Raw genomic sequence first — 72,089 nt, forward strand, 5'->3', positions numbered from 1 at the left:
TAACACTTCTCGAATGTTCACGTCCCTGGTTAAAGGGCAATTCATTCTTGATAGAGAGATAATTTATCATTTATAGTAATAATAATAATAATATAGGGTATTTATATTGCGCACATATCCACTTTGTTAGGTGCTCAAGGCGCTCCTATATTACCCGGCTAAGCTAGGCGTTCAGAGCGCACACAGCTTATAAGGAATTACTTCTTACCGGTACCCATTTACCTCACCTGGGTTGAGTGCAGCACATTGTGGATCAGTTTCTTGCTGAAGGAAATTACGCCATGGCTGGGATTCGAACCCACGAAACTCTGTTTCAAAGTCCGGAGACTAATCCACTGGGCCACAACGCTCCACATTTATATTCCCCCCCCCCCAAAAAAAAAAGGAGAAGGGGAAACTGGAAAAGTTTGGAAGACGTCGGAGAACAGAATGTAAAAAAAAAAATCACACTCTTGTCACAGCTGTTTTAAATAAAATGAAGACAGTGTATTGTTATGTACTAAAACGAGAAGATATGGACACCTTCCCCATACATACAAAATTATAAATCTAGTGAAATTTTGAATAAAAAAATATCACAAACACTATTATAAAAGAAATACCAATTATTATTGAAGAAACATCTATGAATACAGAATAAGAAAAACAATTATATGATCAGAATGAAATTTCAATATTTGTGTATTTGTGAAAAAATTAGTTTTTCTTTAAAATTTGTTAGTGGTAGTATTGTGTATTCTTATTCATTTTGGTTAAATTCTTATTAACAAAATCTGTCAAAGAAAAGGCATGATTTTTTTCACTCATTATAAGCTCTCAGACCAAATAGCTTTAGCCTCTTCAGAATTTCTTCGGAATTCAAAATATGGATTTTGAATGAAAATATCTTTTATATATATATATAAGGAAGATCGTTGTTTAAGGAGATCCCATTATACAAACTCTTATCTGTATCTACTATAAAAAAATCCAATGTAAACATTACAGAAGAACTATGAACAGCACATGATGATCTCTGAAAAGAACAGCAAAGGGAAATTCCGAATTAAGTATTTTCATGGTTTCATTTTGCAGATAGGTTTGGTTTGCTCAGTGAAATGAGGCGTAAAATTTGTATTTTTGAAGATTTACAGGAAAGTCCCTTAATGGGAAAATAAAGAGTGAAAATCCCATGCTACCATACATTTCCATGAAGGACATACCACTTTATGTCAGAAATATATGTGAGAAATAATGTACCCCCCCCTCTCCAAGAATATGAAAAATGGTCGTCTGTACTGCATCTCGAGTACCGCTGCATAAAATTCAAGAAAATCCATTTTACGCTACAAGTAAAACTGTAAAAGATGAATAATAATAACAACTCTCATTTACCCAGAGTTGTCACTCTCAGCTGTTCTTCCAGCAGGCCTTGGATAACATAACATTATTGTTACCCTTCTCCATTCCCATACGTCATGCGCCTGACAAGAAGGCAGATGGTCCCATTTTTCAAGTCTTTGGTATGACTCGACCGGGTATTGAACCCACGACCTCCCGTTCATGAGGCGGACGCTCTACCACTGAGCCACCATATCTGGTTGAAGAAGAAGAAAAAAATTTGTCCCTTGGCAAATTACACACCCTTCCCATTCTGGTGCATCGATGGGGGGGGGGTGGCTTGGGGTCAAAAAGTTCCCAGATCAAGGGGAAAAATAAGAAAAGTTAACAACAAATGAATGAAAATGGTGCAAAATATAAAAATATTTTCAACATACATTTAACAAATTGTTTTTGTATCAAACTGTCTAAAATTTTGATCGCTCGCTCGCGACTTTTTAAATATAAATTTTGCACCATAGGGGCCTACACCACTTTTACTTCCTCATCTTTTTTTGCCTCGCTCTCCCACTGCCTCTCCTCAAAAGTTACAGCCCCCCCCAAAAAAAAAAAGAGATTTACTTATTAACTTTGTCATCAATTCAACATAGGAAACAGTAGTATTTGTTTATACTAGTAAAAGGGTTGAGCAAAATTTGTGACCAACAGTTGAAAAGTTGGTCAATATTTGGACCAATGATAATGCGAAAATTCTATCCCCAGCACGTTGGTAATGCCATTTTTTTTCTCTTCAGGTGGGTGTTTCACAAAGCTGTTCGTAAAGTTACGAACGACTTTACGCATAACTGGAACCTGTTCATATGTCATAATCAATTACATAGGGATATAGCGTTATTAGTATATATCTCTATGTATTATAGCACAAGAAAGGATCACCAGTCGTGAGTACTTCGTATCTTACGAACAGCTCAACAGCATTATGAAACACCCACCAGGAATATAACAACATGCCCATGATTGAATCCCCTGAATATAAGCCCGCATCACGGGAATAGGGTGTTTATGCACGAATGCGATGGGAGAAAATCGGGAGCAGGAAATCGTCCTCACCCTGAGTTAACGGTTGTTGTCCTATCTACTGATAAATGTTTTGAAATGAAAATCAAAATAATTCATTTTAGATACTGAAATATGAGAGATGGAGACAAAGAATTCAGAATAAACAGATGAACAAATATAGAATATGAGGACAGGATCGTCGATGGGGGGAGGGGGCATTTGCCCCTTAAAATTCCCCGTAGGAAAAAGTGCCCTTTCACAAAATGAAATACCCTTTTTAAAGTATAACAGTACATTAAAGGTTAGAAAATCACAAAAATTGCTGGCTCGCACTTCGAACAACGAAACAAGGGGCAACAATACAATGTTAAAGTTCCTCCGGAGCGGTTATAAAGATGTAATCTGAGTTCGTCCACGCATGGGGTCGGTAACCATGGATGGACGAGAAAGAAATTAAACAAAAACATACCTCATGCCAAGTTCACCGCATACCGCCCCTCCCCCAACCACCATCAGAACCTCTTCATTCTCCACTCAATTTTTATACATGTAAATTTCCATAAAACGTTGAAAAAATATATATTGTTTCCTGTAGGTGTAAATTTGGCATTTTTTTTGCAATCTCTCTCTCTTTCACACGCACACGAATTTATCTCCCTTACTATAATTACCATCTACTGTTACTTTGATATTTTACCTGCTATTACTGGGTGATTAAACAATTATGTAATATGCAAAGATTACTCATTTGCAGGGGCGTCGATCCATTTTTCAGATTGGGGGGGCAAAATCATGAATCAATTTTCCAAAAGCGCTCGATCACACAAAACAAACTCACACACACACACACACATATGCCTATATATATGTATATATATATATATGTATACACACACACACATATATATATACACATCTCACCAGCAGATTAATGCGAGCGCGAAGCGCGAGCTGAAAATTTTGATATTTCGATCTGAAAATAAATTGAGTTTAATGGACGTTTTTAATAAAGAACAAGATATATATATCCAACAAAAGATTATTGCAAGTCGAAGTGGGAGTTCTTTTGAGGTTTAGAACTGAAAACGGGACCATATTCACCTATTTAATCATGGAGAGTATAGGTTCTTGTTACAGAAATGATGCGAGCGCGAGCTGAAACTTTTTGATATTCCAATCTGAAAAGTGGACATTTTGAGCACGATTTTAGACGAAGAACGAGTTGTGTATCTCAATCTCGCTTGCTGATTTCTGTGTAACATTACAATCTTATTTTATTTTTAGCACATGCGGAATTATTGGGGGGGCAAAACGATATGTTTGCCCCCCCCAATATTTTCATTGGTGGGGCGATCGCCCCCCCCCCCATAATCGACGCCTCTGCTCATTTGCACTTTTGTTCTCCCACTAATTGCCTCCTATAGATTTTTTTAAAGTAACTCCGCTGCTTTTTAAAATCATTTATATAACTTTGTTCATGTTTTATCATTCACCAATCCATTTGTTGGTAAATTTTGTGGTCTGACAATGGATTTCCAAATAAAACATGTACTTATAAAGTAAGAAAACCCGATCAATAATTTTACACCAGGATTTTCAAAATAATTTTCAAATAATGAAACACGCGTATTTGAACTTTTACAACGGGCCCCACATAATACTTATAAAACGTAATATATAACCTCTTTCAAGTTGAATTTCTCCTAACTTAAAACATATTTCTGTGGTTTTCAAATGTGGACTGCATGGCAAAGTTACCTGCAGATGTGGCAATCATAATATCAGGGTCCCATCTTACAAACAGTTACGATTGATCCAATCAACCTGAACTCTATGGAAATCCATTAATGTCATTGATTTCTCTTTAGGAAATTTGCACAATGTCATTTGTAAACAAAGAGAAGCACACTGAATTTTCAAGAAAGCGATGACTATATAATTGTACATCATATTATTATTATTATTATTATTATTTATTTGGCGTCACCTGTGCCTGGGAGGCGAAAAGCGAACTGAATCACTGTGACCCGCAGGTCTCTCCTCCCGATATAACTGATTGGGGGGAATGGCAGGTGGACCACTACACCGGGGTTTCCCCCCTACTCTTATACGAATAGTGCAATGGGTTCTTAACGTGCAAAGGTGGTGACTCTCCTCTACACGGGGCCTCCATTTAACGTCCTATCCGAGGGACGGAGTGTTTTCCATTGTAACATAGCCTGCATCTATGATACATGGGAGAGACGTTTACACACAAACGCACTGGCTTCAGTCATCCGCCCGGGGTGGACTCGAACCCACGATCTTTGGTTCTAGAAAATATAAAAAAAACATGCATTTTAGATGTTGATGGCTTTCCATAGTTGAGTTTGATCGGATCAATCGTAACTCTTTGTAAGATGATGTTACCTATGCTACCTATATATATTGACAAGTGACAACAAATGTAATAGCAACGTAAACAAATTATTTGAGATTGAATTTCAATTTCAATTTTTTTAATATATACTCATCACAGTAAAATCGCAAAAATGAACGGAACGAAACAATAATAACAGAACAGAGAAGAAAATAGAAGACTCTGAATCAGTAATATTTAAGAGCCTTAGATGTGTATAACCTAATCTTTTTTTATATATTTATATGTATAACCAATTTTTTAATATTTGTAAATGAAAATGTTTGATTGCATGTAAGCATTTTCTCTTTTTTTGAGGGGGAGGGGAAGGTTGGGCGAAAAGTGTAAGATTATGTAATATACACAGTATATTTTCTTTTTAAATCCACTTACAAATATCTGGATTGAAATCGTGAATATATTACATACAAAAATATTTGTTTCTGATAGTAAATAAGAGAATCCCTTTCACTTTCATTTAAAAATAATATTAAACTTAAAATGTATACCACTGAGATCCTACTAGTCTGTGACGTCACAAATCAAAACTTTCAAATTCATTACTTTTGTTATTCTTTGACGAATCACACCATCAATATTTTTCAATTATCTTTCTGTTGTTAAAAACCACATTATTGTTACACTTCCTCTTTAAATAAAAAACACCAGATATAATGTTTGTTTACTCTTGTTTTCCTACACTTCTTTCTTCTGCTTTATTCATTCTCACTAACACTCTCTAAAACCCACTCTCTTCTTTCTCTCTCTTTAATTTTATACACACAGTATAATGGTTTTCTGTTTGAGTAACATCTAATGTAACAACATTTATCCATTCATTATTCAAGCACGGCAAGATTGATTTCACATCCCGATAAGAAAGTGCTTCCTTTGTTATTTGCGGAGACATATCATACTGCCTTTGAATAATAAAAATAATGATAATAAAAAAAAAACGGGAAGAATGTTACAAAGTAAATCATTTTTGTCATAAAAATAATGTCCTGTCAGCATAAAAAAGCATGGCACTAATAGCTCCATTAAAGTACATCAAATATTAAAATGTATGTAATTAAAGACTTTACAGCCTATGAGAGAGAGAAAAGGACAATAAACAGGTAGTTTCAGAACCTGAATAAAGGAAGAAAAATATCAAGTAATTCACATACATTTTGCATGATTCTGTCTTCTTTCTATAGATCAGTGTGTTTTCAAAAGAGAACTCTTACAAAATGTTTTTAAAAGATTAAGTTGAGTTTCATTTGTGAATTTGAATAATACAGGGGAGCGTTTCATGAAAGGACTTGTCGAACATTTTATCAGACAAGTACCAATTTATCCGACAGTTACCATGGGAATAGTGCCTCTCAGCCAATCAGAATCAAGGAAAGATGTCAGATCTGACAACTTGTCGGATGAAAATATTGATGAAACGCTCCCCAGGACTGACGCAAAGTGATCGTGAAAGGATCTATATATAACAGAGCATTGCTTTAAGGCAAAGACTACACTGAAAATGTTAGCTGGACAGTTTCAGTTATTTTTAGGCATGCATTTATGTATACTATTACTTTGAGCGCATATTCATAGTAACACATGACAATCTTCTTAAAGCAAATATGAAGTACATGTAGCAGCCTTGTTTAGCACAACTCATCTCCTCAACTACTCAAATCTGGCCAGGTTCATTACAACATTCTAAACAGTGCAGTCCTGCAATACAGGCCAACCTGGGGAGCGTTTCATCAACATTTTTGTCGACAAGTTGTCAGATCTGACATCTTTCTCTGACTCTGATTGGCTGTGAGGCACTGTTACTATAGTAACTGTCGGATAAAATGGGACTTGTCGGATAAAACATCCTACTAGTCCTTTCATGAAACGCTCCCCTGAATTATAACACAGTAATTCACTACTACATCATTCTGCAATAATCATGTTACCACGTTGCAATCATGTATGCTTCCTCTCAAAGTATTTTATTTTCTCTGTAACACATAAAATTTAAAGTTTAATTTACTCTCTCAGCTATCAACATTATCTCAAAAGGTAATTACATGTGGTCAATGAGAAAGTACACACACTGTTAAGCAGTTTGCTCTCCCTTTCAATATCACAAAATCAATTCCATACCTTACAATGATTATATCTATCTTGCCAAAAAGATTCACCAATGGATTAAATACAGAATGTCACTAATAATGACCCCCAAAATAACAAAACACCCAACAAACAGATTTGTATGATAATAATTTTTTTCCTGTTGTACTGCTTAGTTTAATATAAAAACGGTCAAAAGAACTTCGAGCATTTTAGAATCTGGATCCAAACAGTGGTGGATGTGGTAATTTTTTTTACCCAACTGCTATGAAAGCATGAATGCTTCTAAGCAAGCAACCAGAAGACCAAAGGATAAAGGTCCTCTCCGAGGGACCTGGTAACGAGGATTCAAATGCCTTACCAAAGGGCACAAGTGCACCAAGCGGGAATTGGGCTAGGGTCACCGGAATTCAAATCCCTGCTCTACTTACTTAGCCTTCACGCCTCATCACATTGCTGCTATTAAAAGTATACATGTACTTTAATGTGGATCAGTACCATTTAACTAGGCATAGTCATGAGCGCATTAACTGTAGATAAAATTGATAATTCTGGTACCAATGACGTATGTTTGCCTCGTAATTTAGCATGTATGTATTGGACTGGTCTATTCTTGACAATGGAATTAAAACCTTTTATCCTTATCAATGAATGGAACAGCAAACAATGGCCAGTCACAGCTGACATATCACAAACTGTGCATGATAAATATTAGTTCCATAAGTATAGAGGATACCATTTCAATGTTTCTGTCAGACTAAATTGATCAAAAAGCGTCAATAAAGCAGCTTTTTCCAATCAATGTTCATTATATACCCCCACTCATCTTGTGATTACAGACCTCTGAATGTCAGGTTTGACTAATCACACTAGAATGACCATAACACTTGATAGCATCAAGGATGCACCATTCATTGACAAAGCACTGTTACACTCATTTGTCCCAATCAATGTTAGTAGTCTTGCTTCATCTTGTCTTGTGATTAGAGATCTCTCAACATCACAAGGTTTGGCTAATCACACTGGTATGACCATAATAGGGCCATTCTTGGTCACGTGTTTGACCAATATCATGACAAATCTTGACTCTAATTAGTTAAAAATCTAAGAATATTAGCCGCAGCGATTTATATCTAATTATGATATTGAAAGTTTCTTTCCATTTTGAAATTGATAGGAAATTAAACTTTCAAAAATACATGTATGCTTCTGAGTGAAGTCACAAGCATGACCCTCTTTTTTTTTAAACTCTCACCTTGAACCTGCATATTGGAGACAGCAAAAAATACTTCCAAATGATAGCCGACTATAGCTATATAACCACTGAATTGCTAAATCCCTGAAAGTTTTGAATTTACAACTAATTAAGTCAAGATTTGTCATAATTTCCGTCACACATGTAACTGAGAATGGTCCAATACTTGATAGCATCATGGAAGCACCATTCATTGATAATCAAGGCACTGTCATGTTCCTTTGTCCAAATCATTGTTCATAATATACCCTCATCTTGTCTTGCGATTAGAGATCTCTGAATGTCAAAAGGGTAGACCAATCACACTAGAATGACCAAAACACTTGATAGCATCACGGATGCACTAGTCATTGACAATCAAAGCACTGTTACACTCCTTTGTCCCAATCAATATTAGTAGTCCTCCTTCATCTTGTCTTGTGAGATCTCTGCTATCCATTGGCAGGTTGGACTGATCCTGTGATCAGCTAGTCTCCTCTGGGACAGTTGTTGATATCCTCAGACCATGCATCTCTTTTACTTCCTCGGCTAAGGCCTGTAAAAATGATTGTACACAAACAGAGATCAATTGTATGACAAGGTGTAGATCAACACATATGCCTACATGAATATTATTTATCCATAATCTTGAACATATTAAGATAGATAAATTATATTTTAGATAGAGTAGATAATCAAACAAACAGAGAGTGAGATAGACAAATCCATAGAAAGATAAACAAATTCACATATACATGTAGATGTTTGAAGGTTAAACAATCGCAGAAGAGGTTTATGGAACACAATGTGTAAAGTTGTGGAAGGAGTGAGATGAAAAAAAGTGGATAGAAATGGAGATGAAATAGAAAGGCGAGAAAGTGGAGATTTGAAAGTAGCGTATTCTTTTCAAAATGAGTGTAGTCCTTAGGAGTGGAAAGCTGAGAAGGCTTGAGTAGGTGAGTCGGCGAATGGAGTAGTAGCAGGAGCAGGAGAGCAGGTTGACTGTCTCTGTCTGTCATCACTTTTGATGACAGACAGTCAACCTGCCCGAAACGCTGAGTCCGCATGGTGTATCATATAAACCACTTTCGCGAAATACTCACATGTATAGAATCCAGAGCATTTATCAATGTTATATCATAATTTAAATGACAAATATGAATGACAAATCAAATATCATTGTAAAACTTACAGTCTTTCATTTTCATGCCAAGTTCAATGGTTTAACTACATGAATAGTGCTTTCCAATGCTTAAGAAAAGTTTTGCATCGAATTGCATTAAAGCTGTCAAAATTACTGGAGGAGCAAATTAATACATTTTCTTTCAAATATTTTCTGGTAAGGGGGGGGGGGTGATCACCCCCTTTCCCCCTCCCTCTGATGGAAAGCTGTGCCAAAGAAGCATCAAATAAAAAATGGCAAAAAATAAAGTACCAGGTATACATTGTCCAGAGTTGTAGGTTTCATCAATTCAAGCAGGAAATACTTTCCATAAATTTGATTTATTACAAGTGAGATTAAATCAAATGGGTTACCTGGAAAACAATTTAAAAAATATTCAAATTTTTCTATACTAGAAAGTAGAAACCTGCTTGCACAATATGCTGTCAAAATATTCAGGCTGGTAAAAAGCCCTTTCTTAAAGCTACATTTAGACTTAGAAAAAACACTCAGCGGGCAAGCAATAAAAACATTAAAACTTGTATTGTAATGTGTCGAGTGGTACATTATTTGCCAATTTCACCATTTGCTTTGGATAAGATACTAGTCCTTCATAGTTCTGAGTTCTGACATTCCAATTACCTTCCCCAACATACATTTAATAATCATTACTTTGATAATATATTTATAATCATCACATCCCTTAGGAGACCCGTATTTATTCTGAGGGGGGGGGGGGGGGGGAGAGGCATGCATGGACATGCACTTTGTACAGTACACATGTATGTAGGTCATGGATGTGAACTCTGTACTCTTTTCAATCTTCATACAGACAAAGCCAAAATGTTTTGTGCATGATCTGGTATGAGACTGCCGCTTTGAAAGCAAGCAATCAATTTCAGAAGCATATTGAGAGAGGGAGAGAGAGAGAGGAACGAAAGAGAGAGAGGGGGGGGGGGGGGGTGAGAGCATCATACACGACTTTCACCCCTGTGGGAAAGTGAACCATATCCTTATCACACATAATAGAAATCTGAGGTTCTCCACTGAAAAGGGAAAATCCCTGACTCTGATCTGAATTTACTTTCCACTTAACCATGTTCGCTCAAAACCATCACGCAAGCCACGGAGGTCTCCTGTTACAATTAGGTTGCATTGAATACATGCATACATGGGTGACAAAAAAACAATTGCTACATCATCATAGGGAATCTCATGTTTTAAAGGGATACCCTGGGCTGAAAATAATTTATATCTAAATAGGGAAAACTTCACAGAGCAAAATGCTGAAGATCTCATCAACATCTGATAAAAAATAAGTTATTGAATTTCAATCTCGAGCAAGATCATGCACCAGATACACGAGGACGACAGGCAGTTTTACCCTCATGGCAGCCCAACTAACCCCTTATATTCACTCAAAATGCATGCTTTGAGAGAGCTGTTCCAAACAATACTCAAGTCAACTGAAGATTATGTAGAAAATCAAAATTGTCACTGTGACAGAAGAATAATCATTGCTTTTACTGCACAATTACTTTTTACTCCTAAAATGTAGTCTTCATCTGAAAGAAATAGCCCCCAAAATTGTGCAATCGGCCAAATATGGAAAAGAAAGATAGGCCCTAAAATATAAACATTATTTCCCATCCTGTCATGCACAGAGTCGTAGGTGGGCTGATGTTGTCATATCCCCACTTTCCCTTTTCTTATGTTATTACATGAAATCATAAATATTCAAAATTTTCATACATGTGTGTCTGATATATCTCCCTTGTAACAAAATAAGTTACAGTCGTGATTACCTTTTCATGAGTCAATCCATTTTTTACATTCTTGGGGGACTAAATTTGAATAAATATAAATCAATACAATAAATCTACAAAAGATGCAAATGGGGATATGATACCATCAGCTTAATTGAGCATAGAACTATTTCACCAAAATAATAAAAAACTTTGTTTTATTTGTTTGAATATCTATATCTGTTCAAATCATATTATTGTTAGCCTGGAGAAGCCCTTTAAGACAGAACAAAAATCAGAAGTAAAGAACCTTTTTTTTCAATGTACATTGGAAACCTGTATAAAATAATAAATGTTGTGGAATGATTTCTACAAATTGGAAACAGATATGAAAGTTCTAACAAAAGATAGAAACCAATCAAACCACACAATCAATCAAATCAAATGAGCTGTAAAATAATTTGAAAGACAGTACTTTAAATTCATCCAGCTCAGTTCAATTCAATTCAATTTATTTATTTTCTAAGCTTTAAAAAAGATGTACAATATGTACTGGAACACAAAATGTGCAGAGGCATAAAAGCAAGGAGGAAAATTTAAGCAACCTAACTAGAGTAGTCTTCAGCCACAGACCCTGACTGAAATATCAACAAGTGGGTATTAAAACAATTTGAGGGACCTTCTGTACAAGACTATAGGCTGCATAATGGTATGCACAGCAAACTTTCTCCAATGCACCAGTGCCTGGAATGATGGAGAGGCTTGGGGGGGGATGGATCCCCCAAATTTTTACGACCAAGAAAAAAGAGAGAAGAGAACAGGAAAGAGAGAGGGGTGGGATGTTATTTTTCTGGATATTATGTCAAAATCTATCACACTCTAATAGTTTTGTAATAAAAATGTCAACATTTTTCTTGCTCATACATCTTTATAAAATTTCGCCCAATAGATACACCGTATCTGGCTCCCTCAAAATTTTTGGCTCATTATACCCCTGCTCCATTGTACATGGATGCTTCTAAATGTGGAATAAAAAATAGGTCGGTTCAACACCCTAAAGATAGAGCCTGAAGCTGTGAGAAAAAGAAACCTCTATAGAGATCTTGATATTAAGTGCTCTATAAATGCATTATTATTATTGAGAGTGTTCAATCAAATTGCTAAGTTTAACTTTTAATAAGAAACTGAAAATTTGTGCTTAATTTCACACGAGTTATATGCACATCCTGGTCAATATGCAACTGAGGGGAGGGACTGATGTTATCACTGCGTAGTGCATATAACGATTTTGTGAAAAGCGAAACTTTATCATCTGTTCTTATCTCATATTCAATTTGATGAAATTTTAAGCATTTTAGTTACTATATCTGATTCTTCTCCTTACTCAAAGCCACTTTAGCTGCGGTGGACTTACTGCTCAGCAGGAATCATGATAATCTTAGCAGGATGCTAGACCAAGTTAGAGATATCTCCTTGCTAAGACACCGTTTTCACTACCTTCTTAAAACTAGTGTAGTGGAAACTAGTTTAATGTGTAGAAGCGATCTTCCAAACCAGTTCAGAAAACCACCTAGCGATGTAGTTTTCAAGATCGCTTTGCCTCGTTAAACTGGTTTTAGCGTATATGAGAACACAACCATTCTTCAGGAAGTGATCTTTGCATATTTTGAGCGCGCTACTCCACATGACATTGACAGGTGTAGAATGCCTACGCTGTGGTTTCAAATTTTGCGAGAAACGTGTCACCCAACTGAGAGCGAGTCCATAGCAACAAGATCGCTTGACGTGATGTGAAGTGATTTTGAAAACCACTTTCGTGCGATCAAATGGGAACGCTGGCAAAGCAATCTTCCAAACTGGTTTCCAGAACTGGTTTCCAGTAAACAAGTTTTAGAAAGCGTATGAGAATAGTGTCTAAAGTATCAACATAAATCACTGTGGCATTTAATTGACTTGGTTCTGCAGAAATCATCTTTCAAAACATTGTTTCATCAGAAAAGAAAATTATCATTATTATTCCATTCATTTACTTTTTTGGAAGGGGGGGAAGCTTATTTTTTAGTTCACCATCCCTATTATGCTTAATTATATTATCTGTTGGGTGTTTCATAAAGCTGTTTGTAAAGTTATACACGACTCACTTTACGCATGACTGGAACATGTTCTTAGGTCATATATCAATTATATTGGGATATCACATAGCACAACAAAAGATCTCTAGTCGTACGTAAAGTCATTCATATCTTACAAACAGCTTTATGAAACACCCACCCGAGTTAATATTGGACCCTATGCAACATTCAAGGGCTCTTCTCTAGTTTTCTAGGGCTATTGTGGGAATTTTGGTAGCAGAACGCCTCCAGGTCAGTCTTTTAAAATGCACCCAATTTACGTAAAAGTAACTTAAAAAAGGGAAACCCCCTTCCATTTACATTCAGAACGTTTTAGATCTAGCTAGCCGAGTATCAAATAGATAACCAGTCAACCATAGCAATTAACCTATTGTCTGTTCTTTTTAGTGAAAGAAAAACAGAAAATGGTTCCTTTGGGGGGGGGGGGGGTTCTTTCTTCTCCACCTTATTCTTTATCCTTCTTTCCAGGGGGTTGGTAACAGTTTGTATTCATCAGAGTTTCAGATCAAAAAGAGATGCAATGCATCAGTGGACTTTCTCAGTATTTGATATTTTCATTTTAAGTTTGTTTTCTGCTACTTATCCAAAGTTACGTCAAGGTGACTTTCTGTATTTCACCAATCAATCATTTAAGAACAATTTATGTTATAGTTAGGGTATTTTTAGTGGTGGTCCAAATTTCACTGACAAGGATATTTTCGCGAACAGTGCAGTTATTAGCGACCAAGGTCAAAATGATTACAAAAAAACCTTGTTTTACATGTAGGTCTATAAATAACAATCGAACTACCTTTTCTAAAATTTTATGTTAAAAATAAATGATCAATAGTGAACAATTAAACTGAAATGTAACAAATGTGGCAAGGTAACAAAAGGAAAGTATATTATACGTTAAAAATACATGTATGGACAAATTTTACACAAGAAAATATGAATATGAAAATGAATATTAATTTAATTTGTTTGATTTTTCTTTGTCTTCTAAATACAGAACTATTTTAAATACCATACATAAAACAAACAAAAAAAGTGATTGAACTGGATATACCCAGCAGGATGAATTCCTTGAATGCATGAGCGCTGAGAGGCAGCTCAAGCTAAAGCCGGGGTAATAATAACAACGCGCCTCGGAATAGAATATTTCTAGATAGATGGCGCTATATAAATGCCTATTATTATTATTATTATTTATTATTACAGCTTAAAGAATTGAATTGCTATTGTGTACTAATAATAGTCCGGAGTTTGATTGCCGGCATAGCCCTTGACTATGGTATTTCTATCTACCTTGCTCTTTTTATCTTGCATCAAATAAATGAAAACGCTTCATGCATTATCCATACTAAAGTGTGCACATGTATTTTTTTTCTTTAACAAATAAAAAAAAAAGAGAAAAGCTAAAGCTATTAAATTTTAGTCCTATCCATTGCGCTTCTGCCCAGTGTTTTCCATTATTTCTCTACGTTTTCGCCAAAAATATTTGGTAAATATATTAAAAGTGAAGATTTATTTTTTCTTGTAAAAAATGCCCCCAAAACACAATTGAAGATATAAATAATTAAGATACATGTATTTTTAATATGAAGTTAGTGCCAGTCAGAAACATCGTTTTCATCAGAAGTGGTGGATGGAAATCAAAGTGTAAAGATAATTGATGCAGAAATAGAGAAATGAGAGCAGTTGGAATAAAAACGGGATCTTTTGACCCCTAGATGACTTCTAGCCCCCATCCTCATGACATACATATGGTGTTACCAAGGATCATATGTGTCAAGTCTTAACACATTTGATGCAGAAATAAAGAAACAAGAGCAAGTTGAAGAAAACCTTCCAAATACTAGTAGGACTGATATGACCTCATATCATTTGACCTTTTGAACCTGTAAATGACCTTTGACCTCATCAACCTCATCACACACATGTGGTATTAACCAAGGATCATTCATATGTACCAAGTCTGAACACAACTGATGCAGAAATAAAGAAAGGAGTGCAAGTTGAGCAAACAATGTTTACATTTTTGTAACAGACTAACAGGAAAAGTGGCTAAGTACTATGTCTCTGCCGAATGTTGTTCAGGCGAGACAAAAAACGGGGGATGGAACATTACTGAGGAGTTTCATAAAATATGGATGTCATATAAAAAGTTATGACACTTGAAAGGGTTAATTGCACAAAACTGTAAAATATACATCCTAACCTGTATAACAAATGAGTCACAGTGTCATACACTCACTATTCCTTTGTATTTCATGGCATAAACAAAGGAACAATGAGTGAATATCAAATTAATCAATTTTTATAGCTACATTCATGTCATACTCAAAATTCCAATTCATTTCTTTCACAGATCTCTATAAAAAACAAACAAGATAAAGTACCATCAAGATCAAACCAATCAAATGATTTAATAATCAATAAAGTAAAATAATCAAATAACAATGATAATTGTAAAATTTTGACAATATAACAAAAATAACAGGTAATGAATGGGATGTAAGGGAGAAGCAAATATTTGATGTAAGTGTCAGGGAGAAGCAAAAATTTGATAATAAAGAAGCAATTTTGATTCACAATTAACAGTGAAGGCTTGTGTTCCACAAGGATTAAACCAAACCAGCTTTTTGTGTGTGTATTATTATTTGGGGCTAACCTCGATTAGCATCTTGCTATTACATGTATGTTAGCACCAATTACCAAATGTTTTGTTTATATGTGATGTACTATTCCTTGTAATTGTACCTGACAGTGAAATTTAATAATAAACAATGAATAAATAATGGGTATTCTACCACAACCAGGCGGCCATTTCGTTAAGCTATTCGTAAGTTAAGAGTGGCTTTAATAACGATTGGTGATCCTTTCTTGTGGAAAATGATATTTACCATTAAATGTTCATTGCTGATTAGTTCGCACACAAGAATGCTTGACCAGTCATTCTGAAAGTCGCTCTTAACTTTAATAACAGTTTTTATGAAAAACCCACCAGAAATAACGGTAGGTGTCTCATAAAGCTCTAAGTCGTGCACAGCTATATGCACATCATTGGAACATGGCAGATAAATATAGATATCATTGTAGCACAAGGGTCACAAATTGTGTCTAAAGTCATTCGTAACTTGTGTGTAAAGTTAGTCACAAATTGTGTCTAAAGTCATTCGTAACTTGTGAAAAACTGACAAGGTATCCATATTTCTCTAGCTCGGGTAGGTGTGGAAGTGTCCTTAAAGGGCCTTTACATTGTCTCAAGAGTGGATGCACAATCATGGAACTATTAGAAATTCATGGTAAAATAATACATCACTGAGAGCTCTCTCATCAATCTTTATTAGTATGCCTGTGCTTCAGGCTTTACTCTGATGAATGCCAATCAGGTCTTATTTCAACTACAAAGGTTTGCAGTTTTGCACCACAGAGGGCAGCATAACACATGGAAAGCATTACATCAAAGCAACTTGTCTCACATCAGAGCCCTGGGAATGATTTTCAACAAGGGGTGCTGGTTTAATTTTGACAAGCCAAAAAAAAGGGGGAGGGGGGAAGGCTTGCTACAAAATGAAGGCCATTTAAGAATACATCTCTGCTATTCATCATACATGTACCTTACCTACCCGATTTCCAGGGAGTGCTGCCTATGGTATTAATATACGAACATCCCAGGTCCTTGTCTCACACGCATAACTACAACACAAAGATTTCCCTTTTTACTGGTTCGTCTCCCTACTTAAATCTGTATCTTTACATTTTTACATGAAATTTGTTTGAATAATAATAATAAATCTGCACTCATATAGTGCTTAATACATCGGAATGATGTGTCTAAGTGCTTTACAGATATTATTACCCCGGTCATTGGATTCAATCAGTTATTCCTGCACATGTGTGCACATCCTCCACTCCCTTGGGAGTATTCCAGTCAGTAGCCGGTGAGGCGCACACAGTACTGGACAAGCTACAATGACTTTTACATCCTACCGGGTACCCATTTAGCACCTGGGTCAAGAGTGACAAAGTGTGGATTACAGCTATGCCAAAGGACACCAGACCGTGGTGGGATTCGAACACGCGACCCTCTGTTTACAAGGCAAGAGTCAGAACCACTACACTACGGCTCCTCCACACACTTTTATCAACACAATTGCCAATGGGGATATAATTACCGGCATAAATTACTATATAAGGACCCAGCAATATGGATTTATGCTGTAACAATATCATAGTAGGTGGATGATACTATCATCTTATTAGCCAGTGGGGGATCCAGAGGGGGATACATTCCGTGCCCCCCCACTTGTCAAATTTTACACTGGACGAAATGACCATCACTTTTCTAGTGAAAACTTTTTCTTATTTTCCTAGGGAAAACGTGCCCCCCCCCCTTTGGAAAATCCTGGATCCGCCCCTGCTACAAGCATTGGATTCTATAGTCTCTGCCGCAGTCCCATACCTGCCCACTTTAATAAATAAGTATGAACATAACTCTCCTATTCAATACTACAGAAAACCTTCCACATAAATAGAAATGGAAAGGTTAAAATTGCATTTTAGTTATCTTCCTACATGTAGGAAAACTAGGCTGGTATGTAGCTAGTCAAAATCAATGCATTGGCTTTATTTGAAATGGTGGTATACTGCATTCTAAACGCAATTAAAGGTCATTTTTTGAATGAAGACTCATCAATTGCGAACTACATGTATTCATTGTCATTGTGAGCTCATTCGTCTCCCTCAAGTTCGAACTTCTGTTGTTTCTAACTTCCCAATGACATTAAAAACAGCTCCACTATTACTAGATTTAAAAAGTTGTGCAGGGCAATGTTAACCTCTTAACCTTCTGAAATTACCAATGTACCTTTTTTTTTCTGCATGAGTGTGTTATTATGTTTGTGTTTTTATATTTGTTGATATATGTTATCTGGTGGCCCCTTTTATAAGCCTTGCTTCTCCGGGGTCAATACCATCATTGTAATTTCGATTCATTGTTGTTAATTTGTTTGTATTGTTTTTGTATTTGATGGTTAAACAATAAATTGAATTGAATTGAAATTGAATTGTGGTTGAAAGTGTTTTGTTAATTTGAATATAAATGATGCACATTGAAGTTTTACTATCCTGATATACCAATCTGAAGGGATACATATAAAAAATAGTAGCATTTCTACCTTTGAAAACAACTATCAAATACATATTCACAAAAAACACAATTCGTATATAATATATGTTCATTGACCCTAAATGACACTTGACCTTGATCATGTTGCCTAAGACATGTGCAAGATGATCAGTAATATTTTTTATTATCCCCATGTCCACATTTCATGAACTATATCCATAAACTTTCAAAGTTGATGGCAATTAAACGATTCCCCCCAACGGGACCAAAGTTCATTGACCTTAGGTGACCTTTGACCTTAGTCACATGACTTGAAACTTGCACAGGATGTTCAGTGATATTTGATTACTCATATGTCCAAGTTTTATGAAATTGATCCATAAACCTTCAAAGTTACAATGGTAATTCTATAAATACCCTGACATGGCCAAAGTTCATTGACCCTTAGAGACCTTGGTAATGTGTTCTGATACTCGCATGGGATATTCAGTGATATTTAATTACTCCTGTGTCCATAAAATTTCAAAGTTACGATGATACCGTAATTCAACAAATACCCCAAACATGGCCAAAGTTCATTGATCATAAATGACCTTTAACCTTGGTCATGTGACCTGAAACTTGGGCAGGATGTTCAGTAATACTTCTCCTTATGTACAAGTTTCATGAACTAGGTCCACACTTTATAAGATGTGATCCATTTCAAAAACTTAACATTTGGTTAAGATTTTGATGTTGACACCGCCGCCATCGGAAAAGCGGCGCCTATAGGCTCGCTCTGCTATGCAAGCGAGACAAAAATTATTTTTGCATTGCTTCATGGAAATTTCGGAAAACTGGAAACTAAAAAAATACTGAAAAAATAAATACTGATGTTGGCAAAAAGTTTAATTTTTAACTATTCTTAATTATAAACTCAGAGTTTAGTTTGTATAACATGCACACCAAATGACAGTAAAGTTGCAAGATGGGGAGGGTTGGGGCATCATTGCTCCCTCTAGGACTTCCTAAAAACCTCAGAAAGATAACGCCCAAATTATTTTAGGAGGAAGACTTTGGTAAATTATCAAACACCTTGGTTAAAAGAAATTAAAGGCCTGGTCACACACACTGCCCAAGCATTGTCGGAGCGGTTGTGGAGCGGAGAGAAAACAGAGGGTTATTGGATCATCTTGAATAGGACAGCTACCATAGTCACAGTGCTTCTCGGTCGATCAAAACCAATGAAATTTGCCTGATAACTTGTCAGAAGAGAACTGTTAATAACATATTCCATCCTTCTCTCTTTCCTTTCCTCTTATTTTTTTCTTGGTCATGATTTTTTTTATCTATCATTACTATTCATTTTTTTCTGGAGGGGGGGATGCAAGCACCCTCCCATGATTTTTTTTTTATCTATCATTACTATTAATTTTTTTTCTGGGGGGGATGCAAGCACCCTCCCAAGCTCCCCACCCATCTGTATGCCCCTGCCCCAGTATGATTACAATAGAGTATTAAACAAATCAATTAGCTGTTTGTAGATCAACCAAGTGGTTCTTACCTTATTCACCATCATATGTTGTTGCACAGTTCTCTTGCCTTTGAAGACATCCGATTCAACATGGATTTGATACATTGCTCCACAGCCACCTAAGGAGACATTCAAGACAGTTCAGAGTATCAACATATTAACAAACTATCACATGGTAAGTACATGGCAATACTTAGTGGTATCATCATGACTTTGAAAAAGCCAAAAATGAATTAAAGTTTGAATAAGAGAAAAGACAAGACAAAAGCAATTTTGTGTCTCACCCACTTATGAAAATAACAGAAATATCATGATTTGCAAGGGCAAGCAAAATAATTGTATCAAAACTTCAATGTGAAATGACTGGGATGGAATAACACTTGTCATAAGAGTCTTGCACATAAACTTTAATGTTGACCTGAAAATGACCTTTGACCTTACCATGTGACCTCTGACTGCAGCATAACATGCAGGTCCCCCAAGTCCATCTACCATCCAAGTTTGGTTGAAAAGCGACTTACGGTTGCGGAGTTTATAGGTGTCATAAAAGAGTCTTGCATGTAAACTTTAACGTTGACCTGAAAATGACCTTTGACCTTACCATGTGACCTTCAACTGCAGCATAACATGCAGGTCCCCCAAGTCCATCTACCATCCAAGTTTGGTTGAAAAGTGACTTACGGTTGCAGAGTTAGGTGTCATATGAGTCTTGCATGTAAACTTTAACGTTGACCTGAAAATGACCTTTGACCTTACCATGTGACCTCCAACTGCAGCATAACATGCAGGTTCCCCAAGTCCATCTACCATCCAAGTTTGGTTGAAAAGTGACTTACGGTTGCAAAGTTTATAGGTGTCATAAGAGTCTTGCATGTAAACTTTAACGTTGACCTGAAAATGACCTTTGACCTTACCATGTGACCTTCAACTGCAGCATAACATGCAGGTCCCCCAAGTCCATCTACCATCCAAGTTTGGTTGAAAAGTGACATACAGTTGCGGAGTTAAGTGTCATAAGGTTTGTGACGGACAGACGGTGGACGGACAAAATTTGGATCCCTATTAAGTCTCGCCTTCACCTCTGGTGGGCGAGACAAAAATGTTGATGGCCAGTGTTATTATGATTGGGACTAGTTGTTTAAAAGAGAGGAATATTGGTGTGAGCATGCTTAAACAGGTCCAAGGCCTAAGACACATTCTATATTGCAATAACAGTTTACCCCAGTAAATCTACAGAAATCACAAATTGATTTTATTGGCTGAAAGTAACTTGCATTTGTTATTATAACAAGTCTTTATGAATTGGTACCCTGGAGGCCTTTCCATAAAGCTGATCATACTGGTGATCCTTTCTTGTGGTAAATGATATTGACTATTGAATGTTCATTGGTAATTATTTAGAGCGTAAAAAAGGTTCACCAGTTGTTCTTAAAGTCGTTCTTTACTTATGAACAGCTTTATGAAACACCTACTGGGGAGCGTTTCATGAAAGGATTTTATCCGACAAGTCCTGTTTCATCCGACAATTTCCATAGCAACAGTACCTCTCAGCCAATCAGAATCGGGGAAAGTTGTCAGATCTGACAACTTGTCGGACATAAATGTTGATGAAACGCTCCAATGCTCCCCCTGTTAGCCAGAATGATTATATTAGCATCAGGGTGTCAAGCTGTTACAATTCTGTTGAAATATCAGAGAGGGGGGGGGGAGTGCCAGGTGCGGATCCCAAGATGGGAAAAAAAAGAGGCTCTTTTTTGCTGGAGCGTTATGACCCAGTGGATTAGTCTACGGACTTTGAAACAAAGGGTCATGGCTTCAAATCCCAGCCATGGCGTACATTCCTTCAGCAAGAAATTTATCCATATTGTGCTGCACTCAACCCAGGTGAGGTGAATGGGTACCTGGCAAAAATTTATTTCTTGAAATGCATTGAGGGCTGGAAGGCTGCTTGAGCTACAGCCGGGGTAATAATATCCACTTCCTTTGGAAGTGCATAGAGACGATATTCATGTGATACAACTGTATATGCGCTGTTATTATTATCTTCATGAACATCTCCTCTGGTATACTGCAAATGCAGTACCCATGAAAAAATCTGCAACAAAATTTTTCTGACCATGTTTTTTTTTTTTTTGGGGGGGGTTTGCTCAACTCACTCACTCGCAAATTATAAAAAATAGATTGTGCGCTGTGTTTCAAATATCAGTCCTATCGATATATTGAATTAGATACATGTGTACATGTTTCAAATGTGCTGCTGAATTTATCCAGTCAAAGCACATAAGATGATGAAGAATATTTTTTTAATTCCCTGTGTCTTTTTAATTTCTGAATAAAGACAAGTTAGATTTTGCCATCTTCTTACCTGATATATCTTCCACCTCAATGCTTGTTGCAGTTGGAAATTTATCCTGCAGGACTGTTTTTATTCTTCCTTCTCCCTCGGTAGCATCTTGTACTCCCGATAGACCCCTTGGCTGAAGAGCTGTCAGCTAGATTCAAATCAGTTTTAACTGGTTATTAAAAGCTAAATAAATGTATATGTAGTTGCAGCAAACAATATCATGGTAAAGTCCTTATAATTAAAGTTACAGTACATAAATGAGATTCTGGTAAAAATATACATTACAAATCAGTTTGAACAAAAGTCAAAAGAATGACCACCAATCATTATTATGCATGAATAAGAAAGATCTTGATAAGAAAATTGCTGAATAATTCACAAAATGTGCATAGGACAACACATAAAAATGAAACTTGAGAAATCAGTATTTTGCATGAAACCATCAGTATTCTTCTCATTTTTCAGTACTAAATACCGAAAATCCGTACTACTTGGCAGCTCTGTGAAGATTACAGTGTGATTCTCTTTGTTTACTAAGGGGATTGTGCAAATTTCTCATAGAAAAAAATTATGGTACAGATGGATTTCCCATACAGTTGAGATTAACTGGATCAATTGTAACTCTTTGTACGACGGGGGCCCTGGAGTCTTAATGCAGGGTTTATTTTCTTAATCAAACCTTGCTTTATCAGTACCATAGCATAAAGTGCAAGACATAGCGCATCTAATTATACTTGCCATTCTCCTTGTAATGCTCGAGGTGCTGCGAATGATAGCTTGAAACATTGTTGAAATGTGGATTTCTCAAACTCAACCAAGGACTTCACACTAAATCTGGATCCAAATCTCCGCTTCAGCCTCTGTTGTTACGACTGATTGTTGGACACCACCAATCCAAGATTTCTGGCTCCAAACGTCACTTTTGATGGAAATCTATTACAACAGGGTATTTCTGTAGATGATGAGGGTCTTAATCCAGACACCTTAATTTGCATAGATCTGGAAAATAAATAACACAATCATCTTTGAGTTATCTCATCATTGTTAAAACAAATTCTCAAGCCATTTGTAAAAAAATAAATCTTCATATTCACTCAAGTTTTCAGACATGATGTAAATAGCAGTTGAAAATGATACCAATTTCATGACAGTATCTCTCCGTTCAACCGAGATGTGGTATGTTAAACTGAAAAAGTGTAACAAGTGGAATGCCTCTGGCCGTCTCACCTGCATCACGCGATTCAAAATAGCAGCAGTGCTGACTTTGAAAACTACTATAACTCGCACAAGATGTTCAGTGATACTTGGTTACTCTTATTTCCACATTTTATGAACTAGACCAATACACTTACAGAGATAGGATGGTAATTCAACAAATACCCTCAATGTGGCCAAAATTCATTGACCTCACATGACCTTCGACCTTGATCATGTGACCTGAAACTTACACAGGATATTCAGTGATACTTGATTACTCTTATGTCTAAGTTTCAAAAGTCACATCAATAAACTTGTAAAGTTATGATGGTAATTCAACAGATACCCCCATTATGGCCAAAGTTCATTGACCTTTGACCTTGGTCATGTGACCTAAAATGCGCACAGGATGTTCAGTGATACTTGATTACTCTTATGTCCAAGTTTTATGAACTAGACGAACATACTTTCAAAGTTATGATGGTAATTCAACAAATACCCCCAATTCGGCCAAAGTTCATTGACCCTAAATGACCTTTGACCATGTGACCTGAAACTTGCACAGGATGTTCAGTGATACTTGATTACTATCATGTCCAAATTAATGAACTAGGTCCATATATTTTCTAAGTTATGATGACATTTCAAAAACTTAACCTCAGGTTAAGATTTGATGTTGATGCCGCCGCCGTTGGAAAAGCGGCACCTATAGTCTCACTCTGCTTCGCAGGTGAGACAACAAAACCACCTTTTCGTGAGGAGAGTTAAAGATGCATGGCAAATCATGCACAGTTAACTTAATATCGGCCCTACATTAAAATAAAATATTTGGCCTTGCCCTTGTGTCTAATTTTCACACTGGAAAGACTATACAACGTAATATAATGAACTGTACTTTTTTCAAAATGTAAATTGTAAAACAGTGAAAATCTGATATTTTCCTCTTTACTATAACTTAAAAATGCTGGCTGCACATTTCAATTCGTCACTGCCGCGCGCATCAACGAAAGCCTTAGCCTCTGAATGACCCCACATTACCGAGTAATCAAATAGGAGCCTTAAAAAAAATCTGATGTCAGAACTTTTCAAAAAAATTTCATTCGGAGCTAACAGTTTTTCAGAACAACCAATGGTCCGGGCTGGAAGTATAAAATAAGTAGAGTAGAATTCACTGAGCAAAATGCCAAAAATTTCATCAATTGAAATTGGATAACAAATAACGAAGTTATTGAATTTTAAAACATTACGTTAAACCCCCGTTTGGAGAAACACTGCAGTTCAGATTGCAAACTGTGGTTTTATACCCCATTTTCCATGTGGAAATCGAAAAGATAATTTTCAAGCGCTTCTCAACCCTGCTTGGCCAGGTAATCCCCGCTGTCTCAATTTCACCTCCACAGGCCAGTATATGAGCGTTGAGCCAAGGACAAAATGATAAACAACAGCTGTGCTATTACATAAGACTTCTCTGCCTGTAGTAGGACCTTCGGAATGAAATTATTGTGTTCGATATTTAATCACGTTTTCAACGGCATGTGGTATTCAGAAATCCAATGTTAGTCCATTTTCAATTTTGAACAAAGAAAATCGACCTTGAAATAAGGAAAGGGAATAAAAATGACGGCATGGTTTGCAGAGAAGCAACCAGAACTACACACATTGCATTCCATCGTGTGTGGCCCCCTGCTCTGACTGTATATGCTGGGCTGTTGTGTTATCTTCAGACCGAGGTCAAGAAACAGGTGTTTTGATACGTAAATTGCTTGCTTGGGGCAGTTATGGTTTGTCATACCTGGAGAATAGAATTGATAAAGAGAGAAACAGGGGTATAGTGTTCTCAAATGGAGGTTTTCATCATGGTTTAGCAATATTTTGTAAAAAACAGTCATCAAGAATATTCATTAGGTGGGCTGATGTCACATCCCCACTTTTCTTTTGTATTGTATTATATGAAAATAGGTTTATTCAAATGTTTTCCTCCAAGAACTAGAAAAATTGGATTGACAACTGATTTAGTGCATTAGAATGCTGCAACTTATTTCATTATAAGGGAGACATATTATTCACACAAGTATGAAATAATGAAAAAATATGATTTTATGCAATAACATAAGAAAACGGAAGTGGGAATGTGACATCACCAGCCCACCTAGTAAATATTCATGACGACTGTTTTCAAAAAATAATGCTAGTGTAAGGTTGAGAAAATTATATGTTTAGAGTTGAAAATAAAGTTCTAAGTCAGCAAACTCAATTATCAAACTGAAGGGGAAATAGTGAAACTAAGACGCAAATAAATAGAACTGTAACCGAAGAAGTCTGGTAGTGCACTGTTTAATATCTGGGCTGCTTGGCCTCAGCTAAAATCAAATCATTCTATAATTTACATAAATATTTAAATTAGAAATAACAACCAATCAAACTAAAGAAAATGGAAGGATCGAACTAAAATGTAAGAACCCAATTCATAAGATAAACCAATAAGGAATGAGATGAGATGACAAAGATGTCTGGTGATTATGTAATAATGGAAGTAGAACTAAGGAGTCAGGTGAGGGATGGAATGAGTGAAACACCTGAAGAGAGAATAGAGAAGGAATGAAGATGACAAAAGAGAGGGAAAGGCATTCAAAGAATGAATGAATGGCAACTGAATATCATTAAACTCAAATAACCTAAGTTCAGACTGCAAGGGCAGTGCTGAAAAGAAATGCAAATGAACTAAGTCTAGACAGAACAGAAATGTACAACAGCTGAAGAATAAAGGAAATAAACAAAATAGCATAATGACAAAATAACCATCCTACATAAACTTTCTCCTTACAAAAAATTGTCCTCAATTTTTAAAATAAAAAGTAAAATGAATATCAGTTTCTGCAAAACCAGATTTTAACAATTTTAACATTTAACATTATTTACATTAAATTCAAACAAAAATCACATAATAATAAAATTCAATATTTACAATACATAAATACAAAACCAGGAGAGAATGAGAGAATTTGAAGAAAAAAACAATCTAGTAAAATTTTGACCTTTTCATTTTTGGCATGATATGCTTAACTTCATTAAAAAAATTACTACATGCTTCAGTAAAAAAAATAAATGAACATGCAAATAATTTCAATGTATCTTTACTTGCATGCAATGAAATGAAATACTGTTTTAAGGAAAAAAATAACATTTTGTTTTATTTCAGAAAAGATAAAATTTGTTATAATCAATGAATATATATATTTCAAATTTAATCTAAAATTTCCTCTTTGGTTAAATAAAATTATGCATGTCTTGCCAACTTGAAAAAAAAAATCATGTCTCCTGGACTCAAGAAAAAAAAATGGGAAAAATATATGAGAGCACTACAAGACAAATGAAATAATTGTGACAGCTCAAATGAACAATGAATATCAAAAAGTACAAGATAAAATACTACTGAAATTTGACATTGAAGTTGATCAAATAAACTAAAATTACTGCAGAATAAAAATTCATATAGATAACAGAGTGGGTGTGGCAAATATGTAATTATGTTTACTTTACCAATTTTACTTTTAAAAGACAATTGAGAATTTTGTAACTTTGAGATGTAAGCACAAAAATGTTTTCCAAACTTTTCAAAATTGAATGCTTCAATAAACTTGATTAAAGAGATCATAGTAATTTTGACAATAAAACAATTTTTTTTTGGGGGGGAGACAAATTCAAAACTTCGTGCATGACTTTACTGTATGAGAAAATTGAAATTTTCAGTTAGAAGTTTGATTTTTTTTTAATGATGCCCTTGTAAAAAGTTTATGGAATCATTTTGAGCACAATAAAAAATACATAGTATCTCAAGATATATTTGCTTTCATGGTATAATACATACAGGTATAATACATATCTTCTAAAAAAAGGTTCTTTAGCAATATATTTTCTTGTAAAATTGCACAGATATATAGAATCAGAAAATCATACCAAAGATCATTAAGACTTTTAAAGAGTTTGCAAATGGCATAAGAGCACCGAGTTCAAAGAGTTTCTCATTTCAAGAGTAATTGTTCAAACTGGGGAATGTTCATGAAAGGAATGACGATAGGTATACCTGCATGGAAGATGAGTCTCTAGTTCTATCAGGTGAGTTGGTGTAGCAGTCTTTCCATCTATCAGGTGAGTTGATGGCATGGTTCTCAGGATACAGTTCTCTTGAAGGTGAGTAATCTCGGTATCTTGGTGGCGAATGATAGTGGTGATGGTCCCTTGTATGAGGTGATCGCGAACGGTAGTCTCTTGGCGATGAGGATGTACTGTGATCTTGATGAGCGAAATAAGAGCGCATGCGAGAGAAATCTTTCCAGGGGTTCTCTGGTGATGGCGGATGGTGAACTCTCGGAGGTGAACATGGTGGCTGGAGATCTGCTGGTGGTTTGCGAAAGTTGTTGTGCCGATTCTTTCGATGTCGTTTCCGTCTCAAACTTCTAGGTGGATCTGTGCGTCTGATGAAATCTTTCGTTAGTTCGGTTATGGCGCAAACTGCGGTGCGGATGGCTGATGCTGGCATCTGGTCCAGTTTGGCTGATGATTCGTGGCTTTGTGCGAGTTGACAAGCGCTGCATGTTGTGGCAAATTGAGTGGCGTCTTGCTTCATGCTAGGCCAGAAAAAGTGCTCAGAGATGGTGGAAATTGAGCATTCTAACGTTGTGTGATTATCAAGCGGATGGAAAGCGATCAGGACATCAGGAACCATGTTTGCTGGAACAACGAGTTGGTGCTGTTCAGTCGTGCGATCAGAAGCCATTCTTTTGCGGAAGAGTTTGCCGTCCTTCAGGAAGAAACGTTGGTATTGCCAGAGAAGTCGACGCATTTGGGGCTCAAAATCAGCAATCTCCTTGGTTTTAGGTTTAATGTCATGTTCTAGGAAGTATTTTAGCATTGAAATATTTCTGTCCTCATTCTGACATTCACTTACTTGGTGGTTGAGACTATCAAGGTCCATTGGCGCAGACAGTTGAGAAGGCTCCGTCTGTGTCGTCTTGTTGCACATCGTTGCGGCAACATTAGTTGGATGTGATCTGGCAGATGTGGACAACAATGTCTGAAGTTGGGTAACGTTGCCTTGAAGTTGTTGAAGGGCTCGTTCCAAACTATCTATACGCGATAGCAATGCATTTGTGTCCATTGAAGAGTTGCGTGACATGTTGGTGAAATCACTGCAAGTTGTTTATGGTGGCAAAATAAATGTTCAGGCGGAAAGGAGTAAAGAGTCTCTTAAAGATGTGACGAGAGTCTTCAGGCTGAATAAAGAGGCAGTAGCAGACAAATACTATTTCGGGATATAGTTCAGAGATGATTGCGGTTTCACTTCGACCAGGTACTGTAGGTTTATATACTCAGGACTAAACAGGAGTCGTCACTCACCAGGTAAGTTGAGCAGAAAGACGACTGGCTGTTGGATAGCACCGGGTAGACCAAAAAGACAGACGAGGTGCGTAAAAGTTGATTCCCAAAGCAGATGATAAAGGATGAGCATGCAGACAAAACTGAATTGTGGAACCGAGGAAAGTTGAAAAATGGCGTGAAGATGTCGAACCGACGCTGCCACCAGTTGTAAGGTTGAGAAATTATAAATTTGGAGTTAGAAAATAAAGTTCTAAGTCAGCAAACTCAATTATCAAACTGAAGAGGAAATAGTGAAACTAAGACGCAAATAAATAGAACTGTAACCGAAGAAGTCTGGTAGTGCACTGTTTAATATCTGGGCTGCTTTGCCTCAGCTAAAATCAAATCATTCTATAATTTACATAAATATTTAAATCAGAAATAACAACCAATCAAAGTAAAGAAAATGGAAGGATCGAACTAAAATGTAAGAACCCAATTCATAAGATAAACCAATAAGGAATGAGATGAGATGACAAAGACGTCTGGTGATTATGTAATAATGGAGTAGAACTAAGGAGTCAGGTGAGGGATGGAATGAGTGGAACACCTGAAGAGAGAATAGAGAAGGAATGAAGATGACAAAAGAGAGGGAAAGGCATTCAGAGAAGAATGAATGAATGGCTACTGAATATCATTAAACTCAAATAACCTAAGTTCAGACTGCAAGGGCAGTGCTGAAAAGAAATGCAAATGAACTAAGTCTAGACAGAACAGAAATGTACAACAGCTGAAGAATAAAGGAAATAAACAAAATAGCATGACAAAATAACCATCCTACATTAGACTTTCAATAACTTTATCATTTTGTTATCTGATTTTGATGAAATTTTCGGCATTTTGCTCAGTGAATTCTACTCTATGTATTTAGATATATTTCCTGCCCGGAACATCCCTTTATCGGAGATGCCAAGTTCAAAGGCCAGCTATGCGTGAGATTTTCTGTGAATCTGAGTGAGATCACAGACATTGTGTACAATATATTATGGGGATAGGCTGTGATAGTTGCGTGAGACAGAGATTTGAGGGGATGACAAGAGTCCAAAATGTTTGAGTCTCACGCATAATGCGTGAGACTTGGTAGCTCTGCTTTATTTTGACAGAGACCAAAGATTTTGGTCTAGTCAACTACATGTAGTAGGATGATCATGATTGATTGACTCACTTTCTTTAATTTAAAATTTAAAGTCAAAGCCAAGGCCCAAAAAAAGTCTGCTCATGCTCCACTGTTAGAAAGGGTTCTAACTTCTATTTCAGATCCAACACTAAACAGTTCAAAGTTTTTATATTTGCAGTCGCAGATTTAGTAAGAGTAAAAATCAGCTGTTCAAGAATCATCCATGTCCAGAGTCAGCATGATCTAGCTGCATCTCTATGTAGGTATACAGCTCATCTCCCAGCTAGCTGCCTTCGCGCCACGGCCACTCGAGTCCGATCACCGGTGTCGGCCCTTTGCGTATAATTGGCTGCATGCACGCGAAACACATCATACGTAGGTCCAAAGCTAAGACAATCTGCCAGAGTAAAAGAAACCGTTTCTTTAATTAAGAAAATATAAAAATGATTTAAAAATACATAAATTAATAAATTAATACATGCATATTTTATGTATAATTAAAAATAAATGTTTTATCTGTAAAAAATAATGAAAATATGTCAAATACTGCATTTTTTGTGTCTTTATGTTTTAGAGCGACTTATCGAACTCTAATGTAAGCCTTGTTGCCTACCTTTTCGAAATGCTTTAGTTTTACAGATCACTTTATTATAATTGGTAATGTTTTATATAATGAGTGATATTTATGATTTCGAATTATTAAAAATATTTAATTTTTCTAATTATTTTTTGCTTAAGTTTTCTGATACATTTTTAAAATAATTAATCACTTCACAATATCTGCATCAAAGTTGCCGATTCACACGATTACGATTCGTCTCAACTCACCGGTATCATAAACCTCCTGAAATTATATTTCGTAAAAATGTCTCTTTCCTGAATAAGGCAGGCGAAATGGAAGATACAGACGGGTAAGATAACTCGCATATTTTTGAATGAATTCTAAAATACACTTTCTTGAATTGAAATTCAACCTGTACTTTGAAATTTAAGTTGGAAGGTAAGCTCTTCTATTCAAATCCAGCTTCCCACACGTACCGGTACCGTACGGTACGATACAGTCGGACATTGCGAGGACCCATAGCCGAGTACCGGCGGTATACGGTAGTTGTGTGTCCGGACAGATCGTGGGTCCGGACGATCAATATTAGAAAGTCATTTGGAAAAGTTTACAAGCGAAATTTCATCAGTTTTTAGTACAAAATGTAAGGAAATGTTATAGAAAACAAAATAGAAGATGATTGCTTCCATTGAATCCATATTTTTGGTGTAATCCAAAAAGGCAAAAGACAAAACAGAAGGCTTCAGTTCAAAAATATAAAGTGTCCGGACACCTAGCCAGGCTAGACCATGCTAGCCTGGACTCTGAGTCTGAGGCGTCTGGGGAGTAAAAGATATTTATTGTCAGTTCCCCCATGTCTGTGTGGTCTCCTAAGTCTGCGCACCGGCGTATCTGTGTGATTTTAGGAAAAGAAGATATGCAACGAGCACGAACTTTACACATGCAATAACAGGTATTCATAAAAAAATCTGACTCAAAATAGTGGAAAAAATGAATTCAGTGCATTTCATGTGACATCCTCAAAATGCAGCCTTTTTCATAAAAATCCTGAATCGTGTGCAAAGTGAATGAGTGCGCAGACATTAGGTACCTCTCTCTCTCTCTGTTCTCATCCCTCCGCTTGGTTCGGAGATCGTCGGGTCCAACCCGCATGTGATGTATATGTATCTTAACGACTGAATGATAGTGACTCATCAGGCCAGGAGAGCACTGGAACGGCTATTATGGATTTTTGTGATATATATCAAAGTCGCTTTTAATAGCTTGGCATTGATATCCAGGGGGAGCTTTGAGTCAAAGGCAATAAGAACATCTTGGGTGAAATTGAAATTGTAGTTTACAGCTGGTTTGTCAGAAAAATGCTCCAGATACCATCGATGATCCTGTAATATCTCCTTGATTTTGGGGATGAAATCATCTCTAATATGCTTTAGAAAGATGCAAGATGCTATGAAATGCTCGATTGTCTCATCTTCAAGCTTGCAAAGAGGACAGAGGGTATTAGTGCTCTTTCCGATCTTACATCTTCTAGCCTGTACTAGATATGTCCCAGAAAGAAGTTGTGCTCGATATATTAATGCTTGCCTCAAGCCATCCTGGACAGGACCGGGAGGATAGAGTACCTCTACATTGATTTCTGATTTTCCCATCCAGAACTTCAGGGAGGATTTCTGGGATATACTTCCAACCACTTGCTCTCTCACAGCTGCATGAACTTTACTTTTGACCACCTGCTTCCATTGCTGGTATGAAGGAGTCAATTCAAGAAGTGAGTTCAAGTCAGGCAGTTGGTATTTAAGTAGTAAATCCTTCAAAGCTCTTATAGAGGGAGTGAGGAGGGCAAAGGCATGAAGAAAGGTCTTGAGTTCGAAACGTCCAGGGCTCAGGTTGATTACATGTCCTAGTAGAAGGAGTCTGTTTAACTCTATTTGACGAGAAATAGGGATGAGGCCAGTCAACAAGAAAACTATCTCATCTGGTGCAGTCAATGGGACACCGATGATTCTCTTAAATAGATGAGACTGACATTTATCTAGCTTCTGGAACATTGCCTTTGTAAGTTTCAAAACTTCCCCTCCATAAAGCATTCGTGGGATGCAGAATGTCAGCCAGAGTTTGGCAACGAGCAGTGGAACAAGACCTCCAGTGTAAGCTCCTGTACCATTTTTTTTTCAATCTGAAAATGACTGCTCGAGGCTTTTTCAAGGAAATCTTATATTTTCTGTCATTTTTTAATGAGAAATTTGGTACATTTTTAATAATATATTATATGTATTGCTCTAGAATATATACTTATGTCTTTTGCACTTGTTCAGTTGTTCCCCATTCTTTCCCTTTTTTCCCCACTCTTATGCACCAGTTTATTATGCCTTTCTTTGTTACCTGTTTGACCCACCTCTCACTAATTCTCTTGTTATTCATCTCTTCCTCATACCATCTATCACTGTTTTGTTCCAGATCCTGTTTGATGTTGCCTGCCTCATATCTTAATCCCTCTTGGCTTGAGGTCTTTCTTTGGCCTTACTTATATTCCCTTTGTGTCTGCCTACTCCTTTTCTTTCATCCCCTTCATTAACCTGATTGGTCATCTCTTCTCACTAATGCCCCTTTTGTCTCCTTGTTTCTAGTGTTGCTGTTGGATGTTTGTGGTCTATATTATGGGTGTTCCACTTTATGTGTTTGTCATTTTGCCTCCGACGAAGATTCTGCTAGGATCGAAAGCTTAGGCCCCTTTTGACTCTCTAATTTACTCCATTGGCTCTTTTTTTAGATAAGCAGTTTTCAGCAGCTTCTTTTTGCCTCATAATAATATAAGGAACACTATTAACCAAAAGTTTTGTGAAATAAGAAGAAATTCAGTTGAATCTTACCTCGAATTGTTAGGTGCGCAGACTTGGGGCCCACCTTCATACTACGTAGGCTTACTCCCCAATGACGCCTGGTAGTGGATCACATTTATCTCTGTGTAGGGATGAGATTCCCATGGTCAAATTAAAGCTAAATCAACAGTTGTCTGTTACGTTTGGAGCCCCCAAACTAACATAAATGGGCCCAAAGTCCATATTAACCCCCCGTTTATATTAAAGGTCCTTATATTTATTAAATAAATAGTACTAAATTTGAAAAAACATAAGAGCACGAGCGTTAACTTACCCAGTCTGTTTACGTCGCCATTTTTTTTTCTTTTATCGATAACAAGATACCACACTCGTATAGAGCTGCCAACTTAGATTTTTAAAAAATACTTTAATCGGCCGATAAATATCATGAATCGTAAAATACTTGTTTTGGTCAATAAATATCATAACAAGTGCTAAATGATATTTTTGACTGAAACAAGTATGCAAGTATTTTTTAAATCTTAGACTGCAGTTCTACACGCTTGTGGTATCTTGTACAATTGCCCAGGTGTTAAAACTTAAGGGGCCAACATTGCTGCAGCCACTAAAATCAAATTTAAAAAAAACAACTGGAAACTTTTTATTCATTATTGAAATTTTGAATTGTACTCTATCATTTCTTTTTTTCCTTTCTTCCAGAATGTCAAGTAACTCTGCCTCAGAAACAGAGAATTTAAGCAACGATGCTCCAGCAGGTAAAGAAAATTCGAGCAGACACAGGTCTCATAGTAGTAGTCGACACAAGAAGCACAAGCATAAAAGTAAAAAGAGCCACCACAAGCATAAGCATCACAAGGATAAAGATGGACACCGTCGGCATAAGCACAAGCACAAGAAGCACAAGAGCAGGAAGGAGGAAGAGGAACAACCTCCGGCTGCTGTCCCTTTTGCAGTTGATGAATCCGAGTCAGATATTGAATTAGAAGATACCATTCCTTTGCCTAAATTTGAGCCAAAAATTCCCCAGCAGCAAACCAGTCGGCGGGAAGGCCGCAGGAAGGAGAGGGAGTACATTGATGAATCCCTTGCTGCTCTAGAGAAGCAGAAGGAGCTTCTGCAAGCTCAGCTGCTGGCTACAGCTGACGATGAACACTCTGGAATGAACTTGATTGCTCAGGGTTACCAGTCCGATGAAGAAGAAGATGAAGACACTGTTCTGAAACAGTCCCTCTCAAAGTGGATCCATTCAGGGAGTTCCAAGGAATCCTCCAAACCATCCTCAAAATCAGAATCTAAAGACAATGAGCGATCAGACCGGAGGAAGCGGGAAAGGGAAGATGAGAGCTCTCAAAAGAAACGACACCGCAGTAAGTCGCCAACCACTGAGCGTTCTTCTAGCAGCAGGGTTGATAACAGCAATTCTAAATCCTCTGAAAGCAGGACTAGTAGAGACAGTCATTTATCGAGTGATAAGAAACATTCCAAGGACAAAGACAACAGAAGAGAATCTAGAAAATCACCAAGTGCCACTAAATCTGAGCAGAGGGAGCCTAAAGATGGTAAGGAGTCGAAAGACCGAAGGAAAGCATCAGTACGTGACACTAGGGGGTCGCCCAAGCGAGAGCACAGATCAGGAGAGAAAGCTAAAAGGGAGAGTAGCAGGGACTCTAAACCCCACAGGAGCAGGTCTCCAATAAAAGAGAGGTTAGTGACTGTAGTTTTGTACACTTCTCCAATAAGAATTAACAGTTAAAATGTTTTAGGTTTGAAACATGTTTTCTCTTGATGTAGCATCTGTACAGCTTTACTTATTACCCTGCTGCCCCCCTTTGCAAAAAATGAATTTTTGACTTACATACATGTACATGTATGAATGCACTTAATTTCTATTTCTTTCGAGATGCACTGAAGTAAACAAGCAAACAATGCATCTCATCTACATGTGCATGTAAAATCAATAGGCTTTTATACAGGTAGATAAATATTTTTGCCCACTGATATATGAATATAATGTTATACTCCTGTATATATTCATTATTGTTAATTTGTGCTTTGCTGTGTACACACCTTGTGTAATTATTTACATGTATGAAGATTTCAATGAAATGAACTGTCTGGAATTATAGTAGTAGTCAGTGCACGACACTGGCACTGGTCCGACGGTCCCAGACCAGTAAAAATTGCTGTCAGGCCAGTAACTTTTCAGAAATAGCCAGATTTACTGGTCTGACATGACCAGTAAAAAATATCAAACTGCTACAAATGATATTTTCTCCTCTTGCAAATTATAAAAATGGCCCTGGCTTCTCAAAAAATGGCTCTCAAAAATTAAGAAATGGCTTTCATTAATTATGTTGAGTGTGTGTGTACTGTTTGTATGTATGGATTTTTTTCTTTGGGGGGGGGGGCAATAAAAGACATCAAAATAAACTTGGTCTTTGTTTTTCTTTGTATATCGGGGACCAGTAACTTTAGGTTCAGACCAGTAGAAAAAAGGGTTAGTGTGGAGCCATGGTAGTAGTCATACAAGTATTGTAATAGTATTAATGTTTGGTTTATTAAAATTATTGCAGGACATTTACTGAAACTGCAAGGAGTAGACCAAGTCCACCCCGTCGATCCCCTCCCCCTCGTCGGCCTCCTTCCCCTCCAAGCCGCCGTCCAGACCGAAGTAGATCCCCCCTTGGTCGAAGGGGGCGGAGTCCCATCGAGAGGCGGGGCAGGAGCCCCTTGGAGAGGCGAGTAAGAGGCAGCAGGTCGCCAGTCAATAGGTTTGATAGAAGGAGGGGGATATCCCCGCCAAGGCGGTTTGGAGACATGTCACGCAATAGAAGAAGACGAAGTAGGAGTCCTGATAGACGAGGAAGAAGAAGGTGGGGAAGGAGCAGGAGTAGGTCACCTAGAGATAAATTCAAAGGCAGTCTGTCAGAGGGACTGTCATTGAAACAGGAGTCATCTGATGATGAGTAAGTCACCAATTTCTGATTAAATTTCTTCCAGTTTTTCTCCTTTAATTGTGAGACTGAATGCTGTCAATCTTGCTTTTATTGTCTGCCTACTTTGCAGAGTAAGACTATAGATGCCACTTCTCTGATGGCGGCATTAACTTTGAAATCTTAACATAGTAGTTCCCAGGTGACATGGCCAAGGTCAAATGCCATGGATGATGGGGTCGATTAACTTAGATCATGTTGAGGCTAAAACATTGAAATCTTAACCTAAGGTTAAGTTTTTGAAATGTGGTCATAACATTTAATGGATCATCTATAAACTTGGTTCATTAGAGATTAGGTTTATTATAAAGGTAACAGAGAGGTAATTAAAATTATAACAAATACTCATAAAAACCACCTACTTTAGTGATAAATAGAGAATTTTTTTACAGATCAATTCAAAATTGGCACATTAATGCATATTGGAATGGAAATAATTTGGACAGTTTTACAATAAGTATTATTACAAACAGAGTTCATTTTCCTTTTGCAGAAAGTGCAATGTTCTAATAACTAAAAAAAAATCTCTGACCTTTAGAATCCCTGATGTTGACTTAGATGAAGAGGAAGATGAAGAAGCAGTTATTGAGAGAAGAAGAAGAGAGAGGCAGCAACTAATGCAGGTTAGTGTTGAATTATTTGACATGATGTAACCTGAAACTAAAGAATAACTGGAGGGAGCAGACTAGCAGAGGGGAGCTTCTAAGTGGAAAATTAATAAATTCATTTTTTCTTGAGAGTACATGGTGTATTTCCCTTTTTTAACTCCTGTTTTCCTTTTTTTCCCCTTTGAAAATTATGACAGTCATTTATCATCCCCAAAGACTACCTAATCCATTCATCCAGACCAGTTGGAATGGAAAGCAAATCACCTATCAATTCCGTCATTTCTTGACTTTGTACATTAATTACTAAAATTTGCCATTGTGTCATGGCTGTTGTCTCATGAAAAGTGATGGGGCCGTGTGATACTTAATGGCAGGGCAAATTTGGTCTCAAAAGTTTCACAAGACTTCATAGAGAAAATTGTAAAAAATGTTCCAGTATTTTTTCAATAAGGCATCAACCGGTGTGTTGGCTCAGTTGGTAAAGCGTCCATCTCATAACCGGGAGGTTGGGGGTTCAAACCCTGGCCGCGTCAGACCAAAAGACGTTAAAAGATGGGAATTGCTGCTACCCTGTTTGGCGTTCAATGATTAAAGGGATAGAGCCTTGTCGATCTGGCGCTGCACAGCGACTGCCGGGCCCACGATCAATTGGGCAAAGCAAATTTTCAGAGTATTTCATTTCATGTCTATTTCGAACAATAAATTATGGATTTATCGGATGGATTTGGATTTAATCAATGAGAACATGAAGATATCTGATGTACATCCATTTTAATATTTTAACAATACCGTTGTTTTTCACTGTCAAGACGCCATCGCAATCCAGGGGGAAAAATTCAGACATTACTCTGCCTTATATCTTAAATGAATTTTACTTGATTTGATAAAATACTGAACATTCATATCTATCTTCCTCCAAATTGCATCAAGATCCCTATTTAAAAACAGTTGTAATGTATTCATTGCTAATATACATGTAGTTTGTTAATGCTGAATATTTTTTTTCAGAAATACAAAGTTGCTGAGGCAGCAGAGAGTGCAGCATCAAGCCCCGCTCAGGTGCCTTCCGAGCCCACATCCAACCCACAGTCACCCCAGCCCAGTGAGCAAGAAGATAGCAGTGAACAGAGCCAGGATTCAGAGGATGATGAAGACGAAGAAGAGGAAGAAGAGGAGGAGGAGGAAGTGGAGAAGGAGGAGGAGAGTGAAAAGAGCAGTTCATCAGATTCGGACAATGACAGCAGTGAAGAAGAAAGCAGGGCCAGCAGTGATGACGAGGAAGAGGATGATAGAGATACAGCAAGGATAGATGAAGAGGAAAGACTCCGGGAAGAGGAGGAGGAGGCGGAGAGAGAGAGGAGGAGGGAGTTGGAGAGGAAGAGATTAAAGGAGGCGTTTCCTCAGAGTGATAGTGAGGATGAGGATTCAACCACTAAAGATGTTGAAGGGAGTATGGACAAGAACTTGAGCGATATTGTCAAACCCAAATCAGATAAAGGTAAGACCCTTGTGGTACAAGGATTAGTCATGAAGCATTTGATTGTTTCAAATATCCGTTTGGGAAAGAGTTCCCTTGTACCTCTGCTAAAATTACGGAAAAGTATCGAAATGGCTTTATAGAAAGTCGTAACTAGCTAGTATTTATTATGTTAAGCCTGTTGGATACCTACCAAAATGTGGCTTTATGTCGTCAAGTTATGGGTCAGGATGTAATACATGCATTTCACATGACAATGGCATTATAAGTCAGGAAAATAAAACCACTTTAGTCTTGAGGCTAAATTAAACTAATCAAGATATCAAGCTATTAATCACAGTGAAACCTCTCTTTTCAAAGAATTTCATGCTAAACCAAATCAATAGATTCACCAATCGTTCACAAGGTTTTCCAGGTTTGAATCCAGTTGATGGCAAATATAGAAAATAAATTGTGAAAATCAGAATAATAAATAAGAAGAGGGTTTTTTAAACCTAGATTGAGTATAAAAATTATTGGGGGTACTACATGTACATGTGAAATGCTTTCTTTGGTTTTTACTATTTATTTACTTTGTAACCATGTCATACAATTCACATGAAAACTACAAAATTTCATTCAGATTTTGAATATAAAACTAGATGGTTTTGTTTGTATCATCAGTGATTTGTTTAAATTTGTTTTGTTAAGAAACCCTTCCAGTTACATTACATTTATAGTTAATATGGCTTTTCAATTGACATAGTTTGTATTTCTGTTTGATTTCCAATACAGAGCAAGCAACAGCTAAAAATGGACTGGACATGTTTAGTGAGGTGGATATGTTCAAGATGGTGGGTGTTCCTTCATAGAAAACAATGATAGCTATATTGCTTTATGATATGTTGTGTATGGACATATAATTACAAATCCATCTTGTGTTTTTATTGGTTAGATTTATTTATTATACACTTGCACTATTTTTTTTCAACAATTATGATTATAGTGGTTTGATCAGTAGTGATATTTGTAGTACAGGGTTCTCTCTTTCTTATATATTTTTTGTAACTTTTTAGGTGCCTAATGGCAATTAAGGTTTTCATGAGAAAAGTAATGAAACTTCATGATTAGAGGGTTTCACAATACAAATACATCATTAGAAAATATTTAGGAGGCCTTTTAGACCCCCAGTCTTTAGGGTTAAGTGTAACTGTAGTTAGCACACCATGTTCTTTACAAAAACTTGTTTATGTCGTGTAGTTAATAGCTACAATCATTAATTTATAGTATATTTTGTCATAGACTTGTGAAATTGCCTTGAATTATATATAACTGGTGCTGTTTCTTAAACTTGTTATTATACAGTTCATTTTGCAATATTAGTCTCAAGCTACTGAAATCATTTAATTTGATTAATTGATAATAAACGTGTTATAAAAAACAGTGCATTTGATGTTATAAGGCCTTGATTGTGTATATGTTATGTCAAATAGCTGAGGTCACATTTGATTGGTTTAAGTTTTATTCCACATGACATATTATCTACATACATTGATTATTTGTTTTATTTCCTGACAGAGTCCATCCACTCGTGAGGGCATTGGACAGATGGGACCTGAGAACCCAAGTCTCACTGATAATTGGGATGATGCTGAAGGATATTATCGTAAGTACAAACTCTTGATCAGTAGAGAAAAGCTTTCAACTAGTTCTGTTGTACATAAAAGAAAAATTGCTACCAAAGAGACGTTTTGTGGAGCAAATTGTGATTTGATACCACAGGAATTTATCCTGTTGTACACTGTTTGTTTCATCCGCAGGGGTGCGTATTGGAGAGAGCCTTGACAAGCGCTATACAGTGTATGGCTACACTGGTCAGGGTGTGTTCAGTAATGTGGTCAGAGCAAGGGACACAGCCAGAGGTCAGCTGGACGTGGCCATCAAGATCATCCGTAACAATGAACTCATGTGAGTATGTCTTTTCAGAGATTCAAGTTCTCAGGCTTTTACCCGATTTGAGGCTCTGACAACTTCCCACCTCATATTTTCTTTTCAGGTTTATATTGTACAACACATTTGGGGGCTGATGTGTTCTGGCATCTTGTCAAGCCCAGTCAGCAAAATTGACTGGCATCCCTGATCTTTGATTCTTCTTCTTCCTCCTCCTCATCCTCCTCATCCTCCTCTTCCTCTTCCTCCTCGTCCTCCTCTTCCTCTTCTTCTTCTTTTCAAGCCCAGTCAGCAAAATTGACTGGCATCCCTGATCTTTGATCCTTCTTCTTCTTCCTGAAGATAAACAAAGACAATGTGTGTGTATGTGTGGAGACTTTCACATAACCTCTTTAATATTCTGTATAATTTCAGGATTTTGATCTTGCAAAGTAGGTGCCTTTAGTGTGCTAAGGAATCATTTGTATACTATACATTAACAACACTAAAGAGAGATGATTAAGTCTGCTAGGAATGTGAAATTCACAACCTGGCTATCATAAAATCTAATGAAATAATATATTAAATGAAATAAAAAAGCATAGAATTTTGTTTTCTTACCTATTTGAAAATTGTGGTCAGTCATGTATGAATGATTTTGAATCATTAAGTGCAATAATACCTATTTTCAAGTGTTACTTTCAATGTTTGAATTTCTACATTTATCCATGATCTCTTATCCCAGGCAAAAGACTGGCCTGAAAGAACTAGAGTATCTCAGGCGACTCAATGACCAGGACAGGGAAGATAAGTTTCATTGCGTTCGTCTCTTCAGATCTTTCAGTTACAGGCAGCATCTTTGTCTTGTCTTTGAACCACTAAGGTAAAATACTTTCATTCTCCCTTAACAGTATTAATTAATTACTGGAAAATCTCAAGTAAGGAAATAATGTAATCTTGTATTCCTTTTGCAGGGTCATTTCAGGAGGTTACACATTTTTGCTTTTAATTTCAAGAAGAACTACCTTCTAAGCAGGTCTGCTGCAAATAATTGCCCTTGAGATACCTGCCATATGTATTAAATATCTTGTATTTACTACATTTACCCCTCTTCTTGATTTCTGTACAGTATGAACCTTCGAGAGGTGTTGAAGCGATATGGCAAGGATGTAGGGTTACACATCAAGGCAGTAAGGTCGTACACTCAGCAGCTGTTCCTAGCCCTCAAACTGCTCAAAAGATGCAACATCCTGCATGCTGATATCAAACCGGATAATATTCTGGTAAGTCTCAAAAATACTATGCCAGGCACTTATTCATGTTCAACAAATCAAGTCCTCTCTATCTTTGGTGGTGATGATGTGCAGTCCAACAATCAACCCCTCCATTCTTTAAAGAATAAGTCAGGTTATTAAAAAAAATGCACTGAAATAAAAAACAAAGGGCAGAACCATGAAATTCTGTACCGTTTTTGGTTTGCCTGACCTGATTTTCCCTCTGTTTACTTCACTTTATTAATTGCTCATGCCATGAAAATTTCATAGTATTACAACTCTTCATATGAATTAGAAACATAATTTTTCATTTTAGGATGGTCACACAAATTGGAGATTGAAACAATCAAATCAACAAAAACTCATAAATAAGAGATGATAAATAAGAGATAGAAAGTGAGATAGAAATTCCAGGCTATTTGATGATGAAAAGGTGATATGTATTTATGGTTTGGCAAGATGACCAAATTCTTATTCAGACTTTAATTACAAGTTTGATATACATCTCTTTATCGTGCTCTTCTTGCTTCTCTCTTACCGTTTCTTTCTCTTTTTCTTCATTTTTTTTTATCCCTCTTATCATTTTCTTCTTTTTCTCACTACTTAAAAATTATGGGGGAAGGGGCAATCACCACCCCCTGTAGTGTTTTACTGTCTATACATTATATTTCTTTATATTGAGCTTTATCACTTCATCCATTCCTGTCTTTCCCTGTAGAGCACCACAATCCTTTAATGGTAGAAATCATTTATTTATGTATATTTTTTTCTTCAGGTGAATGAATCAAAGACAATCCTAAAACTCTGTGATTTTGGTTCAGCCTCACATGTAGCTGATTGTGACATCACTCCATATCTTGTCAGCAGATTCTATCGTGCTCCTGAAATAAGTGAGTTGAATTTTTATTTACCGATTGTGTTTGGGGACTGGCATTTTTGGCCATCGGCCGGTGACCCAGGGGTGATCTTCTAACCTCTGAATTTGACCTCTTACATGTACCTATACCTATATAATTCCATGACATATCATGGCAATTGAAGTTGCAGCCCCTTCTAATCCATCCGTTTCGGTCCTCCACCTTTCTATGTGATTTTCCAAACATTCTTGTCCACACATGTATGTTATCTTCCCATCTCTTGCACTGTCTTCCTCAATTGCGGATTCCTTTTACTGTTCCATGTAATATTATCTTATCAAGGACACATGATCAGGAGATATTACCGTACCACTTTAGTTTACGTTTTTTTCACAGTTGTGAATAGGCCATCATAGGGACCTATGTACCTGTTTTGTGTAATTGCAGATTTTTTCATTAGACACATGGTCTTTGTAGTGTGAACTGAGACTTTTCCTGTAGCATCTCATGTTCATTCTGCTGTGAGTGTAATTCTGCTCTTACATGTAAAGCTTGGTGTTTCACAAAGATTTACATGTAACATAGCGGGTATTGCAAAAAAATATTTGCAATCAATTGCAATTTCAGATGCAAATTTACAAGTGATAGGTCATTTTTAACAAGAACAAACCAGCTTGTACTTGTTGATACAAGAAGCAGACAACCAATCAATTGCACATTTGCAATGAGATAAATGACTTTCGATTCATATTGGGACTTAAACTTGACTTGCTATCAGTGGCAAGTTTCTTGCAACACCAATAGGATTCACACTTACATGTAAGTTCCCATGTGATATAAAAGGTATTCCTTCATTGATTAAATCATGCTAAAAGGGACGTGCACACCACATATTAACCAATAAGATTGCACTTTACATATCATGTGCACATTGATATTTAAGCATGAATATAAGTTATACTCAACTCTTTGTGAAACACCCTCAGGTGTACATGTATTTACTTCTGAGCCCTGTTGTACAAAGAGTTACGATTGATCCGATCAATTGTAAATCTATGGAAATCCATCAGTGTCTTAATTTTTTTCTATGAAAAATTTGCACAATGTCCTTTTTATGCAAAGAGAAGCTCAGTGAATTTTCAAGAAAACAATGAATGCATGAATATACATTACAGCTAGAAAATATTTCGAACAAACGTGCATAATAGATGTTGACGTTGCTGGCCGTCCATAGTCGCGATTGATCAGATCAATCATAACTCTTTGTACAACAGGACCCTGATGTGTGTACGTGAAGGCTTGGCATGTGAAGGAATCTTTACCGTCCTCATTCTAAAAGACATGATTCCATTGTGGAACCTTGATGTCTAAAAACTTCTCTCATGTAATAGTGTGTACTGGAAGACTTGGGGTGTGTGTATTTGGTTTTTACAGTCGTTTATCCAACAGATATGATTATTTGCATCTGGGGACTAAGACTCTGCTGTCACCATTCTAAAAGAAATGCTTCATGGTGTGAACCTTGACCTCTGACCTTTGTATTTTTTTCCCGATGTGCATTGATAAGATGATTCATCTGGTGGGTGTTTCATAAAGCTGTTTGTAAAGTTATGAACGACTTTACGCACGACTGGAACATGTTCTTAGGTCATAACTCAATAACATAGGGATAACACATAGCATAAGAGAGGATCACCAGTCGTGCGTAAAGTCATTCGTATCTTACGAACAGCTTTATGAAACACCCACCCGGGGTCCGTTTCATAAAGCTGTTCGTAAGTTAAGAGCGACTGTAAGAACGACTGGTGATCCTTTTGTGTGGTAAATGATATATTCATTGGCGATGGCTTAGCGCGTAAGAAAGGATCACCAGTCGTTCTTAAAGTCGCTCTTAACTTACGAGGAGCTTTATGAAACGGCCCCCTGGTTGGTGTGACCATGGTGATTGTGTGATGTACGATGATATCCTCAAAAGCAGGGACGTGCCTCCCTCTCACGTCCCTGGTATAAGCATGGTCTTTTAAAAGCCAAGCTAACCAACTAATCAACCAATCAACAAAACCAGGAACCAGGTGGGTGTTTTATAAAGCTGTTCATAGTGTTACACACAACTTTACGCACGACTGGAACATGTTCTTAGGTCATAAATCAATAACATAGGGATAACACATAGCATAAGAGAGGATCACCAGTCGTGCGTAAAGTCATTCGTATCTTACGAACAGCTTTATGAAACACCCACCCGGGGTCCGTTTCATAAAGCTGTTCGTAAGTTAAGAGCGACTGTAAGAACGACTGGTGATCCTTTTGTGTGGTAAATGATATATTCATTGGCGATGGCTAAGCGCGTAAGAAAGGATCACCAGTGGTTCTTAAAGTCATTTGTATCTTACGAACAGCTTTATGAAACACCCACCTGGATACTATTTTGAGAGACCCTGCACAGGGCTTGAACCAAAGTCTACTGAACCAGTGTTTACATGTAACTTCTCATTTAGAACTGAATTACCTTGGAAAATTACAGACGTACAACATACATGGAATTATCTAGGTTGGGGTTCAAATTATGAAGGGAGTTGGACTTTGTTAAGTCTTCTTTAGACGCGTCATTGAAATTTTATTAGAATAGAAACATGTATACCAGACTTTTTATTTTATTCATGATTCACAATGTTGGACCATTAGTGTGTTTTTATTCTTCATTTTAGAATGGTTTAATCAAGGGACTGAATAGAAGATGATATATCTCAGGATTTGTATGCATGGGTTTTATTATTTAATGTAATTCTTTATATTTCAAACAAATCTTAGGCGGGTATCCTTTTATTATTTTCTTTATATTATATTGCTTTATCAGGCGTCACATACATGTATCCGTTTGAATCAATAAAATCTGAATGGGATATTTCTCAGAATCTCTAAGAAAGCCCAAGCCAAACAAAGAATTAGGGAATTTCCCATATCCAGCTTATAATACAAGCAGCTGCAGGGATTGCTTTTTTATTATTTGAAAAATCTTTTAATGATCCTAATGGAATAGATTATCAGTAATATTTCTTGAGTAGTTCTACTGACTGTCATGTCTATTGCTAGGATCCAACTATTTAATTTTTTTTTCATAAGCCATGAATTTAATAATGGTAAATGTTACATAAAAATCGGAAGAAACTTTGATATACATGTAGATTACAATTCCACCCATTTTCAAATAATAGAATATCTGGTTATTGAACTCCTGTTTTTTTTTCTTCTTAAGCTTTGCAAAGTTTTTAAGTACATGTAGCTTGGTGATGTATTTAGTTATAGTCATGATATTTTGTTTAAACATTTAGCTTTATTTTGTCTTGTTCTCTTTTTTTGTTCAACTTCACTCTTGTTTTCATATGTTTGTCTTCTTCCTTTTCCCACTGAAAAACTTCTTCTGGATGATTTGATTATGTGATGAAACATTTTTTTTCCCAGTCATGTTTGTAAGGCTTTAAACTTCTTCATGTAAAATTTCCTGATTGGGAGAAAAGAATGCTTTTCCATGGTCTTCTCCCTTAGAAAAGTTACTTTTTACATGTAGGTAGTTTCTTTTGGTCATCATCAATTTGAAATGCCAAAACATTACGTCAAACTTCCCTTTAAAACAATACCGCAGTTCTGATAGCGAACTGCGGTGTTGTACCCCATTTTCCATTTGGATCTCCTAAAACTCATTTCCAAGCCCTTATCAACCGCGCTTGGCCAAGTAATCCAGGGGTAATCCCCGCTGTCTCAATTTCACCCCCACAGGCCAGTATATGAGCGTTGAGCCAAGGACGAAAAGATAAACAACAGCTGCGCTATTACGTAAGACTTCTCTGCCTGTAGTAGGACCTTCGGAATGAAATTATTGTATTCCATATTTAATCACGTTTTCAAAGGCATATTGTATTCAGTAACCCAATGTTAATCCATTTTCAATTTCGAACGAAGAAAATCGACCTCGGAATGAGGAAAGTAAGCGAATAAAAATGACGGCATGCTTACAGGGACCGCACTCAGCGCTGCGCATGCATCCCATCGTGTGTGGCCCCCTGCTGTGACTGTATATGCCGGGCTGTTGTTTTATCTTCGGACCAACGTTAAGAAACAGGTGTTTTGATACTTAAATTGCTTTCTTGAGGCAGTTACGGCTGGAGAAGAGAATTGATGAGAAGGGGAACTGGGGTATAGTGTTCTCAAATGGAAGTTTTTCGTCATGAGATTCTAAAATAATTATCCTCAGAAATGAACATATTTTTTCAATACAAAACTGGCTGATGAAGACTACATTCACATGGACTATGCAGTGAGAGTATTACATCATGGCAGCCGCTTAAATACATGAATATTCATTGCCATGTACTGTGGAGTGGAATTATGGCAATTGATCAATGAAAATGATAAGCACTCCTGCTCTTCATTGTATATTATGTATGAATAGAGCTGTTATGTGATTCCTTATTGACTCCTACCACACTGGTGACTAGAGAATTTGATCCTGATGCAAGAAGGTCACAACCACCATTGGTGCAACTCTGCTCTCATGAGTGTGGTCTCTCCACATCCGGGGGTGTTTCATGAAAGTTGTCAGCGCAGACTGAAGTGGCGATGCTGACAATTTCAGTGAAATCCTCGGTTTTGATTGGCTGTGAGGCACTTGCCTCTGACTGTTACTATGGTAACTGTCTGAGAAAGCCAACTTGTCAGTGCTGATAACTTTCATGAAACGCTCCCGAGACCCTATACAATAACTATACAGTGGGAAGTCATGACATTATATTGATTTACTACATATTGATATTTATTATATTTCATTCATGCACTCTTTGAGTCCATATGACATCTTGTTTTTCATTCCGTCTTTCCTGACATTGCACATACCCTTCATTTATTTATTTCTTATGTCTTTATTTTATGTTTCTTTTCTACTTTTTTTTTCTTCCAACACTTCTCTCAACTCTTCCAAAATTTTCTCTCTCCCTACAATTCAACATTCCCCCTTTCCTACATTCCATCATTTTTATCTTCCCTTTAATACCTCATTCTCCCTAACCTCACATTCTGTTACCATCCAACATTCCTCTTATCTTTACATTTAAACACAATATTTTTCTGTACATTCCACCGTCGTCCCATTTCCTACAATTCAATATGCCCCCATACCAAAATTCTCCTTTTCCCTACATTGCTAAATTCTGTCATCATCCCCCCCCCCACCTCTACGTTCTAACTTCCTTTTATCCCATTCCATCATTCTTATTCCTACATTAAAATTACCTTTTTGTCTACATTCTCCTTCCTACATTCCATCCTATGGCCTTCATTCCAATATTCACCCTCCTCCTGTTATACTCTTCATTTTGGACCCCCTCCTCTCCCCCTATCTTTCCTCATCCAGTCATTGGTATGAGCTACGATGCAGCCATAGATCTCTGGAGCACAGCCTGCACCATCTTTGAACTAGCCGCCGGTAAGATCATGTTCCCTGGCAAGACCAACAATCACATGCTGAAACTCTTCATGGACCTCAAGGGCAAGATGCCCCATCGGATAATCCGCAAGGGCATGCTGCGGGACAAGCACTTCGACTCCAACTGCAACTTCAAGTATGTGGAAGTGGACAAGGTCACAGAGAGGGTAAGTTTTTTGTTGCTATTTCTATTGGAAGAACGATAAATACCCATCAATTTTAACTAACTAATTGGAAATATGAATTTGACCCATCAAGTTGTACAGTAAAGACAAATTTGTTTTTCTTTAAGTTCCAGTAGGAACTTTTTCCTCCTTAATTAGAGAGAATTATTATAGCAATTCTTGTCATTTATTTCAATGAGTGGTTACTCATCCCTCACATTCCAATTACCCATTGTGTACTGTTTACACAGCAATATAAAGCACATTTTGGTCACAAAATCAGTTTATTTAATAGAAAAAAATAATCTTGATATATTTAGCAATTAAAAATTTAGATTTAGGCTGAACATCAGAAATTTCCACCAAAGCATGATAAATGTCAATACAGCACCTTGGGGCATTATTAATGAATGATAAACAACTATAGACCTTTCAAAAAGAATGACAAAATTAATTTTGAAAATGATTCTTGTGAGTATCAAAAAGTGATAATTTGCTAACTTCAATGCATGTCCTAAGAATTCAATGTTTTAGTCAATAAATGTAGGACAAGAAATATTTCTCAGAAGCCTGAATTAAAATTGAAAATTATCCATTGTGTTGAATATCCTTGAAAACTTATTTTCGTGTTTCTTAAATACCAAGATCAATAATCACATTGGTCATTAGCATTAAGATGCCATTATGTGGAAATGTATAGAATGACTTGCTTTTGAAAAATGAAGCATATCTTTTTCAGAAATTGGGGCCATTGGACTCCAATTTATTAAGCAAAATGTAAAGAATATTAAATATCCAAATCGATAAAGAAAAAAATTGGAAAAAAAATGTTTCTTTTGTCATGGGAGAGCAGTATAATAGTAGCAGTAATGACACGAACACTTTGCTATTTTCAGGAGAAAGTGACTGTGATGACCGTCATCAACCCGACCAAAGACCTGACCACGGAGCTGCTGGGTTACCAACGTTTACCAGATGACCAACAACGCAAGGTTCTGCAACTCAAGGATGTGTTAGACCGGTGTCTCATGTTAGATCCTTCAAAGCGGATCTCCATCAGCGAAGTGCTACGACATTCTTTCATCCAGGAGAAGATCTAAACGGGGGCAAGGGTATCCCCTTCTGGGGTCCCCTCCCAGCCTTGCCCTGAATGACGCACTCCATGTGGTGCTAGACGAGCGGTAGTAGTACTCTTGAGATGTCATTAGCCATCAGGTTTCCACATGGCAACCTCTCTTTATTGTACTTTACGTTGACTGCAGAATGTTCTTGCTTCAACTCAGGTTCTGTAATAGAGCTATGTTCCGTATCATAGCTTATTTTTTACATTTATTAATCATTTTAAAGATGACCATCTGAATTTTAGAAGATTTTGCTTTGTATATTTGTGGATGTGCATAGAGTGCATAAGCTATTTTTCTGCAGGTGTTAATGGGTAAATCTTCATATGGGGTACTCTCTCTTCAGAGTGCTGTGTGAGTTCATGTCGTACTTTTTATATTATATTGCACGATTTATTTTGTATTCAATTGTGGTTCCTGAGAGCGTGATTGGACAGGCAGCTTTTGAAGAAGAGAAGGTAAGAGGTCATTAATTGAGGTAAGTTTTTAGAAGTTTGAGAAATCAGTGAAACTTTTTTTTCAAGAGGTGGGGGACCTGCTACCCCAACTTCTCAGGCCAACAAGATTTGAGCTTTTTCATTAATATTTACCCCATTTATAAATTATTTGATTCCAACGAGTATTACATAACTGAAATAATCAAGTGAAAGTATTTTCCATTTTCTTCTTATTTGTTGATACTTTCTTTTCATACTAATTGGAATAGATCATAGATATCTTGCTCATTATTTCAATCATTTCTCAAGAGCTACCATAGAGACTTCTCATTGTACACATCAGTTTGTAAGAAATTGCTTTTTTTAAGAAATAGGTTCAGCTGATTTGTTTTCTTGTGTTCTTCTTCCAGAACTGTTCGGCTGCCGAGGGCACACCGGGTTGTACAACACAGAACTATTAAAATCATGTGTGAGCACAAAAAAGTCATTTGTGTAGTAATATCATTTTCATGTGTAGACATGTTGATATCCGATCTAGAAACCATTGCATAGTATATATCTAGTCAGCACCCTCACCACCAACAACATACAAATAATGCAAAGGAATGAGAAATATGTGGGTTTTTTTTTTGCAAACTCTATTCTAAATGGAGACATACCAAAACAGGCCTCTTTCCACAAAAAAAGAGAGGTTATGTGAAATAATTAAAATGAATGTTGGATATTTGTCTCTGTGGAGTGTATGCCTCCATCATTGAAATATTTTGTTCCATATTTTCCATGAAAAAAATGTTTGCTCTTGTCAGAGATCGTACACACTCACAAAATCACATTGCTTGAGATTCAACTGTAGTTATCCAGCTCTTAATGAGCAAAGATATTCTTTGTTTAAATGTCCTTTTTTTCATCGTGAAAATCGTTCATCTTAAATTTGATTTTGGCTGTGAATAAGATGTCCATTGGGGAATACTTTGGTGTTGAGTCTTGACCTTTACATTCTAATGTTTGGTGCAAGGGTAGAATTAGCATAGATCTATTTAAAAATTTGTAAATTTTGTGATGAAGAATGAAACGTCACGTTAAAAAAATTGTAATTTGCCTTTACAGCTATATTTTGTAATTTCCCAAGTGGTTTTCTATTAGATCGATGAAACAATGAAATAATTATTTTAATTATCACAGGGAAACAAATTACGAAATATTTATGAATTCAAGATTTTTAAGGTTTTTTGTAATTCTCAATGTTATTGCAAATGTATGCTAAAGATGTGCTTGATACTTCTCCTTTAATATTAAAAGTTTACCAAAATCTCTTGAAATCATAAACAGTTGCAAAAAAGAAATTAAATTCAAAACAAACCCAAAACAGAAAAATGAGAGGAATTGGGAATTGATTTGGATATTTGTTTTTGCTGATTCATCATTGCTACTGTTGGAGAATGAGAACTTATCAATGCTTACGATTATGGAACGGTCCCCTGATTATCACAATTCATAGAGCAAAAAGTGAATATCAAGCGCATTTTTTAGCATTTTTTTTTCTCTCTGAGCTATGGAATACATAAAGTTGACTTGTTTTTGCCTGATTTCTTTCCCCCTCACCATAGCGCTGGTTCAACTGGGGAGTGCTCAGCTCAAGCAGAGTTTGTTTATAAAGTGCATTGTCAGTAGCAGAACTGTGCAGGGTAAAGTACATGTGTGAATGGAGTGTGTTAATTTCAATGATTATGTACTATGATATGCATGTAAATATTACTGAAGGGGGAAATCCCAACACGGGAAAGGGGGAAAGCCCCCAGTGGGAAATTCCTAGAGGGAAATCACAAATGTGTCTATACAGGCTGGCATTGCAGGGATAGATACCCCGGTATATTATCATTTTATGACTTGAGTCTAATTATGATTTAAAGTTTGATAAAATTGCACATTTAATATTCTGATAGCAAATTTGACTTAAAAACTGAATCTGGCAGATCAAATCTGAAATAATTACCATTTTGAATGTCAGGTTGCTATATTGAATAAGAACAGTTTAAATGATAATCAGCTCTCCTCTTCATCACCATATGCCTGTATTTAAAGCTTAGATCATTTTAAAGTGTGTGAAATGTTGGTATTTAATTCTGATGTTAAACATGCACCCCTGTCTTTTTCCTCGGCTGTCAGTTTATTCAAACCAAACTTATTTTGTCTTGTGCGTTGTATAGGATATATTCACTACAGTTTGCTTTAGGAACTGAATTGACTGGTTTTATGCTTGTATAAGTCAATATCAAGACTGTTTTCCTATGTTTAAAGTACAAAAGATTGGTGATATTGTCGTATGTCATACATGTACAAGTATGTATGACAAGAATGAATGATTCTTAATGTTGGGGTCAGATAATTTGTTACACATTACTATGATGTTTTCTTTTTCTGTTTTGATATTTTTTTGTATATAGTCTTGAAAAAGAGCACAATCAATATCTATCATTGATTTTTTTAATGGTATCTGTAGAAGCAAATAGATGATATTCTGTTAAAATGGATTTCATTTGAACTTTGATCTTGTAAGAGAGGACGGATCATGTAAAGTTTCTGAAAAGATCAAGAATATGTGAAAAAAATGTTACGAAATACAACTTAGATGGAAAACAAAGTGCAGAGTTTAAACTATCTTTTTTTTGGTGATGAGTTTATATGTGATTGTGGTGATGATGTTGTTGATGATCACTACTCCGGTACATAAGACATTATTTCACTGACACGTCTTTTCTTGTGTTTCTCCCTTTCTTGGGATCGTTTGGTACTACAAAATGATGCGTAACCATGGTTACTCAAGCTGCTCTGTTGGAAGCAACCCCTCCCAAGAGGATGGTCTTTGAGAAGATGCACTCATCAACAAGTATGGATGGTATTTTCTTTTTACTCCAATATGGTTACAGGAACCATAAGTATGATAAAAATAATCACTTGTAGATATAGTGATTCATATAAAAACACTTTACAAATTTGATGCAATAAATGACAGCATTCAAAATTGAAATTATTTAGCATTAGGTAACAAAGAAAGCTACCATTAGCAATTGAATAGTATTATTATAATGTTTGTGGGATTCTTTATACAGTATATACCACAAAAAGTGAAACCGAGAACTGATGATTTTTCATAACTTAATCACAAATACAATAGACCAGTGACTTATCGTAAATGTTAGTCTCCTCTTTAAGTCTAACTTAAATGATTCTTCATTCACTTATGAAAAAAAAAAAATTTGAAGAAAAGAAACCAAGAAAGTCACTTCGCGGGCGATATCTTAATTTAAAAAAGAAATTGCATGTCAAAGAATTCCAATATCTGCTCTTTAATCTGGAACCTCAAAGAAATGGTCAAGAAATAAGTGAATTCTGTTTCTCTAAAATAATGCTTGAATTGCAATTATTTTATATAATGAAGGCATTTAACAGGCTAGTTGTCAGACTCAACTCTGTTTTGTTGGCAATCAGTCATGCATTAAGTCTTTTGCTAACCATGCGGTAGCTGCTGGGGAAAATCTGTGAAAAACGCATGTTTATTACCATAAAGTGAAATTATTGAAAAACAATCATTTCAAATAAACAGAACTTCATCATTTCTTGACCATTATCTCAAGTCCCTACACTCCCTGTAAAAACTGGGGGTGTTTCACAAAGATGTAAGTATGACTTGAGAGTCGCACTTGAATACCAAGTTGCGTACGGTATGAAAGGCTTGACCGCATTTGTCAGATCGTGTCATGAGGATGCGCACTATTTCGTATCAATAAGATCACGTATTGCATATCATGTACGCGTTGGCATTGTAAGTGCGACTTCAGTCATTCTTAAACATTTGTGAAACACCCGACAGGTCTGAAATAGCCCAGTAAAAATCGGATTGAGAAAATCTTGCTGCACCTTTCTTCTCTCCTTTGCGAGACCAGACTCAGGTCTTTTACCTAATGAGACCAGACTAATATCAGGGCCGTGTTTACAAAAAGCTTAGCGATTGATCCTGGGCCAATATTTTCAGTTGATTATAAACAACACTCAATGCAATCAATCATACAAATCAGACCCACCATCAACTGATAATAAAAATAATAGGCATTTATATAGCGCCATCTATCTAGAAATATTCTATTCCGAGGCGCACAAGAAAAGAAAGAATGAGAAAGTTTGGATGAGTGTCAAAGTGCCAATAACTAATACTGTTAGAAAAGATAAGATTTGAAGGTCTCCAGTGATTGTATAATTCTTAAATTTAACGGCAAATTATTCCAGAGAGGTGCTGAGGCTGAGAAAGCTCGTGCACTATATGCTTCACGTGTCTTGGGAGTCTGATGAGCTTTATGTCACAGGGTCTTTGGCTTGGATAGGAAAGAAATGGATGTAAGCTGTCCAACTTCCCAAAGATCCCTAAAAACAAGTGAATTCACCAGAGGTGGTCAGACCTGACCCCTTTGGCATCAAGGTAAATACAAACCAACCCTGAAGTGACCTCAATACTTTTTATCTCAATATTATAAAACTATAATGAAAGTTGTGTTCTCTTTAATCTTCACGTGATGACAGAAACTAGAAACCCCAGTTTTCTATTTTGCAATGCTAATTCCCTGTTCTTCTGTGTTTGAAACATCACATTGTTTGTTCTTTTGTGACATGACATGTAAAAACTATGATAAAGCAATTGTATATGAATATTAGAAACGTTATGAAAAGTTTCCACTTGGCAAACAAATCGTGGACGTTCGTCCGAACCGTTGTATCAGTCAATTTTGGTCCAAAAAAAAATAAATTTCGGGATTTTCGCAGAAAATGAAAGTACTATACAAGTCCCATTCTAGTCATAAATTAATTTCTAGGATGCAATTAATTTTAGTATCTGAGATATGAGGGGATTTTCACGGCGATGCCATACAAATTTTTGATGAAATGCGCAAATCCCTTTGGAAACGTGTACTGTAACAGAGCAATACAACGTTTTGACTGACCGTGATTTGAATGCACGCAATCAGCCAAACCGTTGTATTGGCACTGCATTGACTTTACACGTGACAAAGAGGTACAACGCTTTTGACTGTTCACGCAAATTGAAATTGTCTTCAGTCAAAACGTACTGCTTTTTCCCTTTGGCGTTTTTGTACTGGAAAAACTAAACAGCTCAAACCATAATTACAATCATGTAGCTCTCTTGCGATATTTTCTCCAATCCTTGGTTTTGTGTAAAAATAAGGACACCAATGTCAAGCAATTGTCTTGGTCTTTCCAACCATGTATTTTTCTAGCAATGAATATGTTGTATGACTTGGGAACTAAGTTTGAAAATTATAGTAAACTTTGAAGTTGATTTTCTCTGAAATAGGTATACACCATCGTATGAGTGATACAACGGTTCAGATGACAAACAAGTTTGATGGTATTCACTTGTCTTTTTTTGCAATTCAATTTTTTTTGGCGCTATACATGTTCTCCGTCGATTCTAAGTTCTTCCTGAACTTTCAGGATTTTGTTTTTTTGTTTCATAGAAAATTGGGGACTCCTACACATTTTTGGTCAGTAGTTTCTTTCAACTCTCAATAAGTTTATATTAAGTGGTGCTCATAAGTAAGTGAACCCCAGTAGAAAATGAATATATTTAAAGGTCAAGTCCACCCCAGAAAAATGTTGATTTGAATAAATAGAGAAAAATCAAACTAGCAAAACGCTGAAAATTCCATCAAAATCAGATGTAAAATAAGAAAGTTCATCGGTCTCCTCATTTGCATACCAGCCAGGATGTGAATAGAACGGTTTTGTGAAATTAAGCGAAACTTTAAAATGTCATAACTTATTTTAAATCCGATTTTGATGAAATTTTCAGAGTTATGCTTTTTGGATTTTTCTCTTTTTATCTAAACTAACGTTTTGTTGGGGTGGACTTGTCCTTTAAAGTGTTCAACTTCTGCCATGTTATAGATATTTAATTTTGAAGTCAGGTGATAAATTATATTCAACAATGTTTGTTTTTCTTGGCTCACTGAACATTGTAGTGTTGTTGTCTACATTCTTCACTTGGCATGAAGAAGTGCATTTTGTGATGGGGTTCATTAACTTTTGAGCAAACTAACTTTCGAACTTTGAAATGCCAATTAGGGTCTCTCTGAAATATTATCAAACCCTGCTCAAGTTCAACACGAGGGAGATAGAAATAAACATAACGGGTTTAAAAAACTTCTTAACAGCTTCTAGAAAGTAGGTCTTTCTACTCCAGTGTTTCCACAGTTCCAAAATAAATTTCCTGAAATTCCAAAATATTTCCTGGAATTTTCAAGTTTGATTTTTAACGAAAATTGGGCAATAATACGAGTGTAAATTTGTTCCAAGTGGCAAAAATCAGGGAATTCAGATTTTTTTTGTCCCCGCCCTCTTTAAAAATAGGAACATTACGAAATGCGAGCGCGAGCGAGAATTTTGAGCTATGTATGGAGGTTAAAATCATGTAAATATAACATGAATTTCCTGGAATTTTTCATTTCCCGGAAATTACCTGGAAAACGTCTGGATTTCCCGGAATTCGGGTACTTTCCTTCAAAGTGGAAACACTGTTCTACTCTCTGTTTACAACCTATTTCTGGTAAAATAATGGACATGGATCACTAATGACCATCAGGGCAGAAATTCCTTAATGTTTTATACAATATCCCGATCTTTGAAAAAAAAAAATCCATCCTCGTGACACTTTATTTTTCTCACACCATCACGGATCTGTTCCTTTTTTTCTTTCTTAAGTGATGGTGGTGTGGATGGGGGGTGAAGGAGGTGATAGTGGTAGTGGTGGTGTATAGGTGGTTGTGGTGATGGTAAAACTGGTGATAATTCGGTGACACGACATATGCTCCTGCGACAATTGCTCCGGTCTTAATATCTCAGAAGGCATAGGATTAGAGTTAGGATTGTGATAGAGTTTTTGGTTCAGAATATTGTAATGATTATGATTAGGGTTTATTTAGTTTTGGAGGTTAGGTTTTATGTTTCGCTTAATGTGTAGATTTTCCATCGGAGCAAATGTCATGGAACCGGTAATTCTTCCTGATGTTTATAGAAGGTTTAAGTAGTGGTGATGATATGAGGAGTGGGATGATGATGATGAAGTTGGTGGAGGACGTGATTAATGATGATGAGGATTTACAAACAATGGACAACATAAGGAACGTACACAGAATTCTAATTTGATTATCAATTTATTCATATTTCAGTGGAGACTGTCCAAAGCAATAAGATCTTTAGTCACATTGTTGCATCGTTATTGTATCATGTAGATTTCATATGCTTCAATTGGCTCAAATTTCTCTCTCGATCACTATACTACCTAAATTCATTGTACTCATTCATTTCCATTTTACCTCAATAAATTTTATACGATTCTAGCCCAACAAATTCATGAGATTATGGTTACGATACATGTATCAATTAGAAAATGTGTTATTTCACCAACATTTAATATACATTTACCTGAAAAAACCTCATTAAAAACACCAATTTGAGTTCCACGTGATATTTCTAGACACTCCAGGGTCCCGTAACACAAAGCTTAGCGATTCATCATACGCTTGATTTTCACGATTGATTGTACATTGTAGTCGATGCAATCAGTCATAAAATTAATGTTCTATGATGATTGCTAAGCTTTGTGTTACGGGCCCAGGGTAGTTCTTAGGGTTAGTTAATGATTAGGTGTTGCAGTTCCTAGTCATGACAAAAGGCATAAAAATTGATGAAGAAATCCAACACACATGATATCAATGGAGTAAATGCACCAGTTTGTTCATTCAAAAGTCACAACTGGCCATGCCATGATGGCGCCATCTTAGGTGTAACATTAATCACTTATAGGAATTTCAATGCGATCGTGAAAAAATTCTCATGATCGGTACTTCTCTGTAAGAAAATTATATTTCAGTAGTTATCACTTCATTGTTACAATCATCATTATTATCATTTAATTGGATTAATGATTAAAATGTAGGCATTGTAATTCAAGCAATCTTTATATAATATTCAAACAACTACATACTGTACCAGGCAAAAAAAGTATTTATTTTAAGGGCTAATTCTCACCAACCTACTGCCTATATTTTCAACATTGGATTAGCTGTAACTTTGCAATGAATGGGGATATTCAGAGCATTTCAGGGCGTAATCGCCACAAGCCTCTGTGTAATTTCCCCCTACTACGTACTGTTCTATTTAACTACATATAATTTGATTTAATGATGCACACAAGGTCCAAATTTGCCATTCCTGGTGTGATAATGCAGTACTGAACAAATGAATATGCATACACTGCAAAAAAATACGATATTAAAAAAAAAAAACACCAGGGGTGTTTCACAAAGAGCCATGCTTAAACATTGATGCCCATGTTATTCAATGCCTTATCTGGATTGATGGATATGGTGCATTGCGCATCTCGTGCGCATTATCTGGGGGATGCGGTTCATAAAGAACAACTCTTGAATTTAAATTTTAATCTTTGTAAAATACCCACAGTGTTCGGAGGTAAATAAAGATCACACTGGGCCAGTAACCTAAAGCTTAGCAACGCCGACTGACCGTGGAGCTGATTCCTATAATTGATTGCATTGACCACTGCGTACGATCAATCGCTAAGCTTTGTTACTGAGCCCAGGGTGTCATCTTTGGTGAGGTCATACATAGTACTCAGGAAGAAACTTTTCTGTAGCATCATTGGGTGACTTTCAAATGCAGGATCAAGTCAGCGTTTGTGACGGGTGTTTGAAGCACAATTATATTGCCTTTCCTTGCCCCCTTTCCTCCAAAACCTTTGTGAGTTAACACAAATTATCAAATTGACAATACAGCATTAACACCTAGTAAGACTTGCCCCAGGATCAGATTCATTTACAATTCAGTGCTGCGCCATTGTAAAAATGGATGCAGCACCAACACTAACACCAACAGGTCGACACCGTACACGAAATCACCCACTGTCATTGAGAATTTCACTTATTTTAATATTCATGTGATTGTATGATGGAGGGGGGGGGGAAGATACTAAAGATGCACACTTTGTTTACACATAACAACAACTATGATCATTCTCATATCTGAACAGATTGTCTTGCTCTAATTTTAGGTAAATATTTTAAAGATCATTAACAAGGAAGAACATATTACAAAACTCACTAAAGCGAACATATGCCATGTTTTCCAGAATCTGTTTGTCGCTACCCGATGCGGAAAGGGGTCCTAAAGCTATGCACTCATTCATCATGCAAACAAATGTATTTCTTATGCCTCAATTTCCAAAATATTTTCATATTATCAAAGGAAAAACATGATATTAAAATTACTTTAACACCAAAACTCCAACAGTTGCAGGTTTTCTCTGCATTTTGTGATTATTGCAGCCTCTGTAGAAAATCTTAATGGGAATTGTTTAGCACACTGCAGTCACAGTTCCACAAAGATAGTGCACATTTTGCCATTGGAACTGATACACATGGAGTGGTACGTTAGTTTCCCATTAGAAAATAATTTCTTGGCAGTTGCAATCGTTTCATTATCAATTTAATAAATGCAGCATGTAGTACATGAAAACTTTGGCCATTTTTGTGACAGTAACTGACTAGGTTAATCCTTGGATAGATATTGAACGTGAAAAAAAATTACATGTATTTAAAGTCGGGTGCGAGAGTTCAGTATTTTTAGCTGATTTCAGCAATGTTTGCTATTGATCTTCAGCTTAACTTCAGTTGTTTGTTTTAGCTTTCCTCTGCAAGAAAAAGTATGGAAGATACATGTATTTCAATGTCAGGTTTTGCCAATACTATTCAGCTTTTCATGATCACTCAAGGATCATTCCAAATCAAAACCCACTCAGATAGACGATACAAGAAATGCAACTCTTATCAAAAAAAGATTTTGTGTGTAGTCTGTATGCATAGCTATTCTTATTTCTATTAGGATAGATGGTCTTTAGTAAGTTTGTGAACATGATCCGTCTGCAATTTTGAAAAAGGGATTTTTCACAACCATATACTTAAAGTAAAAAAAGGTGTTTTCTGGTCCTAAATTGAAAAAAAAGTTTTTTTTTTAAATAAATAAAAAAAAGACCAAGGTCTTGTGCAAAGACAGGTAATAGCTGAAAATGAAGAAATGCCACTAAATAAGGAATCAAATGTAGGTTACAGAATGATCATGGTTAACCATAGATATTGAGTGACAACTTCTTCAGGATCTGATGTCAAATCATTGTGAATGCACGAGGGGAGTGCCCTATTATAAATTATATAGTGATGGTTGGTGCAGTGAACGAAAAGACAGTGTTTCTTTTTTAAAGGGCTAAAACTTCAAAGAAATACTGTACAAAAAAAATTGTTGGGCCAAATAAATGTGCAGGCCTCTTCAAAACAAAACTCACAAATGCAGATTCCATGACTGTTAAAAGTGTAGCCCTTTCTTTGCAAAATATACAGTACACAGAGCTGAAATCTGGTGGAAAAGTCAAAACTCAAGCAAACTTAACCTTTTTTATGCAGCCATCATCCTGGAGATACCAACATATACCTACGAGCACATCAAACCAACCTGAATACAAAGTAATCTTATCATCACTTTTTCTTTGCTTTTCTTGTCTTCTGCCTTGTCTTGTGCGTCCTGTAATGTGCGGATCTCACCCTTAGTACCTTGGGATTCATACTAGCAGCAGTGGTGGTAACGGGATCTTCTGTCAGAGAGAACCTTCGTTGGGATTGATAGCTCTTCCCTGATATCATGGCATCCCTTCCTTTGATCTGTCTCTTTGATCCTGCTGTTCTTGGTCTCTGTTTCTTTGATTTCACCTCACCATCATCCTCATCACCACTGTTCTCTTTGTACTTACGAGCAGACAGCCTCAGCTTCTCCATCCTGTTAGAAACATGCTCTGCTCCATCTGTGGAAGCAACGGTCATCTTTTTGGCTTTTGCACTCTGCACTCTGGAACTGCTGTATGTAGCGAACCCGGAGCGTGGTCGTCCGAGGATGACATTGTTGGTATTTATTGCGTTGTTTGGTGTTCTGCTTCTCCGACAGGTATTACAGGATTTAGGCCTTCTCTTTTTTTTCTCCTCTTGCCTGGCATACCTGATGTGAAGGTGGTAACCAAAGTCGGTGCAGGCCCCATTGCAGTAAGGCTGACGGCAGTGAACACAAGAGTTGTACGAAGCTGCAATTTTACTTGGACAATCTCCTGCACATACAAGCTGCAGGCATTGATCACAACAGTTCTTACTCTGTTTGGGCTTCCCAAGTGCACTATGAGCCCTCTCTGTTGGAACAGCAGCATCGGCATTCCAACCTTTCCTAATCTGGAGGGCAGATTGGCATCTTCTCCTTGGAGAAGAAACCACACTCTCCCATTCTGCAGTCTCATATTGAAGCTTCTCCATCTCAATCATCCTCTCCATCAGGATAGCATCATCCTTGTCTGGGGCCGTCCGGATGATAGTCCTCCAATCTTTGTCCAACATACTTAGCTCCAAGAGGTCCATATGGCAGTAAGGTGCACTCAAAGCCTCAGCAAAAGGTTCCTGCTTCTTCTTCTTGCTTGCAGTGGAACCACTGTATGGAAACATACAGTCAATATCCCCTGTCAGCACTTCTGGTGGAAGGTCTAGACGCATCAATTTCCTCTGCATCTTTTCACGATGGGTCCGTATCCTCTCTATCCTTTCATTTATCTCCATCTCGTCCTCAGAGGAGTCCATATCCATAGACCCCATGGAGTGGTTTCCAACATCATCATCATCATCCTCATCTCGAAAGTCTTCTGTAGCCAAAGTGCGGTCATCTGACTCTTCTGAATCTGAGCCAAACTTGTACTCGTCTTTGACGATATCGTAAGGTCCAAGGTTTTGGTCACCACCGGCCAAAGGTGTTTCTTTCTGCCCCTCTTCCTCTCCCTGGAAGTGACCTATGATGCCTGGTGATAGGTGGTCAAAATGACCTTTAGACCGAGTTGATGTACTGATACTTGAGTGAGGTCGAGGTGGTGGGTGGAGTCTGTTCCTTTTAGAGGTCACCAGATGAGACTTTGGTCTCCTGTAAAAACAAGGCACAATTTACACAATGTGACTCTAGGCTATGTCATATTAGTCTACTGTAATCATTGCTATTTCCATGTTCATAAAAACATGAATCACAATCATGTAAAGTCAGAACAGGTGGAGTGCAAAATATCCCAACTCATCTTTTTTTATATTCATGCCAAACAGAAACTGAAGTAAATAGTTTGCAGTAAGATACAAGTATATTTGTGTATATGCATGTCAATGGGTTTTAAAAGTGCTCCCTAAGCAGGGTTTATACTTTATACTGATGAAAAACAAAACCGCCCCTTAACAAAGACTTGGTATTGTTCCTCATATTACCCCTAAACAGGTTTATTTCAAATATATGACTTCCTACAGAAATAGAACCTAGGTATACAGACCACAATTCAAGATAAGCTTTAGCAAACTAACAAGATACTATAGCTAACCAATACCAAACTTGAAACCCGCCATTTATCCATCACTTACTGTCTTTGAGAACCTTTGAAGGGCGTTGACTGGATCGCTAGTGAAGATTGAAACCTATCCATATCTCCCTCACTCTCTTTGTGGTTTTGAATACTAGGGTGGCTGGAGGGAAGACTAGCAGCCAACTGACTCCGCCTCACACCCTGTCATGGAAGAAACATAAGAAATCAGGGGTCTGTGACTTATTGCTCAATGACTGATCATACAGTTTATTTGGATGCTTGATATAGTCAATGTAATCAAGTCTAAAAATCTGCCCTATGGTCAAGCATCTAAGCTTTGGTTACTGGCCCTGCTGGCCTACTTCAGAGCTGAGAGCACTATCCTTCCAAAGGCTAGCTCTGTTTTTGCCCCTGCCTAATTACAAGATAAACTCGTTCACTTAGTTGCTGTGGAAATTTATCATATCCATGCGATTGCAGTCAATCCCATCAATCAATGTAGTCAGATTTCAGTCCCTCGACCCGAATTGTGATCACATTTTTCACTTATTTATTTGTTAATGCAATCTTCGTTTGGTTCAGTTTCATGTTATGAGAACACCACTGTCCAGACTTTGTTCATTGCCAGAATTTCACAACCATATATTTAAACAGAGCAGGTATCACGATTAATGGACAACAAACTACACTTTACCATGTGACAGAATTTTGGCAAGCCCTCCAGAAGGATTGGCATGAGCAATATTATCTGAATATGAATCTGAAATGTCGATTACAAAACTGCAGATGAAACTCACCTGAAATCCCGATACAGCATATCTGCTATTGAGATGTTCACTGACCTCACTGACCTGCTGGGTCAGCTTACGAAAGGTATCCTAGCAACACAAAAATAAACAATCATGTGATGAGATAATACCCATTATCTGTATTACTGATATAAAGCATAAATTCCAGGGCAAAGTCTGCTGTTGATGTCCTGCAAAAAGACATCAACCCTTCTGCCCGTGTAAGTTTCACATTTGCTGAAAAGGCATCAAACATTTTTTGAAGGTACAAAGAGACATGAGATTCTTACAAATTCAAGGCGGTGGCACAAGAAACTGTTTCCAATCAATTAGAAATCTCTATTACAAGTTTACGATAGATCAATTTTAACTATAGCACATCAGTTCATACTCCGTGTTGCAAGAAACAAACCAACAATCAATTGCAAATTTGCAATTCCACCATGCCTGTGGGAACATTTTGAAATGGTAATTATTGTTACATTGTAGATACATTGGTATTAAGGAATTGACCACTTATTTGCACACATGTAATCAAAGCTCTGGGCTTTCCTGTCTGACATTAAAAAAGAAATCTTTTCAATGTTATTGAATCATTGGCTGAATTAATAGTTTGGAATCTTTGACAAGGTAATAAGCTGCCTTTAATCGGTGATCAGCAACACCGACTCCCTTTGACTATTTTAAAAAATATTTTCAAAATACGAAAGTATTGATCATAGAAGAATGCCCCTGATATCATGGCTGAAGCTATCTTGACCAAGCTTTATCATGAAGATTAGTTTATTTACATGTAGTAGCACAAGCTAGTATTTTAGTAGGCTGATGATGCCATGTATGTAATCTTGCCTTAAGATAAAAATACAGATTTATATTCATATACCAACATGAAAAAATCATGAGCCAATGAATCATAAATATTGAATATTTTCTACTCACATGACTGATAAAAAGTAATAGAAAGTTTTGATAAGTTTCACAAAACAAGAAATATTCTCAATAATTCACAGAAAAGGGCCAAATGTGAACAGAATACGAGCCCAGATTTCAAAAATTTACTTACCTGGGTTATTTTGTATAGTGACAGATCATCTGCAAAGAACAATGGATTGTTCATAGATTTATTATTATTATCATCATCATCATCATCACCAGCAGCATCATCATTATTATCATTATTTTTATTATTGCATGTAGTATCATTATTAATATCATTTTCAATATTAGTATGAACATCATCACCATTACCATCGCCATCATCCCCATCATCATCACCATCATCACCATTACCATCGCCACCACCAACACCATCATCCTCATCATCATCACCATCATCATCATAACCACCATCATCCTCATCATCATCATCACCATCATCATCCTCACCACCACCATCATCATCATCATCACCACCATCATCCTCATCATCATCACCATCATCATCATCACCACCACCACCACCATCATCCTCACCATCATCATTAGTTTGCCATCATATCTATCATGAAAAATTTATAAATCACCTTTATGATCATCAACTGTCTCTATATCTTGTTTAAAAGAAGACCAGCTTCTCCACTGCAAAGTTCCCTGCAAGAAATCATTAAAAATGGTTTCATTTTAATATTTTGCTGTCATATTCCCAGAAATATGCTTACTCAACTCATAACAAACAAATACAACAAAATGAACAGCTGAACTAATCTAATGATCAGGATATTGCAGACTCAGAGAGAAAAGGATATTAGTATGGGTTTCCAGACTTTCTAAATGAATATATTTTCTTCTTCACCTATTTATTCTTCTCTAACATCCTTTTAAGTGTTATCTTATATTGTGTGAAGTGCTTTGAGTGTTTAGATGGAAAAGCACTGTATAGTTATAAATGCTAAAATGTTGCATGTAAATTGATAATAATAAATTAGTCAGTCTACTAGTAGTCTGCATTTTATGCATATTTTCTGTTTGTAAATGATTAAACTAATAAAATAAAATAACTGCCAATACAAGTATTGTGGTCTAAACTTTACTTGATTCCAAAGTATCCACAAGCCAAACTTTATAAATAAATAAAGTCAATATAATTTTAAAAGGAAACATTCAATATAATTATTCAAAGTTGTTTTTTAACTATTTTGTTATCTGTTTCTCCCCTTGATTGACCAGTTCATCCTCTGAAAATTAATACTTGCTATATTTTTTATAATTATGTAATATATCTAACTTCGATAAATTCTAACAAGATAAAGCCTGGGGAGAGTTTCATCAATATTTTTATCCGACAAGTTGTCAGATCTTACATCTTTCCATGAATTTGATTGGCTGAGAGGCACTGTTACTATGGTAACTGTCTGATAAAATGGGACATGTCGGATAAAGCATCTGACAAGTCCTTTCATGAAGCGCCCCCCCCCCCCCCGGGAGCGTTTCATCAACATTTTTGTTTGGCAAGATGTCAGATCTGACAACTTTCCTTGATTGTGATTGGCAGAGCACTGTTACTATGGCAACCATCGGATAGAATATCTGATTAATCCTTTCATGAAATGCTCCCCTGGGGAGGATTCAACCAAAACTTAAGGGGATTTCGTCCACAAAAAAATTGATAAGATAAAAAAAGACAAAAAAGGTCTTCATTTTCGAAAGGGGGGTACACTTCTGTTTTAAGTTTTAACAGCATTTTTTTACATTAGAAATTTTAATTGTGTTGCTAAAAGGGGGGGGGAGAGGCATGGGCCAGCTGTGCACCCTACCCCTTGGATCCACCAGTGAATATACAGTCAAACCTGTCTACTAAGGCTACCAAAGGGGAAACACAAAATAGTAGCTAGTGTAGACATAACAGATGGCTTTTATAGACAGATTTTTTCAACACATATTCATTTCAAATGGGAAAAAATTTTGGTAACTACTTTACACAGGTTTTCACTGTAGACAGGTGGCCAAAAAGCCAGATTTGACTGAATCTGCTTGGCCACAGAGATGGCGAGGAAACATTTTGAAATCGAAACAACAATCAAACCTTGTCGAGTCCAAGGTGAAGAGGTAAATCATTGCTTCTGATTACTCCATCCCCTCTTCCCTTCGGCTGACTCCACTCCAACCCCTTAGCCCCTCTCCCACTGATGCACAATTCCTGATTTCCATGATGTAGACTGCTAACACCCCTCCCTACCCCTCCATGATGGTGGTGATGAGGAGAGGATCTGCGGGGAGCTCTCGGTGACTGTGCCCGGGGACCATTGGTAGGCGTTGGTTGGTGTGTTGTGACACAAGGGGAGTTTGCTCGCAAGTGATTACTAAGAGGAAAGGAGAAAAATATATCGGAAAAGCCTATCAGTTGACAGTCTAGACCAAAAGTTTCAGTCTGTGTCCCGGGGGGGGGGGGGGGGGGCCACTTACATTGACGAGTGGATACCATGCGCGACCACAAAAACACGTAAAAAGGATGTCCTTTTCACGATAGGGCACGTTACGTACGTAACGTGAAAAGGGTGTCAAAAACACAAAAATAATGAAAAAAGGGTATCTATTTCGCTAGGAAAATTACGTGTTTATGGTCGAATTTGCGGGGATGATAAAACAAAATTAAAATGTTTTATAAAGGATGTCCTTTTCGCCCCAACACTACGTGTTAAGAGTCCTATTTGCGCGAGGTGTAGAAGGTGAGGTCGTACTAAACCAAATAAGGTAAAGCCGACAACCAAAGGACCCGTAACAATAAAACATTCCTGTACTTGTTCAGGGGTTCATTTCAGGGAATATTTTCCAAGAGTATCGATTTGTTTCCAATACTTGTTAAGGGTAGGGTTTCACACGCCAATACTTGTTAAGGGGTGCATTTTCAGAATATGGAAATTACGTGTTTAGGGTGCTTTTCGATACCCCATGGTCGCGCATGGTATCCACTCGTGAATGGAAGTGGCCCCCCGGGGTCTGTGTACATGTACAACTGGCTGTTCACATGTTATTGACTACATGTCAGAATCCTTAAAAAGAGAAAATTACATGTATTCCCATCTATTGACAGGGAATTCAAGCATTTTATTTCTACAGACTAAATTAAATGATATTTTTTAATTTTGTGCCCCCCCCTTTGAGAGTCGCTGCTAATTTATTTAATTGGTATACGTCGTTTTAAATCAAATATAGACCTTTTTCGCTCGCCAATTTTTTTTTTTTTTGGGGGGGGGTTCAAAATGATCTCTTGACATTTTGTAGTGAATACCTTTTATTCTTTTTTTTTAGCTTACCGGTATCAAATTTTTCCACCAAAAATGCCCCCCCCTTGGAAAATCCTGGATCAACCCCTGGACCAAAAATCATCCCTAAGTACAACTACGTTTCCTTTGCTCAAACTAATTCAAACTGTAGTCTGTATTTCCACATGATTTACATGTACCGTATCTGTATGTCCACCCAGATCAAAGGTAAATCTCTTACATTCCATCTAGACCTATAGATTATATAACTATACATTATTTCAGTTCACATAAAAATCAGACAAATCTGGACTCTGGGGGACAAAACACATCCAACAAAATACCATTCACTTTGGCATAGTTTCTATTATATAGTTCATGGTTTGCTTAGTTCAAACACACTTTTGAACAGTATTCCTACATTATGAGCTACATGTAGTAGAGTTTGATAATACACCAGAACGTGGAAAGATGGAGTTTTGAAACAGTTTAAGCGAATTATTCGTGAACAAATATATTTCGTCTTGTCTGGACATAAAACTGAGTATGGGGTCAAATGTCTGATTGAGAAATATCTAAAAAAGTTCAATTTCGCACATTTTGCCATGGGATTTTAAGAAATATATGCAAAATTAAATATGATTTAACATCAGTTTTTGCTCAAAATAATTTACATTACATTCAATTTCAATTGCGAGCAAGCAAATTAATAAAATCTCTATTTCGTAGCTGTTTCTGTAACTCTAGTAGGTACATTCCCAGCATTAATCCCTATGGAGAAATTAAAATTGACAAAATTCACTGTTTTGTACCCATTTTTCTATAGGGCAACAAATTGGCTACTTATTCAAAGCTTGGAGGTAAAGTGTTGGCCAGGAAGTGTTCTGACATTTATCTACTACCATACACAATGTAGCTTCATTAGCTTGACGAGCCAAATATAGTACAGTGCAAACTGGTGGTTCACAGAATCTTTTCATCATTCCTTTCAAAGTACAGGTACGTAGGTCTACATACAGCAACATCGCTCTTGACTGTTTGTCTATACGTTAACAAACAAAATACCCCAGTCATGCAAGACAAATTTTAGCCCCAATTGGCATTGATTGGAATTTTTTTGATTAGTTCAACAAACTTCAACCTTGTTCATTCATTGACATGATCATGGTTGATTTATTTTGTTCTTCATGCATAAAGTTAACTCACCCCACTTGTTCACTGCTACCATCCTGCCTGTGGAGAATCTACAGGTAGGACTATGGCATGCCAATGCTGTATTGAGCACACACTTTAAAAAATCATAATATCACTTTTGTGACCAAACTTACTAATTTCCATACAGTTGCAATTCATTTTTCATTAGTAACTTGGGAATAATTTTTATATTCACCAGAGCGCTCAAAAACTTGAATTTTGGGCATAATTTGTGGACGCCCTCTATTGGTGGAAAGTAATATGGCAAGAAAATTTTCATTTTTTGATCTCTATTTTTAATTAAGAAAAAAATAATTTAAAGAATCAAATTTAAATAAGAGCCAAGTTGTATGAAGAATAGCTATAATGGAAACTGTCAGTGTAAAAAAATCAAGCATTTGCCCCAAAGGAAAAGAGAAAATAAGCCAAACATTGCCACCCTTATTTTGTCACACATGGAGATATAACTGAGAACAAGGTTATATCATAACCTTGTTCATAGAATGAGTGACTCACCCTATGAATCCTTTCCGAGGAAGGTTGTTTGTGTGCGGTGCTGGCCAACTTTGTGCATAGACAGCTGTCAAGAGGGTAGTATTGCGGACATCCAATTCCAACTGAGCCATCCTCTGATCTTACTTAATTTTTCAACTATAATAAAACTTGAAAAGTTGAAAGTGAATGTCATATTAATGTTCAACTCGGCTTAATCAACTCTCTTGATCGATCGACACTCAGTCACAGATCTACTCTGACCAACAACACTTCTATTTGAAATTATAATTAATATAGATAAATATGATGAAACAATGCCGGCCTTCACTGCTTCAGACAATGCACATCAACTGGTCGAGAAGCACAAACCATGACTGTTACAAATTACATAGCTCCAGTCAGTCCGCCATGGCGCAGACTCGCCCAAGCTTGGCCTGGACCTATGGCTTGTACGTGGAGAGCTGGAGAATGATGAAAAGAGCTTCGAAGCGAAGTCGGGCGACACTTCTGTCGCTGCAGACGATCCCCGTATAATCTGTATAGCAATACACCTGTCGCAGTGAAATTGATACACCGTCACTACAGTAACTAGACGCTGAGACATGTGACAAAATAGACCTTGAGAGGGCGTAAACATATTAAAGGCAAGGCACTATACTGTGGGTCAAATGACGAAAAATTGAAAATTTTGGTCTCAAAAGAGTGAGTTCTCCTGAAGAGATTGATACCTTGCATTCAATACCTAATCTGACTGAACGTGTAAAAGAAAAGAAAACGTCTCATTAGACACCCCTCAATTTAATGTAAAAATGCAGTGTTCCATTCATATATTTTGTGCGCTTCCTATGGTATTGCAGCTACAAGTTCTACTTGCTTGATGTCCATCAATTGGCTAAATATGTATTGTGTGGATTTACAACTTCTTGTTTACATGTTTAATTTCGTTCGAGGTGATTTATTACCTATGTATTCGCATAAGAATAAACAAAGTAAATAAAAGAAAATTGATAACAAACAAAGATTGTAAGCATTTCTTTTGCTCATTCGCCTCTCTTCCCTATTATAACCGTTAATTTGGAGGAAGAAGGGGGGGGGGTGTTATAGGCATCAACCCCGCCCTGCTTACAAGCCAGGAGGATGGGGGTATGTACCCCGACTCAGCACCCCCCCCTCCTGTAGCTTTCAACGAAGTGAATAGTATTCAAGTGCGCAATCTATGATGTATCTGACTGAGACAAGTTTATGTATTTTAATGTTTTGTTCATCTTTCTTTCTCTGCGTGCTCTAAATATTGAAAATAGGAATCCTGATGATAATTAGAAGTTATTTATCATTTTGAAGTTCCTACTAGTACTTGTTTCATTTCACACTCTCAAACCAACCAGATCTCCTATTGGCAGTAGAAACTCGCATTTATGCATGATAAGCATTGAATATACATTTGAAATCGTCATTCCAGCATAGTAAGCGATAAATGCACTAAATGCCGAGTAATATACTTATCAACTGTTGTTAAACATAACCTATATCATTTTGCATAAAACTGTTTGAAGCATTCTCACCACCGATTTCTAGCAGACGACGCCCAGCCATAGCAACGACAGTGTAGAAGTGTAGTCGCGATATAGGGCACACATGAGTATTACAGACCCCCATTCACTCACGTGTTATATCATAGCTCATCAAAAAATCATTAAAAATCAATCCCTCGATAGATTTTGCTTTAATTCACTGACATTAGTCACAATTAACAGTACATTAAGACTTGATATGTTAATCAGGTACTTGACCAGCTCAATCAAAAGTTAAATGGCCTGAAATAAGACTAACCATAATTTCGGCCAGTTCATTGCCAGAAAAACCAGAACTGCATTGTGGGTAATAATGATTAAAATGAAATACAAAAATGCAGTCTAGCCTTCCCAAACGCCTTGATTATGAAAGAGTATGAACATAGCATTATGTCTATCGTTTTTCTTTTGATATACAAACATTTCATCTATTTTTAATGAATTATTTTAATCGATAAAGTCATGTGATCTTTACTTACGCCTGTCCGGCATGCTTTGCGCGCGGTTGAATTCAATTCAATTCAATTCAATTCTTTTATTTCATTTCCATTCAAAACATAATACAAAGTAATATAAAACAATATAAATCAAATACAATTTTACAGAAGGGCATTCTTACTTCGTAAAAAAAACACAGTATAATATAGAGCATAAATGGATATGGAAATGAGGGGGATCCACTAAAAAGCAAAGCTTGTAAAATTGTGGATCCCCCTTGGAAAAGAAGAAATTATAGTCGACTTACTATATGCGTACATGCATGTATTACAGGAAAGAAAAAGAGAAAAAGAAATCATATTGACGGAAACATAAAAACTGAACAAATGCAAAGCTTTTCACACAAAGAGGTCTTCGTTGTAAAGGATATGTTGCGCAAGACAGGAAAAAACAGAGAGAGGGGATGACAAGACGTATAAGACAAGACAAAACAAGAGACAGGACAGTACAAGACAACTAGTTTTTAAAAAGGAGTAAAACTAAGAATGGGAAAGGGCTGACCATGAACCAGCTTGATCTGGTGAAATAACAAAGGATATGACTGGACAATATAGATGAAACAAGATAAAATAAAAGTGAAAAATATAAGGATTATAATCAAGATAATGAAGTGTTAGTTCCGTTGAGAAGAATCATAGGAATTAAGCAGGATACATTTGAGTTTACGTTTGAATGAATTCAAGGAGACACTGTCTTTAACATTATTAGCGAGTGAGTTCCAGAATTTAGGACCGTTGAATAGGAATGTATTTTTGGCCAGTAAAGTTCTGTAAAGTGGGATGTGAAGTTCGTCAGAGTGTCTCGTGGGGTAGTTATGATAAAATTTATTTTTAGGGAACATGGCATCAAAAATATGGGGAAGTGCATTATTATTATAACTATACATGAAGTGCCCTAACTGTAGTAAATACAGGTCTTTGACTTTCAACAGTTTACTTTCTAGAAAAAGTGGGTCCGTATGAGAACGGAAACATGTACTATGAATAATACGAAGTGCTTTCTTTTGCAAAAGCAACAATTTATCTAATAAATATTGATGGGTATCACCCCAAATAAGAATCCCATAGTTCAAATAAGGCAAGATTAAGGATGACTAGAGCATGATTAATGATGTGGAGGGAATGCAAAATTTTAGCCTATTAATAATACCAATATTTCGTGAAATTATTTTGGATATATTTTCAATATGATTTTTCCAAGAAAGTTTACTGTCAACTGTTATTCCAAGAAATTTGGTGTAAGGTACAATTTCTAATGGGGT

The 72,089-nt window shown here is 36.6% G+C and overlaps 3 protein-coding genes across 5 annotated transcripts; 1 reads left to right on the forward strand and 2 right to left on the reverse strand.

Annotated features, from left to right (window-relative positions):
• Positions 1–6,668: 6,668 nt before the first annotated feature.
• Positions 6,669–30,211, reverse strand: LOC121407029 (bolA-like protein 3). 2 transcript variants are annotated; one of them, XM_041597923.1, is made up of 5 exons: positions 29,982–30,211; positions 22,859–23,119; positions 22,142–22,268; positions 19,807–19,895; positions 6,669–8,667 (listed from the first exon to the last, which is right to left on the reverse strand). In XM_041597923.1, exons 2-5 carry the CDS (start codon positions 22,904–22,906, stop codon positions 8,596–8,598), a joined length of 336 nt encoding a protein of 111 aa, XP_041453857.1. In that variant the 5' UTR covers positions 22,907–23,119; positions 29,982–30,211; the 3' UTR covers positions 6,669–8,595. The 2 variants fall into 2 exon arrangements, with proteins under 2 accessions (XP_041453857.1, XP_041453858.1); XM_041597924.1 differs by having other exon boundaries at positions 29,901–29,989.
• Positions 30,212–30,652: 441 nt separating this feature from the next.
• Positions 30,653–52,210, forward strand: LOC121407030 (serine/threonine-protein kinase PRP4 homolog). 2 transcript variants are annotated; one of them, XR_005968863.1, is made up of 14 exons: positions 30,653–30,763; positions 33,954–34,958; positions 35,828–36,220; positions 36,786–36,870; positions 37,864–38,353; positions 39,107–39,165; positions 39,890–39,977; positions 40,132–40,279; positions 40,986–41,123; positions 41,370–41,523; positions 42,290–42,404; positions 47,779–48,017; positions 48,911–50,041; positions 51,180–52,210. XR_005968863.1 is itself a non-coding variant. In XM_041597925.1 (13 exons), the coding sequence occupies exons 1-13, from the start codon at positions 30,747–30,749 to the stop codon at positions 49,112–49,114; spliced, it is 3,135 nt and encodes a 1,044-aa protein (XP_041453859.1). In that variant the 5' UTR covers positions 30,653–30,746; the 3' UTR covers positions 49,115–52,210. The 2 variants fall into 2 exon arrangements, 1 of the variants encoding a protein (XP_041453859.1); XM_041597925.1 differs by having other exon boundaries at positions 48,911–52,210.
• Positions 52,211–59,690: 7,480 nt separating this feature from the next.
• On the reverse strand, positions 59,691–68,962 carry LOC121407031. The gene is made up of 7 exons (XM_041597927.1): positions 68,781–68,962; positions 65,891–66,167; positions 64,392–64,458; positions 63,932–63,960; positions 62,878–62,958; positions 62,139–62,281; positions 59,691–61,659 (listed from the first exon to the last, which is right to left on the reverse strand). Exons 1-7 carry the CDS (start codon positions 68,888–68,890, stop codon positions 60,189–60,191), a joined length of 2,178 nt encoding a protein of 725 aa, XP_041453861.1. The 5' UTR covers positions 68,891–68,962; the 3' UTR covers positions 59,691–60,188.
• Between the last annotated feature and the right edge of the window lie 3,127 nt (positions 68,963–72,089).

This window comes from Lytechinus variegatus, chromosome 2 (genome assembly GCF_018143015.1).
Source record: "Lytechinus variegatus isolate NC3 chromosome 2, Lvar_3.0, whole genome shotgun sequence".
Taxonomy (NCBI): Eukaryota; Metazoa; Echinodermata; class Echinoidea; order Temnopleuroida; family Toxopneustidae; genus Lytechinus; species Lytechinus variegatus.

Excerpts from the sequence above, each read along its gene's own strand:
- LOC121407029 (XM_041597923.1), bottom strand. The coding sequence starts at position 22,906 with ATGTTTCAAGCTATCATTCGCAGCACCTCGAGCATTACAAGGAGAATG. Across the intron at positions 22,269-22,858 it reads CGAGCATTACAAGGAGAATG|CTGACAGCTCTTCAGCCAAG; the intron begins GCAAGTATAATT and ends ATTTGAATCTAG. Across the intron at positions 8,668-19,806 it reads AACATATGATGGTGAATAAG|GCCTTAGCCGAGGAAGTAAA; the intron begins GTAAGAACCACT and ends TCATTTTTACAG.
- LOC121407030 (XM_041597925.1), top strand. Across the intron at positions 40,280-40,985 it reads ATCCGTAACAATGAACTCAT|GCAAAAGACTGGCCTGAAAG; the intron begins GTGAGTATGTCT and ends CTCTTATCCCAG. Across the intron at positions 41,124-41,369 it reads CTTGTCTTTGAACCACTAAG|TATGAACCTTCGAGAGGTGT; the intron begins GTAAAATACTTT and ends ATTTCTGTACAG.
- LOC121407031 (XM_041597927.1), bottom strand. The coding sequence starts at position 68,890 with ATGGCTCAGTTGGAATTGGATGTCCGCAATACTACCCTCTTGACAGCT. Across the intron at positions 66,168-68,780 it reads CCTCGGAAAGGATTCATAGG|TAATCACTTGCGAGCAAACT; the intron begins GTGAGTCACTCA and ends CTTTCCTCTTAG. Across the intron at positions 64,459-65,890 it reads TTCACCTTGGACTCGACAAG|GGAACTTTGCAGTGGAGAAG; the intron begins GTTTGATTGTTG and ends GATTTCTTGCAG.